Genomic DNA, 61,032 nt, shown 5'->3' on the forward strand with positions numbered 1-61,032 from the left:
TCTATAACAGAACGTCAAAAAAGATGCTCAACGGTATGCAGATAATTGTTACACCATGGGATTGGGTTCAGTTTGTAGAGACATGTAAAAGAAACAAGCCTTTTAGAGTTATTAACATTGAGTTAAATGATTTATAAACAATAAATTATTGCTCTTTGTATGCATCATCTTCAGCTCCTTTTGTGGCTCAAAAAAAGAATATTGATGGCACACCTTTTTCATTTCTTTTTTATTTATATCTTAAGATGGCGCTGGTTATCTAAGTTATAAGGCGAAGTTCTCCGATGAAGATTTCCAAAATGTGGACCTACGTAGAAAAACAAGGTCGCAAAATACTTTGTTTCCCATTGGCATTCCACATGTTCGAAACGTCCAATTAGCACGGCCAAATAAGAAAGATCTGCAAACTTCCTTTTCCATCCACGTTTCCACACCCGTTATGCAGGCGTATACTGTGGCGTAACAAACGTTAGGCGCTCTTCAAATTTGTGCCGAAAGTGTCCCAGGAGCAACTTCCCAAGACCTTGGTTGGCGTGCACTAGAGTGTGCGTGATCCCTTATTCTATATAATGTATTACTGTCAATTCTTGATGAGAAAAGACCCTCTCGCTCGCCGTAAAATGCCGCAAACTTTTTAAAAGCTGACAAATTTTTCCTCGTAGATACCAAGTCGCAATGGCCGACTGGTCCAACTGAGGGTCGAACTGACTTGAGAAGCTCTTCCCTTTCAACCCACATATGGGTACACTCCCAGAGGATGTGATCGGCATCCTGCAATTCGGCACATAAGCAAGTCGGAGATTCTATTAGGCCAAGCTGACAGAGCTTGGAGGGAAAACTACCGTGTCCGGTTAAGATCTGCAAACTATGAAACAATGGATATCTCGGGAATTTCAAAAATTTTATGATAGAATTCCACATAATTCCTCATCAGCTGATGTCCCGGAGAATGACCAGGAATAATTCTCATTGCGTTGATTTTTTTCTAGAGCAATAATAAATTTCAAATAATGTTGTACTTATGTAAATTAAAAAAAAATATATAATTCCTTTTCATATGTAGACTAACTGAAATATTTAGTGTATTTATAATAAAATAATTATTAATACTATGATGCATAGGAAATAAAAATAATTTATACCTATATGGACTTCTGTGTATTATCTATAGGTGAAGTATTGCTTAGTGGTACTTCGACATTATGTGTTAGAACACGGAAGTCCATTAATTTATTAATTCTAAATGATTTGGTCTTTCTATCCATAATATGGTCAAAAATAAATTTAATTATGAATGATACCGTTTATAGACCCTAGTTATTACAGTTATTAAAAAAGTTATAGAGTTTCAAACATTTAACCTACACAAAAATCATTATCCTGAACAAAACTCCATACATGACTTCCGTGGTTTACCCTTTAATGTATTGATAGTATATCTTAATTTAATAAAAAAAATGAATTTACTCATATAAACTATCAAACCCTAGTTCTATAGAAAAAAACTCAAAGTACCTTGTTCTAAAACAAGTGCGCTTGAAAATTTTACACAAATTATCATTTCATTGATTTTCGAAGTAAATGTGTTTATATTGTATTTATTTCAAATGAACTTAGCAATGGAAAATGTAATTTTACAGTTTAACAAATAATTAACTCAGACATTCCCGTTTATAATTGAATTTTCAAATTATTTGACCCAATGAAGAGATTTTTACATTGAATGGCATTATTAATTCAAAACCTTAAAATTTTGAGTTATTTCCCTATAGAACTAGGATATCGCTATGGTATGACAATTTATATGTGTAAAACCAGAGTAATAGTATTTTTTTTTAAATAAATAATTCATATTAAAATATTATATTTGCAAGAAAATTACCATTGCAGCAAGATTGTGTACATCCATTTAACAAATAATTGTCATGCCTGCAATATTCATACCCCCAATTAGATATGGCACTTGGTCCATCAGTCACCCAACTGTAATTAAACTCTTCAAATGGACATCCTAGAAAAAATGAAGATCAGGCATTAGAACTTATAAATTTAATTATAATGAAAAATGCAACTGTCCACTGGAAGAATCAATGAGATTGATACGATTAGTGTCTTTATTTTTCTCTCAACACTCTCATTATTGTAATGTCACCTTAGGTTACCCAGCCCATTAAACTGAAAATATTTCAGTAAATAATTATGCATTTCACCATCTTCATATTTGCGTTATTTCTGGAATCATTTAAAATGTTATTATTTTCAAAATCGATAGTATAAATGCACATTGCAAACAGAACGTCGCATTCCAAAAAGAATGAAAGAGATAAATCTAAAAGTAGAATACGCGACAGAGAGATATACTCGATTGTGAGAAAGAGATATGAAATAAATGGATGAGATCAATATAGTTTTATGACTTTTTGGCTGTAAGAATGTATAGAAATACTCGTATTATTATACTTAAGCTTAGTTGCGTTTTTAATCATTTTATAGATACAACAAATAAATAATGATAATAAAACCTTATTAGACATAATATTTATGTTGCTAAAATATGCACTTCACGCTTACTAACTGTATATTGTCAAGATCATAATATAAAGTCATATCATCGGAACAGACGAAATTTATTAGCATCGTAAAGGGAAGGTTTAGATCGTTTTCTATAAAATGATCTGGGGTAAATTATAGCAGATTACTAATGTCTTAGACATTGAGCTACTTGTGGAGGCTTCGTAGTCAAAAGAATATCTTTCCAGTTACGCATGTGGTCTTACTAATCCTTTTCTACATTGTGATTTGGAGCTATTTATAGTTTTTATTGAAAAAAATATGTGAGAAATATGCTATTTACAACGTTTTTATTAGGTCGTATTCTTGTTGTTTATCCAGTACAAATCTTGAAATCGATTTTTAACTAACTTCCCGACTAGCTAGATACTTGAAACTTTTAGAATATATCAGAACACGATGCCAATGCATTCTTTTAATACGTTAGCCATCTTTAAGTAGAATTGAATTAATTTTCAGTTAATTCTATTTTGTATGAAAAGTTATTTTGGAAGAAATCCGTAAAAAGTAAAACACTATTATTGATTGCTAGGGATCTGGGGTCCTAGCAACTAAATTAAATTATTAATATATACGTGCGTTACTATAGAAGTCAACATGAAATGTCAAAATGACATTTCAGTATTCTATATTTATTCGGTATTTCTATCAAGTACAAATTTTTTCGATCGTTTAAGCTAGTCAAGTCAAGTTTATATGATTCAACAGAAAATTTAAAAACGTTGTACTTATATAAAAAGTTCTTTTTATCTTGTAATTATTTATAAATATGTAATTATTTATAGTATTTATTTGAAGAGTTATATTATTTGAATACTAACAAAAGATTGGGGATCTTTTATTAGATATTAATCCGTATCTAATAGTATCGTATCTGCTAATGGTAATCAAACACCATCTAACTTAGTAATAAACTACTTTTTTTAAATGTCTAACGATATAAATATGTATCGTGTAATGGAGTGAGATTAGAGTTATACCAATGCTATTTTCAAAACTTTCTGTGACAAATCAATGGTGCTATTTTTTTCTAAATAGTCATGTCGTATGACTACATAAATCTAATATTATAATATCATGATTATATCCCGTTTACACGTGCATGGATTTACTGCTGACAGTATGTATCATCGTGGCCTTAACAATAAAATGCACGTGTAAACACGCATTATCTTGCAAGTTGCAAGATTGCGTGCATGTATCAAAATATTTCAGAAGCTTTTTTGAATTTTTACCCAATAATTGGTACTTGCATAGCGATGCGCATGCGCAGTAGAACGATAGTGGCAAAACAGCCGGAAGAAATACGAACTACACCGCACAGAATATTTTGACGATTATCTCCGAACTTGTCCAAACCTGTCCAGATCTGTCTAAAGCTGTCAAATACCACCACACTATGACAACATAGCGTCTTGCTTACGCTTGCAGTAAGAGATTGGCGAGAAAGTCAGCACTTTTACGTTTAAACAGTTATTATCAAAATTGTTGAAAATACACATTATTGATGCAAGTAAATACTTGCACGTGTACGGGCATTACTGCATTACTGTTTCAAGACAATACTATATTTCCTGTAATAAGAAAAGTTTCTTTACTTATGTATCGATACGTTTTTTTCCGATACGGTACCAGGGGTATCAATATTTTCAATTTAGTATTTATTTGAAGAGTTATATTATTATTTGAACAAAAGATTGGGGATCTTTTATTAGATATTAATCCGTATCTAATAGTATCGTATCTGCTAATGGTAATCAAACACCATCTAACTTAGTATGTATAGTTTGTTGTGAGTTTTGCTTACGTAAGTGGTATATTTTTTGTTACGATAAAATACCTTACAACGCTTCTAAATATTCGTCGAAACGTCGACCGCAAAGTAATTTTTCACCGACAGTACTATATTCTACAGGAAAGATGTCGAAAAGGTAGATAAAAGATAATATAGATAGATACAGTTATAATTAAACAATTGCCAACTGTCATATATACCTACTAGACTAAGGTTTTGTATGTATTATATTGTAATATGTTAGCCATAAGATTGATTTTTATTTAACCCTTTCAACTGCCAGCTAATTTTTACTAGGTAGGCACTTCTTGTAGGCCAGCTATTTTTGGAATAAAATAAATCCCTGAAAGAGTATGGAATAGAAATAGAATGATAAATATTTGTGAAAACTTGCCAAATAAACATGTTTCTCGAGTTTATCGTGACTATTTTCACACTAAATTATAAATCGTCTCTGTTCTGGCAGAACACACTAACTGTAGAATACTAGTTTTGAGTAATTTGACTTTGAAGTTGTTAAAATGTTTGAAATGGTCTATTATGTGAGTTTATTAAGTAACCGTAAAAAGGATGAATTTAAAATAAAGACTTTATTAATTAGAAGGTTTCCAGATGATAAAGTTTGAAATAAGGAACATTTTGGTATAACTAACTCAATATGTCATTTTTCCGAATTAGTATCTTCTGCCAGAACAGTGACGAAATATTGTTTAGAAAACATACACAAAAAGTTTATTCAGAAGTTATTACATTTACAAAAAGGCACAACAAACGTCGATGGTCTGACGCGATATACATGCTTTGACGAGTTAACTCGGCTCTGGCAGTAATCAGGATTATAATATAAATATTATTAATACTATTACTTTCGACCGAAGGTACTTGATGGAATTTGAATTTAAATTCTAATGGATTCAAGCTCAGTACTATTCCATTTAAGTCGTTTTTTGCGACCCGGGTTTCGCCTTTCGGCATCTTCAGGCGTCGTGTACACTCACCAAAGGCAAACACACACTGACAACGAACACCCTTAACTCTACCTTATATAGTAAAACAATACAATAAAGTAGGTAAAATCTCCATTACCTACCTATTTAGTCAGAAATTACAACAAAAAGTACAATAAACAAATTATAAATAGCTGAAGTGACACATATGTCTAAAATATTCATCAACTCCGAGATAATCACTGGATTCACACGGCGTTTGGTTAACATTTCATGAACAATATTTTTACATTTACCTACGGGTACATTAGTAAATATCTTATATATACTTATAATATATTATAATATATGATGTTTTACATATGAGACTATATTATGGTCAATTGTATTGACACACAATTTATATATGTTTGTATGAGATTATATATATTTGTATGAGAGTCTAGGGATGAGGATTTAGGTATGCATAATTGTATAATATATATATATTATATTAGGTGAGTTATATATTATATTATATTAAGCGAGTTTATATGTATAATCTTGTTTTTGTTAAAAAATAATGTTATAAAAATAAAAGTAGGTACCTTGTAAGTAGTATTATTATAGACATCTCATTAGTTGACTCGATTAATTATTTTTCTTAGAATTGACGATTTACACCTCTTGAGTGTAGTATTTTTTATTGTTATAAAGAATTTTGACCTCTTATTAGGTTTGACGATTTATTATAATAATATGCTGTCCAGTGTATTGTTATTAATAAGTTAGGGTTTTTACTAATTGGGTTTTTTACTGACACTTCAGCTATTCATAATTTGTTTATTGTACTTTTTGTTGTAATTTCTGACTAAATAGGTAGGTAATGGAGTTTTTACCTACTTTATTGTATTGTTTTACTATATAAGGTAGAGTTAAGGGTATTCGTTGTCAGTGTGTGTTTGCCTTTGGTGAGTGTACACGACGCCTGAAGATGCCGAAAGGCGAAACCCGGGTCGCAAAAAACGACTTAAATGGAATAGTACAGAGCTTGAATCCATTAGAATATAAATATTAGTTCACATAAAACTAGAGAGAATTGAACCGTACCGTTTACCGTAATATATTTTGTCAGTTCCAATAAACTCGTTGCCCAGGTTCATATTATACACCCAGAGGTATTAATCAACATATTTATTAAACGTCAATTTAAACGTATTTAAAAAAATATTAAAAAAGCGAAAAATAATAGGTATGTAAGGTAAACACATTGCACTATTTGACACCATCAGTCAAATATCAATAATATTATATTATATAAATAATTTATCCATGTGTTTTGTTCTGGGCGCTTTCGAAAATTGTATCTGTGCCGATTTTGTTCGGGCCTCTGCTTGGTACGACCAGTTAAAAACAACATAGAAAAAGTAAGTACTTTACCAGGACTTTCTGTAGATAATCCATTCTCGTCAAATACTGATGTGTCCATTGGCTTTTGACAAATGAATGGTGATTTGAAATCACATTTCACGTCGTTAAAAAGACCAGTGTAGCGGATAGAGATACAGTTTTCACGTCCGTTGGAATTATCGGGTTGTTCTTCATCAAATTTGTCATAAAAATACTGTATCGGAAGTCCTAAAGAGGAAGATAAATTTTCATCAAAGATTACAAAATAGGGTCGGCAATCTTCTGCCGCTTTGAATGTTATTAATAACACAAAAAAATTGAAGAACAAATTGAATAATATATTCATTTATTTCGCAGCCTTTAATAAATACTCACGTATAGTTTGAGGTCACTCTAAATGTTCTATTCAATCGTTCAAATGCAGTTTTGATTTCTGGACAATTTTGGAAAACATTCGTACATCCATAATCAAAATCATCACCCATGTTCATAATCAAAAATATATATTATATAAGAACAAAAATATAAATAATCAGCACATTATAAATATTTAGAAAGGTACTTATTAAATAAATCAAACTTTTATGTAAAAAATCATTTTCCAATATATATAATAATATAAGTATGCATCCACTTTTCAGAAATCATTTTCATGATTATTCTGTGAATGGCATCGAGGAAATTTTCATACTGAACGCCCGCGTGCATGCAAATACTAAACAATTTTGCAATTTTTTAAGATACTTTTCATTAATAATAAATTTGATCAGTTAAACCAAGTCTGTGTATATTATCATTAATAAATTTATGAATGGGATATTTTAAATTTATAGTCAATATTAAATTTCTTCTTTTTTGTCTTCTTTACATGATGTGACGTTGCAGACGTCACCAACGGCCTAATTAACATTTAACATTAGTGCGGAAGTTCTTCTTGCTAACAACATTCAAATGCTACAGTTGGCAGCTCCGGGAAGCGTTCGGGTTTCAATAGATGGTGGGGGGGGGGGATCGATTGGGATCAAGTTTGATATCCGCCCACATTCGTCCCTTTTTCATCTGAACCTCGGGACAACTGGACGCCGGCGCTCAGCCGATCACCGCGTGGGTTGTAAATATTGTGTTATTATTTAGTTTATTTTATTGTTTATTCTTGCCTCACTCACATGTGGATATAGCTTTAAGTTAGGGTTAATTGCTGAGGGGTTATTGTATAATTATTATAGATTGCTGACGGCATTGTTTCGTCATTTGATTAACGTAACTATTGCTTGATATGTTATAAAGTTATAATACAATTATTGTGTTTGTATGATTGTAAATCTCTTACGGTATTGTAATGCCATTTCATGTACGTAACTATTTTTTGATATAATATAATACAATTGTGATTGTAGAATTGTAAATCTCATACGGCGTTGTTATGCCATTTCATGAACGTAACTATTGATTGTTATATTATATTAAATGCAGTGAGGTTAAGACATCACGGTGTTTCATTTGATTTAATTGTTCCCTTTATTATGTTTTTTCACATTCTCATTCAGAAAAGAATCGTTGGCGCCCGTTCGGAAATTGGTTTATCACCTACTCGTAGTTAACCACTGCAACAGTATGACAAATATATCTGTCGGATACCAAATGGTTTCGACGGTCCTTTCCGTTATGGATTGGAATTCACCAGAGAGATAGTGCGACAACCCAATACCCTGAGCTAGCTGGTGCGTGTTATCCATGTAAGTTTGGATAACAGTGTTAAAGGTAAGGTGTACGATGAGATCTATTTAACAATGAAGCAGTGTTTCTTTTCTCTTTGCCAGTTATTACAATACCACCATGAATCATAGATTTTTAGCAGAACCAACATTATGTTAAGATATACTATAGTAGCACCCGATAACCTATGCCACGCGTGCCACTATGTGGCACGCGAAAGAATTTTTGGTGGCACGTCTCGAAAATGACGATTTATTAAAATTTTCGGTACTTTTCGGTAATTTAAAAGTTTTTTATATTTCCCAAATTTAAAAAAGTTTGTGGAAACTTTAATTGATGACTTTGTAACTGATATTTATTTATTTATTTAAGAAAACAAAACATTGTGGACATAAAAAATCTAAATTCAAGACGTACACAGCATGAGATTTACATTATAAGTCAAACATTACCCTCACAAGAGAGAAGAGAATATAGAAAAAGAAATATATATATAATAACAATAATAATAACAAAAAAAAATAATCAAAACATACTTAAGTACAATTTAATACAGAAAAATAAAATTTTTGAGAACGAAAAACATACAATTTTATACAGAAAAATACAGTTTCAAAAACAAAATGCAAAGTACATCATTGAAAATGTCTACGTCTTTAGGGAGCGCATTTACTAATCTTACACCCCTCGCTAATGGTGCCTGATAGGCTTGATACGAGGAAACGGTTCCAATCCAGAATAAATCAAGGCTGCGACCACGTCATGGAAATTCAAATTCATTAGGACACCAGGATTGGAAACCATCCCTCGCGAAAACAGGAAAAAGTGTTTCAACAGCAGAAGAGACCGACAAGATTCAAGAGAGTGAAAAGTAAGCCTGCCTTGTAGAAAGACAGTCGGAAAATAATCATCTGACGAATTATTGAAAGGAAAATAGTTAAATGTTTTAAAATAAAGACATCGAAGAAATTTCTTCTGAACGCGTTCTAAAATAAGCTTATAGGAAACCTCATAAGGACACCAGATAATCGACCCATATTCAAGAATACTACGCACTAATGAGACGTAGAGTGTACGTAATACATATTAGATTATATTATATCAACTTTGGAGAAGTATTTCATAAGCAGGTTTAAGGATTTACAAAAATACTCACCCATGTTTAAATATATTTTTCAGTCTGACATTAAAGACAGTTACAAAATTGATAAAGAATATTATTTAGAATTTTTGAACATTGTAGTATATTGATTAAGAGTTAATCGAATTTAACAATTCTGCAATTAAACTTCAAAACTGCCAGAAATGAAATTATGAAAAACGAAGACAATCATCTTGACATGATAACCAAAACATGGAATGAACTCCCAGATAGATTTCATTGTATAAAAAAAGTCGCATTCGCTCTTTTAAGTATTTTCGGTACAACATAAGTAGTGATGAAACATTCTCAATTATGAAATATATTATAAACGTATCGAAATCGTTTAACTGAAGAAAATTCGGAAATGTGCATAAAATTAAAAACTTCAAACTATGAAACCAATATTGAGGTCCAAAATTGAATCTCAAAAGAGTCACTATTGTTTAAATATTGTAATTTATATGATGTTATTTTTTTCTTACAATAGATTTACTAGTTTTATTTATGTGGCACGCCAATGCATTTGGGTTGCCGGCCGCTGGACTATAGAGTATAGTGCTGATGTAATGCTAACATGCGACATATAGTTAAGGCTATACTTCAGTTGAAGTATGGTCTAAAAAGATCGTGACTAGGCGATGCGCGGATTGTGCAAATGACGCGAGCCGAACGAAATTTAATTTGTCATAAAAATTTAACACGCGTCCATTTAATGTTGTTATTGTTATATTAGTATATTAGTAATAATAAAAGCCTCGCGAGGCAAATGCTTGGCCAGTCAGTACGTGACTCGTCCGAGGCAAACGCACACGCCGCATTGCTTGAGCGTTGCCGAAGCCGATCCAAACGTTATCGGTTTTGCCAATGCTCAAAGGAGTTGCGCGCGGCAGCCTCGCTTAACATTAGTTTTGTCGCCTTTTGTGCCTCTCGAAGCAAATGCTCGCTGCTTGCTCAGTCAGTACAAACCTACAAACTTATCTGGAGAATGAGGTGGAGTAGCCACTCTCAAAAACTACCCAATCACGACTCTGCTGGCAAAATCTGATAATCGGATGACGTTTTTCAATATGGCGTCCTATGGTAGTTTGTAGTTCCATTTTGGCCATTCTCCAGATAAGTTTGTAGGTCTATACGTGGCTTGGTGCAGCAAAAGAGCGAGAGTGTGTGTATACAAGACTGCTACACACTATACAGCCAGACTGACAGACAGATAAATCAATACACAATATACAATATTACGTCTAATTAAGTTGAGATTCATGACAATAAAATAATTCATACACTGATGATGACGTATTTATGATTGGTCTGTCATTGTTTTACATTTCCTTCTTTATAATTATAATTTATTCTCGGGTAATAATCTTGATTCGATATAAATTAGCATTTTATATTTTTTTTAGAATCCGCATACGGCTAAGAAATAGTTTTAAGTAAGTACAAAAAATAGCTCACCGCCCTCAGATATGTAGTCTCCTTCAATAAATAAATCATGAAATCCGATTAACGCTTGATATTCTTTGCTAGAACTTACAAGGATATTTTTTATTATTTCCATTTCTTTGTTATTCTTAGGCATCGCAAGTGTCGCATTGTGTTCATTTCGGCAAATTTGAAATGCATCAAGCCAACTTGTCAATTCGTTGTGAAATTTATACGACATTTGGACCTCTTCATAAGCTTCGTATCCTGTAAAATATTACCTTATTTTTAATATCATTTTCGATGCCAACGTTTATCATTACAGATCTATTATTTTGAAACTAGCTTGCAAAATACGGATCTGGCATATGGCGCTAAATTTAGCGTTTTTAACAGTACAAATTTTAAAGTTTTAAATTTCCCTCAAAAAGCTAGAATATTGCACCAGCTTTGCTTGAAAATCTACATAGGTGGGTACTGATTTTTGTACATAATATCTTACCAATTGACTCAATATAACGTACAATATTCAAGTGATTACCATATTTTATATCTGCACTAGTTTTAATTTTCTATAACTTTCTTGTTAGTCCCGATTTTTTTTTTATTTTCAGAAAATTTACCATTTTCTGCCATCTTGCTTATTTTCTAACCCTATCTGGCATAATTTTTATGAACGACATGATTTGAGTTACCTCGTGTCTACCCGTCATGTATATGCAGCTTCGATTTGTGTACGACCATCTTCCATGACGCGATAAACGTGTCAGAATGGAAAAAAAATTAGTGTCATACTCCTTAACCAGAAACAAAGCTTCATGAGACTGATCTAGCAACCATGCACCTTGATGCTTAAAGAAAGAATTTAGAAAAAAAGGAATCTTGACTTGCTCTGCCGTCATTAATTAATTATCTTTAGTGATATCACGTGTTCTTTGTACCCGTGTACTGAAACTCTGCTAAAACATAGGAGTCAGGAATTGAAAGTGATGGATCTAAGTAGGGATCGGAATTATTCCGTCCTTATGACGCAGCAATTTTTTCAAATGACTCAAAGTTGGCCTTGGTTGATAACAAGACGGCGTGGCCAATTGGATCCGTGTGTGGACGGACCCTGGCAAACATGCCCGGTCCGTCGGATCCCATGAGCAGGCATTCCCACAACATGATGACGATGAACGACGTGACATGACATGATACGACGATGAACGCAAATTGTCAACACCGTCTTAATGTTTTTTCTTCCCAAATTTCACTCATTCCATTAAATTTTAATAAGATGAGATAAGACAAATTTAATTATTGCTTTCATATTTTAGTTCTTACATATTTTCGATGTCCTACATATTTTAAATATTTTACAATTTAATATACAGCACAAAATATAAAATTGCTAATTATAAAATGCATAATTACACTATATTATTGACAGCGTGTGGTAAAATCAATGCCGCTCATATAATGTAAATTTTATTCGAGAGACAAAAACAGAACGGCTTAATTTAACATATTATTATTCCCAATGTTCAATATTACGTTATTCCAGAATTTATTGAATAAAGCTTATTAAATAAATATATTATCACCAATGTTTCCGTGCGCGTGTGCGCGCGCACACCTACCAAAATGTGTCCGCACACATGTTTTCATCCCCCGCACATTCCTCATACAAAAATATTGTAAAAGAAATTTTCTTTTGCCAGATTTTAGTAATAACTACATGTGCGTTCAGTGTAGGTAACAAAAAATTAAAATGAACCATACGATTGCTTGCACAGTTATGTATATAGTACAATAATTATATGTATTGATTATAGAAAACTTATCCCCTAAAAATGTCAAAAAGGTGTGGATTTCAAATGCGAACATTAAGAAGAAATCCTTCGATAAACTTAAATTGGAATGATTAATTGGATACATAATCATGTATCTAAATATACAGATTCCCGAAAGCTGGCGAAGTAAAAATTATGCGTTCGAATTTGTCGTATTGTATTTATTAATGCAGTCCTTAAAAAAGATTTTTTTGATGAATTACGGAAGTCTCGGTTACATACATTAATTGTTGATGAAAGTACGGATATATCTGTGCAAAAATGCTAATTTTGTACATTAATTACGAAATTAATAAATACATTAAACATATAAGTTTTAATTCAAAATTGTATGTATGTGCTTGTGGAGGGGGGCGGGGGGGTATAAATTTACCGCACCGGGTGACGTGTGACACCGCTCAGATGCGTTGTTGATCCGCACACATAATAGAAAAATTAGAGGGAACGTTGATTATAACGTTAAAGTAGAAAAAATATTTCAGTAGAATTTTTGTATCTAAAGTATCATATTGCTATCTTTGAAAGTCAATTTTATAAAATTTTTGAGTACCTACCTTTATTCATAACAAATTTTTAAGATTCCTAAAACAAATACGCTGAAAGTCCATTGACATCTAACGGCTTAAAAGTGATAATTTGCGTTTTTCTGAATTTGTTAGAAGTTTTATAAATGAAAATGCTTATTTATTAGTCATTGTTAAGTTAGGTAATGCATAATATTATTCCAAACACATAATTTGTAACTTTACTCACTTTACTGAATAAACTATATTATTAACGGTTGGTGTGGCAAAAAAAAAACAAAAACGTATTGTATTATTGATAGTTTTATCGGTTTAAAACTGCTTTTATTGTTTTAAAGAAGCCACTTAAAATTTTAAAACCTTTGTATATTACCTAGGCTTATGGTAATGGTTAGGTATTTATATAATACATTTTTTTTAGTGTTCAGATATTGCAAACATAAACCACTTATAACGATATTTTAATTATTGCAGCCAACATGATATTTATAAAGAGAAAATTAAAAAAGTACACCTGTCATAAATATACAAAAAAAATGTGACGAGCAGTTTTCACGCCACGCCATACCATACCTGTTTATACATGGAAAAGAATTACACCTGAAGTTCTCAGTATGAAAAGTTATTTTGTTTCCCAATATTGGGTTAATTAATTTTTTTTGGTGTATTTGTACCCTTTCAAACACTAAAATACTTCAGTTGGAATCAATTGTGTAGATTTACATTCACACATTTAACTTTGAAGTTTAGAATCCCACATGAAACTCAATATAGACCATTATTTTCATCCTCAACTGAAACACATATTTATATACTCGTACATACCAGAAGTAGTTTCGAGAATGGCCTAAATGCACGTATGTCTACAATATATGCAAGATGGAATCCATATTCTACTAGAATAAGTGTGTACATCTATAATACTTAAAAGAAACAATTAAAAACTTACCATTATCAGCAAAGACAATGAAGAGTAACAAATTAAATAAAAATAATTTAAAAAATAACTGATTGTACATATTATTGTTTTCTGCTATGTACTTGCAACAATGATTTTTTTATGATTATATCAAACAAACTATTTCTCTCGTCACTTCAACCGCCAGATTTAAATTAAAGACGTCGAAGCAATAGCACTGATTAATGTTATGATTGATTTTTTTATTGTCGTCATTGATAACACTCAAAATACATAAAAATAATATTGTTTGCTTTGAAACATTTTTTTAAGATATGACTTTTTATTATATTTTTAAATCAATTTAAAATCAATCAACGATGATCATGTTGTGGAAAAAAATCACTATTTATTATATGGGTATACAAAGATGATCAATAGACTGTCGTAAATCAATTATCAACATTATTGATAATAATAAAATTATTGACGTTTCAATATAAACTAGCTGAGCCAGCTGGCTCTCGCCAGTCTGTCTCGCTAGGTCTTGCAGACGGCTTGGCGGTGTTGGATTTTAATATAATTGTGAAGTATGCATAGAGTTTTCCCTTCGGAATTGATTTTCATTCACCTCAAGACAGTTTGACATTATTTTGCTGATTTTTCAGTTTCACGATTTTCAAGTCGTCACTGTCAATATAAATTTGGGGTCATATGCGTAGTCTATTCTGGAGTCTGGCCTTCACAATATCGTCCGACACCACCTCAGGCTAATAGGCCAAGTAGAACAGCTTGCAATCGCCGATTGCGACCACTGACATTTTAATAGAATAAAATATGTGTAGTTATATAAATGTTTCGTTAAAACACGTGCATTTAATAATGATAAATAATTATACATCTCATAAATTCAGCAATTCAAATGACAGAAAGAAATATAATCAAGCTAGGGAGGCCTTTATCCAGCAGTGGAATCTCTTAGGATAATAATATATAGGAGATTTTTTGGATTTTTTGATGTAGTTAAATATGTAGATAACTAATAAAATTAATTTATAGTAATATCAGTATAATAATAATATTATGGCACTAATATAAAGTAATACTGCAGAAATTCAAGTCGCATAATAGTTATATCAGGTATTTCAATAAGAACTGACTATTTATGACACTAATACATAAGAATTATGTACAGTATTCAACATTGTTCAAATAACCACCTCGGCTCCTTTGGCAGATGATCATTATTTTGTTAATGATTTCCATGGCTTTTGCGCATAAATCCGGCTTTATATCGCCGATGAAACGCCTATATAATTGTTGAAATCAGAGATCGTTTTGACTAACCAGCATAAACTTTAATTTTGAGAAAACTCCAAAGGAAAACATTCAACGGTGTTTGATAGTACCTACGCTCTCTGATGCCAGACAATGTCGGCAAAACGAAAATTAGCACGACCAGGACACATGGTATGCAATAACTCCATAATAATATATTATGTCACAATTAATGGTTGCTAGTGTCTCCTGCCCAAAAACAACACCGATCCGTAACTTCTTCATAATTTATGAGTTTCTCGAAAACCAATTGAGGATTTTCAAATCCTCAAGTTTGAAAGTTGCTTATTACCGAAATAGTTTTTTAGTGATGGCTTGATTGCATATAAAAATAGTACGTGATTTTTGCTGCATAATATTGTGATTGAACTATTATTTTGATAACAAAATATGATATCAATTATTACATGTTACTGTACTGTATAATTTTCGATAACTAATTTCTAAAGATTCTGGAGTATAAATTATGCATGTCAAATTTTAAATGACAAATCGACACTACTGCAAAATGTACCGTAAAACCCCCTAACTTCGCCCGGTTTTTTAACAGAAAGTCGTTTTGCCACCAAAATATCCACCAATATGAAGTCTTATAGATCTTATGTAATGCACAATGATAGTGTTTAATTTTATTTATATTGAAGTAATACCCTTTTCATACTAAATAATACAATAAATCACTATTTTTTATATAGACGAAGTTACGGTACGATTCCCCAACTTCGCCTAACGTGTTTTAGTAGGTACAATAAAAAAATATTGTCTATGGATACTCACGAAATCTATTAAAAAATAGCCTTAAGCAAATTCAGGTCTTATGCTAGAGACAATTTGACATATTTTAAAGAAATATCTACGTTGGCGAAGATAGGAATCACTTCAATGACTGTTTCATACAACCTACCAATTTACGCTAGGGCTGCCAAAACCCAAAGCATTATAGTATCATTTTTATGTGTTGATTTACATAGTAAATTTTTAATAAAGGAAATATGAGAAAAATTGTGAACTGGTGATTCAAAGTGATGAATAGTTTTTAGTCTAAAAACAATAAAAATAAAAAAAACACATTTATTTCAAGAAAATCGTTTTTTTGTGACAACCCTAAAGCCAGGGGAAGTGTAGGAACAAGTAGTTCAAAAAACATAGCCTGACATTGCATACTCAAATAATTGATGTTTTATTATAAATATCGGAAATCGCACGTTACATTTGGCAAGCAGACTATATCACTATATTATATTAAAAATATGAAGAACCTACCTCTACAAGATTCGTAGAAATCAGCAAAAGTTCAGAGGTATTCCGAAAAAATCTCTTCAAACCGGACTCGAAAAAACGGTACTAACACAAACACGGCGAAAATAATGGCGGTTTGAAAATTGTGTGGTGACAGGACGAATATTATCTTTAAAATCGCCTCAGTGACTTAAAGTGGTGCAATAGTAAAAACATGAGTTTTTAGTGTTTAATTGATTTAGGTGAAGTTAGGGACACTTGGCGAAGTTAGGGGGTTTTACGGTAGACAAATTTAAAACTATCAGCTCTTATTGTACAATATATATTTTAACTGTCAGCTTTGATTCACAAATTTAGCGAATCTAGTATATCTAGTAAGTGTCCCCTCAAAAAAGAGATGTGGTAGCTATCGGTACTCAATTTTGCATGCTTGAGTATTGTTGCATCGTCTTGCAGGTAAGTGTTTCTTCGGAGATACATTAAACAACAGCGGATTACGAATGCCGGCGCTCCATTGGCACGCAAGTCAGACGATTTACAGTCTTCGGACTTTTTTTTCGCGTGGAGCACCCCAGGTCTGCGGACTTTTTAATCCGCAGACCAGGCTCGTTGGATTTCAAACATGTTTGATATTTTACCTCCGAGTTGCCAGACTTCGTCCGTCGATCGCAATGCAAATTCGATTTGACATTAATACGCAATCATTCGGACCGCAAAAAAATCTGTAATTGTTTTAAACATTTTCATTGATTTATTTGTTAATTTACACATTATAAAATGAGAGATTTACCAATTATTTTTTTATTTGTATTTATGAAATTCATAAAAGAAAACGTAAATCTTGTGTTGTTTTCACTGCTATATTATTTTACGCAAGTCTACATATATAAATAACACAAAATTATAGGGTTATCAGAAGACATTACGATAATCGCAAGTTTTGACTTTTGACAGCTCGACTTTTTTATTCGTTCATTGATCAGTAGCAGGGCATAGACAAATCGGACGATTTATTGTCCTCGGACTTTTGGCTCGCCAATGGAGCGCTGGCAGAAGAGAACGACATATTTGTTTCAGAATACTTTAATACAGACTACAGCTTGATTATTTGCAACGATAATGTATTCAATTAAAAAGCGATATACCTACTAGTTGTCGAAAATCATGAGAAGACTCATCTTGCAGCTGCTTTTTCTTGTATATTTAATAGACAATATTGACTCTCAATATTGTCTATTAAAGTAGAGATGGCATTTAAATTAGGTATAGTGGTATATTTTGTTAGTAATGTATCCATACAATACCTTTCTCAGATATTAGAATCATGAAAGGATGATAAAAAATACTGTGTAATAAAATGGGGCGGCATTTTGTCTAGGAACGTCACTGCCCTTATCCACTACACCAGAATAAATAGCGTTAAGAGAAGTTTCATTATTATGTACTCGAATTCGAATTATAATGACATGGCTTGATTTAAAATGTCTTGATGGTGTTGTTATTATAAGCGACACAATTTTATTCACCTGTACATAGAAACGCCGATATTCGAAATTAAATAAATATTATAGCATATAAAAAGGGTATGTTGGTGTATCTCTCTCTTTTAAATCCTCAAAGGTAATATTATATAATAATATGTCAAAGAATAAGAACCGTGACATTCGTACGGAATCGGTACCGTAATAATATCAACGATTATTATTTACTTTCCGGCAATTTGTTTTACGTGCTATAAAAATTCCATTATCATATCTTGTAATAGAAACATGTACTTGGTAGTAATTGTCAAGATATATTTTGTACCACAAAACCAGAGTGTTTTAAGTCTGAATTTCTAAAAAAATAGTTTAGTACGTTTTTGTACCTACCTAATTATGATAATATCTGCAGACTCAATTCACACCTTGAGTCTATTCAAAATAGAAATCCGAAATTATTGAAACAATAAAAAAGTCATTATTACATTGACATTAATAGCAGGAACAATACTAATATGCTTATTTCCGAAACTGTTTAGATATTACCTAGTGTAGCTGATGGGTATTTAAAATATTAGAAAATATCTACCTAGGTACTTTACCTACTTTAAAAAAATTCAAACAGTATTTAAATTAATGGTGAATAAAAAAAACAGTATTAAATGCAATCATTTTTTTTATTTTTCAACATTTTTATTAGGTCGTATTTTTATTTGTCCGGTGGTTGTTTATCCGGTACAAATCTTGCAATCGATTCTTAACTAACTTCTCGACTAGCTAGACATTTGAAACTTTTATAATATATCATAACACGATGCCAATGCATTTATTAATACTTTTAGCCATCTTTAAGTAGAATTGAATTCATTTTCAGTTAATTCTGTTTTGTATGAAAAGCTATTTCGGAAGACATCCGTAATCCAATCCACTATTATTGGTTGCTGGGGTCTGGGGTCCTAGCAACTAAATTATTAATATATACGTGTGTTATTATGGAAATTAATATGAATGTCAAAATGACATTTCAGTATTATTTCTATTTATAAAGTACCATTTTTTTGATCGTTTAAGCTAGTCAAGTTTATATGATTCAACAGAAAATTTAAAAACGTTGTATATAAAAAGTTCTTCCTATTTTGTAATTATTTTGATTCATTTCATGTTAATTATCAGGCAAATTTAAACGTAAAAGAATATTTATTTTTAAGATTTTACATAGGTGAAGAATATTATGTTATAAAAATACAATACAAATGAAATATAGTTAACAATCGAAACACGTGAGCATCAACGCTATCGGCTATCAAGCAGGGTTATTAAAAAAATGCAACGTTTTATTTGAAAAAAAAAAAAACAATCTAATTCTAAAGAAGTACTTTCATTAAAATTTATATCTTGTTTTATTATAAGAAATTTCCAACCAGCGTTGCCAACCTAAGCCCTTGGTTAGCCTACAAGCGGCCAGGTCGAGCGGAGCCGAAAAATGTATGGGGACCACCCTGAAAGCGCGGAGAGTGAGCGGTAGACAGTCTGGCCGCTCGTCGAATTTGCAGCGTTTCCAGCGGCTTATAAGCGGTGTGTCAAACAAAATTGACTGTTCCCCTCGCCCTTCGTTTGCCCGACTTCCAAAAACGTCTGCAATCGGTAGCGTTGGGAAGCCGCTGCTATATTTAATTTGGATCACAAAACATTTTGTGTTTTACGCGCGTCTTAGTTTGCTATTCATTTTTATTTGAAGGAAAATACCTACTTAACCCATAGTATTATAAATTACACTAGCATGTACCTATACTTTAAGTTTTTTTTTTTAATATTTACAGGTATAAATAATCTAATCCATTTAAGTTTTGTACTATGTATTCCGTTTGAGTCGTTTTGTGCGACCCGGTTTTTGACTTACGGCATCTTCAGGTACTATGCACACTCACGAAAGGTAAATAAACATTATCAACAAATGCAGTTAATTATATCTTATATACTTAATAAAATTAATACAACAAAGTAGGTAAAAAGCTTATTACCTACCTATTGAGTCAAGATTACCTACATATTGCCTGAAGATGTTGAATGCAGAGATGCAGAATTCCTCCAACTCACATGTACTTGTACATACAAAAAATAAACCACTAATATTATGTGTCATCACTGTTATCTTCAATAATAATTGGATAGGGAAATAGATATATTGTTATTTTTATTAGGTACGTTGGTAGTATTCTTTATTGTGGGGGGACCTCAACATCAGTCAGTGAATCGGCCTTTCAAGTCTCTAAACCCGCCACTGATATAGGTAGACTGATGAAATTTATTTAAGTTAGTTTTAGATTTAAAATACACATTAACCTTGATTTCATTTATATTGAAATAATAATCGTAATATCGTTTTTTGAAATTCATATCTGGAAACTGACTAGTACAAAAAATCTATTTATGTTATGAAGACGATTTCAAAGCATGAAAAACATAAAGTTGTTTTTTGGAAGAAGGTTGGTTGGGGACCACATGTTCGGAGCACAAAAAGAAGACGAAACTTTAGTAAATTGGTACCAATAAGCTGCTGTTCTATAAGTTGTGTTCTATAAGATTTTCATCAATCATTACATCATCCAGGAGTTTTTGAGTTATGGCCACGGAGCACAGAATTCCCAATAAATATATTTTTTTATGTTTTTGAACTGTGATAAATATTTCTTACTTTAACACTATCAGGCTCAATCATCGTAGTGCAAGGAAAGCACAAGGTCGCGCCATTTCCCTCGCCCCATCGCCATCATCCCCGGTCCAACCGCTTTGTGTAGGTGTATTATTAATTGAATAAAACATATTTTATTGTATGTGGTGCATATTGTTTCCAATATGTATAATGAATTATTATTAAAAATACAAAGGAATGTTATAACAGTAGGTATGCACATATACTATGGTTTCATTCGTATAGTTATATCAAAAAATACGGAAGAACGAAGTGCAAAAAATACGCTCGATATTCAAATAATCTTCAAATACTAGGTAACTATGGAAGTACATAACTAGTTACGTATTTATGTTACACTTTTTCTTTCACAGTTCAAATCGTGAATGTTTGTTCTGTTCATTAAGATATCATACGTGAAAAACGAACTCCTTTCGAGATGACATAACATCCGAGAATGATTTGATAAAGACATACTATTTAATATTATTAACTGGGTAGGTACTGAAAATACGTAGTTCTAGTTTGAAGTCATTATGTATACTAACAGAAAACACGGCTGTCTCGACGTCACTTTTTCACATAGGTAGGTACATACATACATACATACATAATAGGAACGTCATCCAACATAAGAAAAAATATTATAACTAATGTTTGGTATCACAGACCACAACTTTCAACTTGCAAGTGTAGACAATAGTATTAATACTTTTTAATATTATAAAAATGCAATATATTCTTGAAAAACAACAAAATACAAAGTTATTGTGAGACATGTTTTAAAATATCGGACGAAATTGGTGGTAAATTAAAAATATATGTCGTTCGTTCGCATCTCTGAATAAATTTGACCTATTCTGAGCGAAATAGAACGAAAAATAAGTAACTGCTAATAACTTAAATGTTTATGATTGGATGCGAGCTGATAACAAGGTAAAACATTTAACAGAGCAAGGTTCCAATAAATTCGGCGAATGGCTGATAACCGTTCCTCGTAGGTAACCAAGTTTCTTTGCCAGCCGAACTATTTGGCGTATTTGGTCCGCGCACTATGTACGATATAAAAAATGTCTATAGGTATAGTAGGTACGTCCAAAATACTGTGATTTTGAATGGTCTCGGAAAAAGTTTATTTTTAAGTAAATACAAATACTTACCTACTATAATTAAGTTATTGAAGACATTATTATTATCATATTACCTCATCCAGTGTATTTTTTTAATTATGCGGAAGAAACAATGAAATATTATTATTTTTTTATATTGTTCGCGACAAAATTATTGTGTTACGGATAAAATAATAATAATACAGACTAATAATAATACGCGGCACGTCGATAAATTTCTTATTTTATTGCACGGCGCGTCATATTTCTTTTCAAAACCATATGTGGTCAGTTCTATGAAACCTTTTATTATTTTATTATATTATTTAATTCTGAATAAAATAATATTTAATTAACTTATACCAGATTTCATACAATATTATAATTCACGTTTCAAAAAATGCGCTTGTGCGTTACTAAACATTTCAAAATTTTCAATTCTTATTGTTTTTTTAGTAGTTCGGCATTTTTATGGTTTGGTTTGGTATGCTGAAAATTCACTGTTTTTGTGAAATACGGGATTTTTACATACACAATAAAAAAAATCCGGCTTCTGTGTGGGAAATTATATACTTTAACCTTATTTTGTATATCACTTTTGATCTAGTGACTGTCGGGCTATGTAAATTATTTATGTTTATTTACATCATATTTTTAATATTTAACTTTGCGTGTATAATAAAATGAACACTTTATAAAATTACACTTGTTTACGTAGGCGTGTGTAGTCGAGATCTTTCAATATGCCGACATGATCTCAATAATTCTTCTTCTTGATCGTGCACTCATGGCTGAGGATCGTGACCAAATTTGAATTTCGTCATCCTTTGAGCGACCAAGACTTTTCATCCTTCTCGATCTTCAGCTTCTCTCAGGGCAGAATGGATGGTGCAATAATTCTTACTTGATAACAAATTCACAAATATTAAAAACGTTGTGGAACCGCCATCAAGTGCCGAGTTATGCCAAGTCTCAAATCAAGATAAATAAAAAAAAACATTATATAAACAGTTTCAAAGTTGCATATCAATTCTTTGCAAACATTTGTATAAAAACAATAATTCATAGATAATATTTTAAACAAATGTGCACTTTTTTGTATTTCGCCACGAATAGAAAACGTATGCAAACCCACAAAGAAACATGCGAGCGTGGACGTGTCTATAGATGTTGTTTCACTAAAAGTAACGCCGTGTGGTCTCGACGAATGTTGTTTTGGTTAAATCTCATACATTTGTATGATACGGGCTGCCCAGACTACATTTAATTGATAAGAATGTGTGCAGGTGAATACGTGCGTAGACTTCCAAATGTTTGTAACGTGCATTTGTTAAGCGATATAAGTTTACAAACAAAGTGGGTATTCTACAAAAAGATCATACAATACCTTCTGGTTATAATCCAAATAAGTCTGTTCAGGTTCTCAATTTCATTAAATATATTAAATAAATATTTATATTGAAAAGGTGAAGTGCCACTGGCTCAAGCCGCTGGTAAAAGACGCTCCTACGTTGGACAGGCAAAACATTTGGAGCGGATAATTAGTCTAGACTTCAACGCGAGTCGCATGAGCGTCTGTACGCTAACCGCAGCCTTCGTTTATCTTGAGGCATTATCATTTCTTGATAGACGTCACATTTTCATAATAACAGCTTAAAATTTATCATACAAAAGTAAAAATAAAGTAAGTATCACATTTTTTTATTTATTAGCCATCAATATTCGGACCTATTGTATTTTGGATACTTACGCGCAATAAACCAATAAATATTATTCATTTAAAAATGAACAATACCTATACATTTAAAAAAAAAATATTATTTTAATTTTTTTTTTTGTTAACTAGCTTTCACACCTCATCTGCTATATTTTTGGAAATAACAGTTGGCATAACTGTCTATTATTCTCTAGTTTCACCACAAACGTTTACTTGTGAATTTTTTGGCGGGGTTGTAGTCATCATCAACCGATTCTGAATGCCTTGTTTTTACACGTTCTTGTCTTACTATCATTATTTTTAACAAAAATGATCTGCTCAAATCAAACTCAAGCTCAAGTAGGTAGGTGGATACTATTGTTTATTGTGTGTGTATATTCAAAATTTTAACAAAATTGCAGATTTCATTATAATCACCTTATATAGTATTATTATATGTGTCTTAATTTATCTGTAACACAATGAGAGAAAATATATATAAATGTATAAGAGATTGCACGATAAGGAAAAGATGTATTAAACGGATAAGGTCAAAGAAAAGATTCACGTCTAGTAGAGTTCTAAATTTCAAAAACAAAACGACACGAAAATGAATGAATCGTTTTTATAAACGGGTTCTGTAGATCTATTTTATACACAAGACGGCTATCGACGGTAGTTTATTATATTTATGTATTGAGACGGTTAATTGTTATAATAAGTTAACCGTCTGAACTGTCAAAAGTGATATTTTAACAGCCCTCTCTTGACTGTGTTAACTTTTAGAGTGAGACAGTTTTGACAGTTTAGATAACTAACTTATTGGAACAATTATAATACCACAATACATAAATGTGACAAACTACCGTCGATAGCCGTCGAAAGCCGTCTTTTGTATAAAATAGAACCCGTGAAAGAAAACAAATGGTAGGATACTCTCACAATAAATTAACAGATGCAGACCTATTTTGTCACCAGGTTAATTTTTCTAGTAATCTTATAATGACTTTTAATGGGAGGATAACTAAGTAATTCTTTCAACGATATTATAATATGTACATGCATTTGTTTAAGAGAACAAATTATTTTAGTAGTAGATAAAAGTAGATATTTTTTAATTTTTTAAATCGTCGTTTTTTTATTAAACGTCTCAACATCATCGGGGTCGCAGCAATCAACAACACATTCCGGCCTTATTTCCTTTTCGCAAATATACTCGGCAGGGGTTAAGCAGCTGATCCGCGTAAGATCTCCAGAGGGAGTCATCGCCCCACACCTACCCTTAACTAATTTATAATTATCCCAATATGTGTAGCCCGTATCATTTAAATAGCCACCTGTAAACGTTTTAAATTTATTAAATAGGTTATTTGAAGATACATACTTAAATGCAGATAAAAATATAATTATATAATCTAACTTATGTAAAGTAATAATATTGTATTCTATCATTTTTGTTAATAAATTAAATATGAAAAAGTACGGGTTAGAAAAGTGAGGCAGGTATATCAAGCAATTTATCAGAATTGACTACTTGCTAAAAAAATAACCTTCAAGATGCCAAGACTTCAGGGGTGCTCTGTAAACGTCAAAAATTTAATATTTGGGGTAATTATTATCTTTGCGGGCTTCGCCTAGATAATCTGTAGACCTTGTAGGGAGCATGTATGTTATTATGATACCTTGTCTTCTCTTATCTCAATTAACATTAATTAATGATCACATAAAATATATTAATACGATGAAACTATTTTGTTGTTAACGTAGTAGTATTAAAATTGAAAAATTTAGAAAACCAATAACCGGAAAATGGTTGTAAATATATATATAATATATAAATAAAATTCATATAAAATATTATAATTAAGTAATATATACCTTTTACAGTGTAAAACACATTATTAACATATAAGTCATGGAAACCAAGCAGCATGTTCTTGGTACCTTGGATACGCTCATTGATGTGGTTTGCAGGATTTCCAAGCATGTTTACTAATTTGGTTTTTTCTTCATCACTATTGATAATTGCTAAATACCCTCCTTCAGACTCGCATATTAAGCGAGCCTTAGCCCACGTAGTTCTAGTTGAATGAAATTTGTATATATGTTGTACATAGTCGGACTCATAAAGTGGACAACCTTAAAAATAATAAAAAAATATTTATTATTGTTATAATGCAGCTTATTTATTTAAATTTCAGTTTCAAGTCCTAAATTTAATTAGATATTATTTTATAGTATTGTTATTATAGTAATAACTAAGATTTCAATACGACTCGATTTCTTGTTTCAGAAATCTCGCAATTGGTAATACAAGAATACCACAAACAAATCTGCCGAAACCAGTCGATTTTAATTTATATTTTTAATCTGAATTTTGGCAGTGGGTAATTTTTGACTCTTTAACATTCATCGTCACTCTATTCTGTGTTTGTAATTGAAATTTTTAACGCGTATTACACGAAAATTCTGAGTCAATTTTCGTAATTTTTGACGGAAAAGGTCGACCATTTAACCTAACAATTAACTATCGCACACTCTGCCAATTACACTATACCATTAAAGCAGATACATATAGTATTAAAGCAGATATAATTTTGTATATTTTACAGATATAATAATATATGTTTTATTTATTATGATTTGGTTTAGGCTGGGCTTAATGAATTTAAAAAAACTAACCAACAACATGTGTAATATGACTAATATGTATTCTTAATGCAACGAAAACAGATAAGTATGAATGGCAAAGTGTGCACAATTTTGTCTGGTTTAGTTTAAGCAGGGTTTAATTGATTTTTAAAAACTAACCGAAACCACGTGTAAATTGTAGTCTTAGTTCAATAAAAACAAATACTTATGACTGTCAAAGTATAATGTGCACTATTTATGTCAGATCTTAACAGCCTAACTCCACCCTTCGCCACTGCCATATATATATAAATTGTAGACGAAACTCAATATTAACTGATGGTTCATGAGTTTGTGTCTTTTTATGTTATTATTTACACGTTATTACTTCGCTGTGATCGATCCTAAGAGGATCATATTATTATGTGCCTACACAGAGTGGAGGTTGTATTAAAAGATTTTGTTTTTAAGATAAATGGATGTTAGTCACTTGCTCAACTTATTGCATACACACTCTGACTCCAAACATAAATTGAAAAACAATATTTGTATTTTCCAGACCCAGGATTCGAACCTGGGATCTACGACATTACAAGCCGACGCTATCCTGGGCGTTACTGTTATACGATGGACATTATTTTGTATAATTCTTTTTAGACATAAATTATTATGTTTAATAACCGTTCCACTGTGGAGGGTCAAATAATTTAAGTGATATTTAAGTGACGATATTGAATATTTTCAAGATTTTTGTGCAAATATTACCATGACAGCAGGACTTTGGACATTGTTCTGCATGAAGACCTATAGATTTACAATCTTCATACTCCCAGTTAGCTATACCATCTGGCCCATCATTAACCCATCTGAAGTCAAACTCTCCGAAAGGACATCCTAAAAAGGAGACAATCCATTAATTGTAAGAGAGTATAGTTTATATTATAATCAATTCCAATTAAAGAAGTTTATTATCTATGTGTAATTTTACGTATTTCTAGGTAGTGATACTTTCCTTTAGTGTCAATAAATGCGCTTAAATAAGTTGTTAGTTCATTATACAATTTTAAATAAGTTAATACTTATGATTTTGTAACAGCACGCATAGTATTTAATTGTTTATTGATCAGTAGAATCCATATATTGTTTTAATTTATCAAATCAGAGTTTTTTGCAAATATGTATCATCCTTATATTTTTTTTAAATATTACAATATATCTTACTGTTATAAATCTGTATATTTCACATTTAGACGTTGCTTTAACAATAGGTATAAGTAGTCATGTTAAGCATTTTATGTAAGCAATACTTTAATATTAAGCGCATAGTAAAACTAAAAGCACTTACTCACACCAATAATTATTATAGTAAATGGTTCAATAATTGATTCATTAGTTCAATGAAATTTTAGGATTTTTAAAAAAAAACACGATATTTAGAAAAATATCACTGGAAATAATATTCATCGACAAAATAAACTATTTTTTAATAAGTTTGCAAGATTTGAGAATGTAACATTCTTTATTGAACATACATAGTTTACATAACAATATTATATTTAAAAAAAAACTTAAGCCAGCTTCGACTCAATGGTAAAGGATATTGGTGTCGTATATTTTCAAATTTTTTTTCTAATAAGTCCCTTTATCTTTGAAGTGTTTTCAAGCTATTAATTAGCTCGATTTTACATGTCGCTTTTTTATAATATTTTCATTAGGTAACAAAAATGTTATTTTGAAACATAGATTTTTATACCTGTTTTGAATGAGTTTAATTTTTTGAGAACCCAAACACTTCATTTGTAAACTACAATTTGAACGTTTATGTTTTTTTTCCAAAACATGCAAAAAATAACATTTTCAAATTTATACTTTACCATTAGAATTGCTTTGGGTAATATGTCATCTGTAACTGCCTCCGAGAAACCAAACAATCCAAAATATGTTCAACCATTTGGTCAGCGATGATACCGTGACAAAACAATAACTCAAATTGTTATAAAAAGTACATACATGACAATAATAATGGAAATAAGCATTATGCATACACCAAATGATGTCGTCATGCATACACTATGTTGCAATGGAATGAACATATAAAGTCTTATAAATTAAAAATATATAAGGCAATAGTGTCTAATTTTACAGTATATTACCAGGATAAATTGAAGAGAACCCATTCTCTTCAAATGGTGCTGAATCTAGCCTTCGTTCACAAATAAAAGACAGTTTAGGTGTGCACCACATGTCGTTAAGTTTCCCAGTATATCCCATCGAGCCACAGTATTGATTCCCTTCAGCGTCATTTGGTTGATGATATGGTACACTTTCGAATTCTTGGAAAACATATTGGAGAGGTAGTCCTGAAAAGAAAATGTTTAACATGTGACATATTATATTGTTTTAGTATTTATTTTACTAATTTCCATAATGCTATGACGTAGTGATCCTCCGAAATTAAGGGAACAAATGACGGGTTTACATTATAATACCAATTAGGACGCGGATAGTAAAGCTTTAAAAGATATCACCCATGGCCCCCACAAAGGGGGGCTGACAGAGCTCTAGCCTGGGGGGCCAGGTTTTGAGGGGCCCCGGTGTGGCGGGTCGACCAGTTATATGAAAACACACCATAATTTTTCTCTAATAGTTAAAAAATTTGCCTGCAGCGCTATTTTCCTGAATGATTATTAACATTTAAAAAATATGTAGTTTTGTGATGTAATTTGATGTGATGTAATGATTGATATAATTTAATGATAGTTCACGTGTTGTATTTCATTTTATAGTTAATTTAGGTGTGTTTCATGACTCTTACAAAATGGCTTATTATCCAATATGGCGAATGGTTTAATGTTACTTGGTTACCACAAAAGGAAGTCGCGATCAGGGCTTCATAACAACTCAATAAATCAACTGGATTTATTTAAAATTGCTAAAATACAAAGTATACACTTAACCTTGGGGTTTCCTGGAAACCACTACTGTAGAAAATCACACTGCCCTTATCAACCTTAGCTACGGGTAGGGTACTAGGTAGGGAGACCCGACATAGATCCTTTCCTGAGGGCCCGCTTCAGGATATGTGGGCCATGAAAGAACCACCATTAGGTTTACAATCCAGTGTGGTTCTTGGAATCTGCATGATGAATTTTCTTAGCATAAAGTTTTTATTTTACGAAAAGATGTTTTTACCCATTTTCTTAACCGAGTGGTATTCTAGCGATGCGCTGCAGGGCAGCACCCTGGGGCTTTGTATTTTTTTATAATTCTAGACAATCTTAATACAACACTCTGATACAAGGCGGCTCTCGTGGTGTAGTGGGTAAGGCGCTGGCTTTCCACCCGAGAGTTCTGGGTTCGATTCCCGGTCATGACAAAAACATTTATGTGTTTTTCTCAATGCCTGGGTATTTGTGATTGTTCAAAATTACTAACAACCACCTTGTACGAAAAAGTAAGGACATGGTTATTAATAATTCTAAAAAAAATAAAAACTCTGATACACGATTCAATTATAATAGATACCAGCGTTGCACCAGTTTGTGAAATCCAATGCTTTCTCTCGCGATATAAATTGGTTTTTTCTTGTTTTTGAAACATTAGCAATAATTTGTTTCACAAATATATTTTCGGGAAGATAATTTTGAGAAGTTTAGGTACAAGCATTCAAAGAGAGATAGACGTCCCATGTTGGTACAATGTCGTTCGTTGTTTGAGGGTTGTTAATTATGTAATAAATTCCGTTAAGCTGGTAATAATATCAAGAAAAAATAAGTACTTACACATCTCTTATTTTTAATGTTTAAATTAAAATATATTCTATATATTATATCTAGCTTATAACTTTGAGTTGATATACGTATGAAAGTAAATTGTTGTTTTAAAGTACCGGAACCTAACCTCGGAACTGAGATTGTAATGTAATATTTGATTGAACCAAGCCCATTTTAATATCCATAGGAACCAAACTCGGAATCGAACGTTTGATAAAATTGGGGTTTAGCTCTGGTTTTGATATCCATATATATATATTATATTAGGTGAGTTATATATAATATTATATTAAGCGAGTTTATATGTATAATTTTGTTTTTGTTAAAAAATAATGTTATAAAAGTAGGTACCTTGTAATAGTATTATTAAAGACTAATATCTCATTAGTTAACTCGATTAATTATTTTTCTTAGAATTGACGATTTACACCTCTTGAGTGTAGTATTTTTATTGTTATAAAGAATTTTGACCTATTATTAGGTTTGACGATTTATTATAATAATATGCTGTCCAGTGTATTGTTATTAATAAGATAGGGTTTTTACTAATTAGGTTTTTTACTGACACTTCAGCAATTCATAATTTGCTTATTGTATTTTTTGTTGTAACCTCTGACTAAATAGGTAGGTAATGGAGTTTTTACCTACTTTATTGTATTGATTTACTATATAAGGTAGAGTTAAGGGTGTTCGTTGTCAGTGTGTGTTTGCCTTTGGTGAGTGTACACGACGCCTGAAGATGCCGAAAGGCGAAACCCGGGTCGCAAAAAACGACTTAAATGGAATAGTACAGAGCTTGAATCCATTAGAATTTAAATTCAAATTCCATCAAGTACCTTCGGTCGAAAATATTAATATTATAATTATGTATTATTATACAGATATTGCAGATATAAATGGTAATTTATATGCCTTCAAAAATGTTATATTATCATTTTTTAGGTTAAATAGGCAAAAACTAATATTTTCTCTAATATTACAATCTATCCAATGTTCGTACTTAGATACTAGTCGGCCATATTGTTGAAAAAGATTTCAGCAATAAAACATTATACCTACGTTTAGGATCGCATTGTGTATTATTTCATTTATAATGTTTACTTATAAACAATATCAAAATATTCTTATTGTTATGATATATGTACAATTATTATTTCTAAAACTTGTCCACCGAAAAACAAATAAACCTATAAAAGGTTTTATTCGTGATCCAAAGTATCTCAAAATGACCTCATAAGAAAAAAAATTAAATAAATACCCTTAATACAGATTTTTGCTGCACTCACTCAAAAAGAGGACATGTCCGAAATAATCCTGGTAACCGTAAGTATTCAGAAGTAGTATGTATAGAAACTAGGCGTGTACACAAGGTGCGGGTAGTTTCTAGTCTGGACCCCCCAGATTATATTTTTTCTTCTTTTTCGGCAGGACCTTATACCTACATGAGGATCGTGACCCAGATGATTTGCCTATCAAATAGTCTTCTGAAAGGGTTGAACCCACTTGTCAAACTCACGGCCTGTGTCAATAGAACCGTGGTACTCATGAATTGGTACAATCATATGGGGCATCCAATGATGCCTTTAATATTATCACGTGGTATATCTAAAAAACATGACGTTGCGGACGATACAAATGGATATTAATGATCCTAATAATCATGATCAAGCCAAGTGCATTCAATAACCACTTATGGATATTGTGTCCGTAACAATTCGTAGGTGAGCACCTGTAGGTAGTTATATTTGTAGACAAGATACTCATCGCTAGACTTAAAGTGAAAAGTGTCTGGTATGATGTATGTACGTATGAATGTATGTATGTATGAATCCATGGGTAAATGCGGAAGTCAGTGGTATCTACCAGATTTTGTTAACCCCACTCTCTCCCGTCGCTTTAAAAATCAATAATATCTACATTATTATGAATATTTTGTCGAAATAGACTCCCCCTCCAACATTTATCTGTGTGCGCGCCAGATAAAAAGTAGTAAGTACTGTTACACCCCCGTATGGTCCCCATTTGGGGATGTCTCTGTGTATCTGGAGAGGCCCGAGTCGGTATCAAATCCAACAAATAGTAAAGCGCTGATTACGAAAATAAATAATAAATAATAGAGCCGGCAATGCCGTAGCTTATGACGGTTGAAAAATATTACAACGTTGCCGTTTTTCGACAACGCTTCTCGTTAAAAGCGAAACACAAGATGACGGGGAATATGCTGCAAACAGCCAAACAGTAAAAACACACATTTCGTCCTCCGTAAAACAAATTATTAAAAATGTAACTATTATATAATATTAACGTAAATATACCTTGCCGTTTCCAAAACAATTCCAGTGTGTTATTTGTTCACCTCCAAGTCCTAAAATCCAGACGAAAAACCAGACAACAAAATAATAATAAAGTGACAGCATGTTTTTCACTTTCGAAAATGGAGGGAAGTGACAGTACTTATAGATTTAAAAAATATAATATAATATGATAACTCACCATCTTCAGTGATAAATTCTCCGCGTATAAATGTATTTTGAAATCCCAGATAAACATAATGGTAATCCTTGGAGTACCTCGGATGACTATTAACTATGTGCTTTAATATATCCATTTCCTGTTGATTCTTGGGCATTGCTAGTTTTGCGTTGTATTCTTTTCGGCAAATTTGAATTGCATCATACCAGGATGCACCTTCCATATGCAGTTTGTAAGCCATTTGCACACTTTCATATGCCTCGTATGGCAACTCTGTAATAATATTACAACATAGTATTGCATTATCATTACAATACGCAACATTTTTAACTATTTAGAATTTCCTTGCGTCATAATATTTCTTGGTATACAGTAATCAATGGAAAACTAATAAATAACATAGATTAAGACATACTACTACCCATAGTATACTGTCCGGCTATATGAGGCTGTTTTATACGACTAATTAATAGTAACTAGTAATATTAACTCAATTTGGAAAGCGCTTCAGAGATTATTAAGAGCCATTAGTTCAAATTTGTCGCAATTAAGTATGACGCCTATAGCACAGTAGTATATGTGCATTGGCGCAAAATCCAAGAGATGCAGGTTCGATTCCTGCTGGATGTCTTACTGTTTTCAAAAAGATTTTTTTTATTAGTTATAATATATTTGCTCAGAAGTGTTTTCAAAATGATGTATGTTCAATAACAAAATAGTTAATAGTATAATCTGAATTATCGAACACTACACTACTATATTATATAACAGATAATTATCAATTAATACAGATTAAATCAAAATAATGTATTTAAATTTAAATATTTTTTTCAGAAATACCATCGAAATATACTGAGTTCATCTCAAATTATAATATATAATAAATAACTAATTATTTAAGTATTTCAGAGATATATCACGTTTAAAATCGACATTTCCTTACAGATTGTTCGGGTTTTACTATATTACTATTGACGTTACACAAAATGGTGTTTATGAAGACAATATAATCCTTTTATTGAGAGATATAACTAATTATTTGAATTCAAATACTTTTTCGGCTGATTCCAGCTTGTTCCGCTAGTAAAGCATAAATGAGTAGGTCAAAAACAAAAGGCATATTGAAATAATATACGTATAATAATAGTAATAGTACACAGTTTTGATGGTTTATACCTAGGTGCATTATAAATCTAATTATTTTATGTTAAAATAGTCTAATGAGTTATGTTGATCATTGTAAAAGAATAAAGTTATTTGGTCTAATTTGAATATTTCAAAGATTGACTGTTGTGCATTTCAAATCTGGAGAGAAGCCTTATTGCATACGTTCTCAAATACAGTATCCTATTTTTATACGGAAGCAATATATTTTGAGTTAATAAATCATTTAATACTTATCATTTATGCTGACTTATATTTCAGTATAAAAAACATGTAAGTACTTATCATAAAATCAAATAACTTTTTCTATACGGGAATGTCTGGGTTGATTCCTTATTGAACTGTAAAATTTCATTGAATATTATTAAATTCTATTAGATTATTTCAAGTTTTAGCTGGCTATAATACATACTAATTTAAAAAAACAATTGATTTTTCATTTATTATTTTTATACTCTTACCATTAAAAGCATTGGCGATAGAGATGACAACATAAAGCAATAGGGTGATGTGTGATAAAAAATGGTGATACATATTACTGTTTTATTTCTGATACCGACTTCAATAGTTCACCAATATATTCTGACCAACATCTTACGATTTGCACACCTTCGTCCGAAATATTAAAGTTGATAATTTAACCCTTAAAATGCTAAACAACGATATATTGTTGTTAATACAACCCGCGAGAAATGCTAAACATGATCGATGTTAATATCACAGTGCTTAGCCGGTAACTTATTTTAGAAAATTCGTACTCTGATGTTATCAAACCTGTTTTTACTAGGTTTGTACATGTAACCATGTTTGTGGGTTATATGATGTATTTATTGTAAATTAAAGTTTTTATAATAAACGTACTAACGTCATGTTAAAACTTCTAATTTACATTCAAATGATACAATTAATTAGGAGCACTTAATTTTACATTAGTGTTAATCAATTTTACAATTAGTATTATTATTGCGACGTGTTCTGTAAACTAAAATCAAAACACAAATAAATTAGGTAATTAGGTTATTGTCAATTATCTAATCAATATAACGGTCAATATTATACTCCTGGAAATTTATTTACAACTTTCTAACAAAACTATAGAATGACCTTCGAAGAAACTTTCAGAGTCGAGCAAAGAAAAAACGTATGTAGGTATTACAAATTATCAAAACAGTATTATGTGTGAACAGAAATATAGATTCAATTACAATCAATAAATTGGCAAGTTTTTTATGTAATTGGGCAATCCTCTATTGAAGCTTATCTCTGTTCAATTGAACCTACTGCGAGTTGTTGTTATTAGTCTCCCGCACAAACCGATATCACACAGTGGGTCACAACCTCATACCGGCGCTCCATTAGTGAGCCAAAATCTGAGGACAATAAATCGTCCAATTTGTCTATGCTCTGCTACTGATCAACGAACGAATAAAAAAGTCGAGCTGTCAAAAGTTGCGATTATCGTAATGTCTTCCGATAATCCTACAATTTTGTAATATTTATATGTAGACTTGCATAAAATAATATAGCAGTGAACACAACACACGTTTTACGTTTTCTTTTATGAATTTCATAAATACAAATAAAAATTTATTGATAAATCTCTCATTTCTAATATGTAAATTAACAAATTAATCAATAAAAATGTTTAAAACAATTACTTATAGATTTTTTTCGGTCCGAATGATTTCGTATTAATATTAATGTCAAATCGAATTTTTGTAGTGGTTGACGGACGAAGTCTGGCAACTCGGAGAGTAAAATATCAAACATGTTTGAAATCCAACGAGCCTGGTCTGCGGATTTAAAAGTCCGCAGATCTGGGGTGCTTCACGCGAAAAAAAAGTTCGAAGACTATAAATCGTCTGACTTGCGTGCCAATGGAGCACAGGCTTCGTGGTAGACCCTCCCTCACTCTCAATCTACGCGCTGCAGGCCCTTACGTGGTGAGAAGTCACTCTTTGCTTGTTCTATGCCGGGAGCGACAGGTTGAATTAAATACGTATGTAATTTTCTTAACTAGCTATCAGTGTTCACTAGTTAGTTGCAAATCAATCGTTTTTGATTTAATCCTTTAAGATATAGACATAATGAGCACACAATGTGTTAACAAATATTGTTTGTTTGATATCTACTTTTTTACTTATAGCATTTTTATCATCTTGCGAACAATAGCTTAGTAGGTACCTAATTGTTAATAAAACCCAGCCCATAATGATTTTGTGGCTGGAAGCATAAAATAATAATTACTACTTACATTTTACATAAAACATTCAAAATAATAATAATAATGCAATTTATGTTTCAAAAATTACATAAAATATACATGTAAACTGATTTTCTAATAGCTAAATAATTATAATATTATGTAAAATCTTTGTAGGTGCTCTCAGACAAAAAATATATAAGTAAACGACAGATGTTGGAGTAAGACCACACAACAGATAATAAATAGAATTCCGATAGGCTATATGAAGCGCCTAGTTTCAAAAGCCCCTAAAACGGTTTTCATAAAATTTTGAGTTAGATATATATTTAGAAATATGTGTTTGTCCTCGATATGTTGGACAAAGTTATAGTTTCAAAAAAGGCCTAAAACCATCAATATTTATTATCAAAAATTAGGCTTAATTTCAAAACCCCCTAAAACAGTTGGCGTATGAATTTCAAATCCCCCTAAAATGAATAAGCCAATCAGCGGCTGCTCTGATTGTCATGTGATGAACAAAATTATAATGACTTCGTGTTGATTGCTCTGTAGGTTAATAGTGTTTTTCAATATTTATAATGAATGTTGAACTGATAAATGTGCCGAAATATAAGCCAAATGAGTCAAGAAAGCGTTTACGAAGAAAAGAAACATGGAAAGTTAATATCGAACGCCAAAAACGGTAAGTGAATATTGACAATTTTTGCGTGTTATTTGTCCAATAATACAGTGGTGCCTCGTCATACTGTCCCTATTGTTGATTATATAATTACTTGATTTAAAATAATTACAGTTTACCATTAAAAACTTTAAATATCTATCGACTTAATACTTTTTTCACATATTTTATTAATAATCAGGACCGGTTTTACCAAATTATTATGTTCTATGCAAATATTTAAAAATGCATAATAACAAAATATAAACTAGAGACAGCCACTAACTAGAATATAAATAATTGTATGTTCACTATACCTATAACATTCATCCGATTACGATAAAACTTTGGTGAGTTATTGTGTGCACACCTGCCAAGGTTTCTGAATTAGATAAACCATCTTCTTCTTCTTCATTCTATGTTCTTTTATTCGTATGGTTTCTTTACCGTTCATCCGATTGCGATGAAACTTTCGTCAGTTGTTGCGTACACCCGCAAAGATTTTTGAATTAGTACAACCAGCTTCTTCTAATAATCCATCTTTTTCTATTCGTATGCGTTCCTACACCATTAGTCCGATTGCGATGAAACTTTGGTGAGTTGTTGTGCGCATGCCCGCTAAGGTTTCTGAATTAGTACAACCATCTTTTTCATCTTCTTCTTCTATTCTATCTTCTTCTATTCGTATGCATTCCTATACTATTCATCCGATTGCGATGAAACTTTCGTCAGTTGCTGTGCTCACACCCGCGAAAGTTTCTGAATTAGTACAAACATCTGCTTCTTCTTCTTCTATTCTATATTATTCTATTCGTATGCGTTCCTATACTATTCAATCGATTGCAATGAACTTTGGTGAGTTATGCTGCGCATCCCTGCGAAGGTTTCTGAATTAGTACAACCATCTTTTTCTTCTTCTTCTATTTTATATTATTCAATTCGTATGCGTTTCTATACTATTCAATCGATTGCAGTGAACTTTGGTGAGTTATGCTGCGCACCCCTGCGAAGGTTTCTGAATTAGTACAACCATCTTTTTCTTCGTGTTTAAATTTACCCCGTATCCTTCCTTCCTCGATATCGGTTGCCTGTTTCTCCTTATCCGTTAGATATGTCAGTTCCCATTATCTACTTACTTACATTATTATTCCAAATATATTGAATATTGATAAATATTTTTGCCATATACGAGTACATTACACTATAAGAGTGCATCCACTGGTAGCACACTCCATGCATAAGATACAGATCATAGATCATTTTTGAAGATAGGTGGGTAGTAATACCTTTCAGAACTCAAGTGTGTGTTGTAAAGTCCTTCATTCGGGTAGGTACTTCAATGTATTGGTGCGTGAGAGACATTGTAACGGACACAAAATTGATAACACAGATGTTTGTTTTATAATTCCGCGCAGAATTATGTTTTATTACACTAAAGCATGGAAAAGCATTGGTCTTATTACAATTACATTTAACGAGATCTTAGATTAGGCACTACACTGACGTTATGTTTTTGGGCTGATTTATTTAGGTACCTTGTGGTATTCACTTTGTATTATAGTATTTCACGGATCACTTGTTATTCATTTCGCTCTTACGTGGTAGAGTTTATACGATTATTTATTAACTTTCAAACACACAAGGGATATACTGATTTATAAAATCAAGACGGGTGGAGTTTACTCTTTTCTAGGCGGCCCCCCTCGCAAAGACAAAGGGGCGCGGGAGACGTATCTACTATCTTTGCGGGCGGATTCGTACTAAAGACTTATTTTCGTCTACCCCCTCGTTAGATGCGGAAGAGGGGCAGGAGGAGTAATTTCCTAAATTTCGAACAAATGTAAACTGTGATCGCCTCGATGACTTCAACGGTAAATTTTATGCTTTCTCCATCGGGGTTGGATGTATTTTTACCGAGAAGGGCGAACAAGTAGAGAAACCTCATGTTCGTTTGCAAAATATTTTCTTTATAATATTGCAGGGCATATAGTGAATTTACGGGACGGTAGACGTTATTTTATATAAGGTTTCTGATATGGGATTGGAGACGTCTCTTCGCGAGGGGTTGTATTTGGTATCAGTAGGTACTCTTCAGATGCCTAAAACCAGTTTGGTTCTGCGAACAATCTTGTCGTAGTTAGGACATACTACCATCAATTGAAATTTGTTGGGACGTAATTTTTTACCCACTTGATTTTGAGTGTCATTAATGAGCTGGATCACCTTTGGTTCAGTATATAAAGCAGTTTATCATTGTCTTTGAGATATTTATTTTTAAACCTAGATTTCGGTGTTCATTGACAAAGTACAATAATGTCATCTGGAAAACGTGGGCGACTGAGGTATTCGCTATTGATAGCGATTCAACTGTTCTTCCAATCAAGTCGCCTGGATAGATCTTATAGAGTAGCGTTTAATAATTTGCACCCTTCCTAATAGAAAATCTGAAAAAAGGCTTATAAAGTTTCACGCAAAATGTACATAATAATATACTCTTAGCTCCAAGATCAAGGGTACCCAACCTTTTTGGGAGCTACTTTTTATCTCAATTTTCATGGCGATCGACTTCTCATAAAAAAAATATAAGATGCTTTTTTTAGTTCTTCAAGGTTAAAAATATTTATTTTAAAAGGAAAATTATCGTTAAATATCTTCAAATTTTTTTTTGTATTTTTTATAGATATGGTGAAGCAAACAAGAATCAAATAATCTCTACGAAGTTTTTTGTTAATTCAAATAGATTTGATTAATATGTACCTATAATTAATGAGATATTTGACATTATGTATGATTGGCAATCTTCAAATAAGTCCGCTTATAATTACTTGCTTCAAAATGCAGATGGTAAAGGTGGTCTATCCGTCAAACGTGTTCAATATTTGGATTTAATATATTTCATATGCCATGATTCTCTTTTTGATTTCTTCTGTAATATCATTATGACGAGTTACAAGAGATCCAAGGTATATGAAACTGTCGACCGTATCAAACTTGTATGCACCAATATCTAACTTTGGTGCGACTTCTCGTGGTGTGACATAGACAGGCATGTATTAAGTTTTTGCCTCGTTTATTTGTAAACCCATTCTTTTGGCAGAGGCTTCTAGTGCTGTGAATGACTTTTTCAGTGCCAATTCTGATATGGCAATGATGTCGATATCATCGGCATACACCAGCAGCTGCACAGGCTTATTAAATTTCGTGCCGCTGCCACGGGCATCAATCTTTGAATCCCGTATCGCCTTTTCTAGCGCAATATTGAAAAGAAGGCATGCCAGAGCTTCACCTTGCCTGAAGCCATTCAGTGATATAAATAGCTCAGATATTTCCGCTTGAAGTTTCACCCAGGATTGTACTGGTGTCATTGTCATCTCTACAAGTTTAATTATTTTCGTCGGAATTTCAAATTCTCGGATTGCTTCGTATAACCGGTATCGATTAATGCTATCATAAGCTGCCTTAAAATCGATGAACAGGTGATACCTGTTAATATTGAATTCAGTGGTCTTTTCTAGAATCTGCCTTAGAGTAAATATTTGAGTAACACATGATCTCCCTCGTCGAAAGCCTCTTTGGTAGTGCCCGGGTATTTCTTCTACAATGGGTTCCAGCCGCTGGAATATCAGAATCGACAATAGTTTATATGCAGAGTTAAGGAGTGTCACCCCTTTGTAGTTACTACATTTTAGTTGGTCTCCTTTCTTGTGCAGGGGACAAATCAGCCCATCTTTCCACTCCTCTAGTATCTTTTCTGAAGTCCATACTTGGTGGATTAGGCTATGCAAATGTTTGAGCAGACTTTCTCCCCCACATTTCATTAATTCACTCTGTAGGTTATCTATTACAGGCGATTTGTTTATTTTTAACCTTGACATGGCACCTTTTACCTCATTTAATGTCGGTGGTTCTTCGTTATCATCCATGCCACTTTGTACTGATTCCTGGTCATGAGTATTAATGTTAGTGTTGCCGAAACCATTATGGGGGGTATTTCAATGTTGATCAAAGAAACCCACCCACCGGGCAAGAATACGGTGCTTTTCTGTGAGTATCATGCCATCGTCATCTTTGCACATTGTGATACGAGGCTTGAAACCCTTCCTAACATTATTTATCTTTCTATAGAACAGCCGACTTTCTTGGGCTTTATAGTGTTCTTGGAGTAGGATCATTTCCTTTTTTAAATAATCACCTTTATTTTTCTTGTGCAGTTTCTTATCGTCACGCTGGCACTTTTTATACTCATCGTCTGATGCCCGTGTTTTCTTCTTTGGCATCATTAAGTAAGCCTCATTCTTTCTCGTAGTGACTTCGCGGCAATCTTCGTCAAACCATTCTGATCGTTCACCTGTTTTTCGGCGTCCAGGTATCATAAGCTGAGGATACTATGGCAGTCTTGCACTCTTCCCAGTGTTGATTCACCTCTTCATGGTCTCCAACCTCAACATTGTCGCTCAGGTGAGTGTTCAAGCTCTCCTGGCTCGCCAGTTCCTGCGGAATCTTTATTATCTCTGTGTCAAAGGGTTTTTCTCTTGCTCCCATTTCCTTTTTGGTGTTTGAGATCTTTGCGCTAACTTTTCCATAGGTACTCTAGGAAATGGTCTGAGTCTACATTAGCCCTTCTATAAGTCTGGATGCTCATTAGATCCGATATGTGCCTGTTTTCTATCAAAATAAGGTCTATTTGGTTTATTGTGCACCCATCCGGGGATTTCCAAGTTCCCTTATATATATCCTTACATGGAAACATTGTGCTACCAATAACCATATTTAGTGACGCTGCACAGTTAATTAGTCGGGTACCATTGTCATTAATTTCATTGTGAAGACTATGTTTTCTGACAATGGCAGTGTAGATCTCCTCCCGTCCTATTTTGGCATTAAGATCACCGAGTATTATTTTCACATCGTGATTTGGGCAACTGTTGTACGTGCTTTCTAATGCATCGTAGAAGTCATCTTTTTCCCCATCCGACTTATCCTGTGTAGGGGCATGTACACTTATAAATGAGTAATTGAAGAAACTTCTTTTAATTTGCAGTCGCATGATCCTTGGGTTAACTGGTTCGAACCCAATAATTAAATGTTTCACTCGTTTGCTTACGATGAATCCAGTCCCAAAGTGATGTTCACTATCATGGCAGCTATAGAGTATAGTGCAGTCTCGTTTCTCCATCACTCCTTGACCTATCCATCGCATCTCCTGTAGGGCCGTAATATCACATTGGTATTTTATAAGTTGTTCTGTAAGGAGTTTAAGTGCACCTGGTCGATAGAGTGATAATATTGTATTCCATGTTCCAAATCGTATTTTCTTAAGGGCGGACATGCTCAGCGTGAGTCAAAATGGAGCTTTTTTTTCTATTTTCCAAGCATGATCCTGGACATACCTTAAACGTTGTAGATAATCTATTTATATCATTTGAAGCCTTATTATCCTTTATATTTATTTTAAATATTTAATGACTGCATAAAGTATTTTTATTACATAAAATATTATTCTTTGAAACCTCTCGCTCTAATGTTTTAGAATAAAGTCATATTTCAGTACATAAATGTGCAGTGGTGTTAAGATTTTTTACATTTATTAATTCTTAAACGCATTTATAAAACCATCAGTATAATTTATATTGACATTATTATAATGAAATATTTGCGATAAAAAATTATATTGATAATCTCTGTGATCCCAAATTTGACAAGAATTGGGCTTTTTATTATTCAAAAAATGGGCAAGATTAACACATTTGAAGATGATTCTAAAAATACTAATTATAAGCTATGTCTTTGACCATTCAAGTGTGATAAACATCCTATGAATAATGATAGCTTTATAATAATTATTGACCTAAGAATAAGGTAGTATTTTTTTTAAATACGCCATTCCTTTTGGCATTCCCCAGTGGTTAAGCTACAACATACGGCCGTAGCCATAAATTGACATTTAAAAATACTTTATGCAGTCATCAAATGTTTAAAATAAATGTAAAGGATAATAAGGCTTAAAAATTATACAAATAGATTATCTACAACGTTTAAGGTATGTCCAGGAACTTTCTTTGAAAATAGAGCAAAAGCTCGATTTTGACCTACGCTGAGCATATCCCCCCTTAAAGCGTTCGCCAGGTTGTCTGAGTTTAGTGTCCGGTTTCCGAGGCTGTTGTTGTGGTTTCGTAACAATGTGTTTTTTACGGGATGAGGTTGTTAGCCCCACGCCCAACTCGGAGGGCCATTTTTTCCTTCTCCGTTAGTCCTGAATATACCTTCCACCATAGTTGACTACCTGATTTTAGGTGTACTTGCTCAGGTTTCCAGGGTTCACCACATGGAGGTAGAGATAGAAATTGAGTAGGAGAGGCTATGTGACACTATCAGGATACAGTGTCGTGCGGTACGCATCGACTACTCCGTTAGACCCCCATTAATATCCATAATATAGGTACATATAGCATATTTTTACCATCATAATATCCATAATTATTAGAAGCAATCTAAATTCTAGCTAAACATGCATTTAGTCATGTTTATATTAAGTCATTGGACGCTAAAGACGCACCTAGCGCGTAACAATCAGGTGGTCGTTCGATATAATTAGCATGCTATTTAATTGTGGTAATTAAAAAGTAATTATCCAGTCAGCAGTTAATGTGCCATATCTGTGCAATTCCACGCCTCTCAAATATGTCTCTAACACGTGCTTGGTCTCCCGGTAAATAGATACCTCCCTTCACTCGGTCTTCTCTCCCCATCTTTAAAAAACGCTTGGGTATTGTTTTAAGAAAAAACGCTATCTCTTACCAAGATTTTCCACTGTAACAAAACTAAAACAACGATTCAACTAACTCTAAACTAATCATTAGGTATAATATGTACGTAGAGAGAGTATTATTGTATTATGCACCATCTTGAAACTTTACAGCTACGATTCACGAAAATGTGTACCTAAAAATATAATATTATTAGTTTAAAACACAAATACTATCGTACTGATTCCACTTTTATTAAAAATAACTGGACAGGTTTGCCTCTTTTTAAATTTGTTAAATATAAGTATCTGTTTGTTTTGTATTGTTTTAGTTGAAAATTTCCCTCTATGGCGGACGAAATCGGTCTAGTTATATTAATAAAAGTGTTATATTGTTCAGTTATATGATACAAATTGCGTTTTATTTAAACTAATAATAAAATGCATTTCCACCATTAATTGACAGCTAACACAATAAAATAAATTAGAAAATAATGTTATATTACATATTTATATTAAAAATAAAGTAAAGGAACTTGAAAAGAAACGTACCTATACTAAAGTATTTTATGAGATTGTTGATTCTGGCTCTCAGATCTAGAAAACATTTAACCCTTGAGTAGCGTTTTTCCGGCACGTATACGTCAATTTAGATTAATATTGCATAGGCTGCAACCTGTACTCAAATATATTTTTAATAAATCCCACTGCTTCTGTTTGCAAATATCCGCTATTGTCAATATGTCCCCGAAGGAATTCTTACCTGAAAGACGATGCCATCATAAGGCTGCGTCAAACTCCATACTATTACGTACAACTTACATGTAACCAATATACACGTATATACGACTACAAATCGCAGTCCTCAGTTCCCAATGAATACGACAAAATATTCATCAGAATCGCCAGAATCTAAGAATTTTCCAGGGTTTTTGCAAGGCGGTTTCATAGGCCCTGGCCGAATTCAAATTAGCAATACCCGATGCAGGTAGAAGAACAGCCGGCACAATTTTCATTTGACTAGCATCAAGTAGAGTAGTTTGCGTGCCAAAGTCCTTAAGAAACCTCGATAGTAAATGCGAGGTATCCATAAAGGCATCTAGGAAAAAAAAATATATACACGTATATAAGTCACATAAGTAAGTTACCTACTCACTATTATCTCCGAAAGGAGATGAGGGAGCTTCAGGTACTTTATCCTGCTTGCTTGCTTATGATGGCATCGTCTTTCAGGTAAGAATTCCTTCGGGGACATATTGACAATAACGGACAAAGAGAGATTACATGTAAGTTGTACGTATGCAGTTCACCGCAGGACACTTCGTCACACAAATGATGACTAATGTTCTTCGTTGAAAATGTTGTCTATTCAATTCAAAACTATCCTAAACGCCAATTTTCCGAAACACGTTTTTTTACATCAATCGATTCTCTATGTAATTTCTGTATAAACCTAAATGAATTTAAGAAATAATTATTTTCATGCCACTTCTTAGTATCCTAGTGACATTATTTGCCAATGTATTGAATTTCTCATAAATTTGAAATTGGAAAATATTTCCCAAAATTTATTGTAATTTGAAACACAAAAAATGATTTTTTAATATTTTGATATTACAGAACTAAATCGAATTAAGTATAGGTTTATAATTTCTAAATTTCGCTTTCCTGCACATTTTATGATTTCGCGTTTAGGATAGCTTAGAAAATTGAAAAGACGATTTCACGTTGAGTATATTTTGTACGTATGTTACAAAATGCGGCGCTCGTTTGCAAACAGTAATGTTCCAATTAGATTCAATACGAATTTTATGAAAAAATGTCTTTATTGGTTTCAAATAATTTAACGTTGAAACTACATAAATAATATATTATGTAAGTACCTATATGGAAACGTGACAACTCGACACAGGTACTTCTTTTACAAAAAGTCCAGAGATATAATATTATTATTTATTTACAATATTGAAGAAAATATTGCTAATTCGGTTAACCTATAATATTCATATATAAATAAAATACGTAATATAAAACCATCGGAATATAAGGGAAAGACAGAAGAAAATAGGTAAGTAACTACATAATAATTATAATATAATATGTAATTTATGTAGTTTAAGCATTAAAATTATTTTAAACCAACAAAGACATCTCATAAAATTCGTATTGAATCTAATTGGAACATTATTATTTACAAACTATCGCCGCATTTTGTAAGATACGAACAAATATTATTCCACGATGAAATGTTCAATAAAGATCTCGTCATTTGATTAAATTGTATACGAACACAATATGTTTCACGTACAACGGCACACGAAGAAGTATCCTGCGGTGAACTGTATACGTACAAATTTCCGGACACGATATATTATATGATATTATAATTGAAGCATACAATTAAATAATTGGTAATCAACGACTGATTTTTTTGCTATGATTTTTTTTATTTTCGACAAAAATATTACAAATTCGAACAATACCTATTAAATACATTTTTAATAATAACTTTATTTCAGCAAATTTTGTGCTTCCTGTTGTAGTTCAACATCAACGTGTACCTTCTGAAAATTTACTTAGTATTGTTGGCAGTAATCGAAATATGTATAATCTTCTACTTCTTTCTCACAGAAATATGCAGCAGGAAGGTTACAGTCGTGACGCACCAGACCCCCTGCTTCATCCATTGCACCGCAATTATCAGAATTATTCCTAGATATTGTCAGCGATCGCGATCGCGACCACACCACGTAGCCAGTTGATTGTAAAGACTCACCTATGAAAACACAATATTATCTATTCTAAAAAATGGTACATGACAGATTTTTGAACATCCAGACGACAAAGGCATAAAATATGAAACATCTGGAAAACTGAAACATTTGTTTGGCAATTTATCATGGTATTTGTATATTAAATTTGAAGTGTTTTATTATTTATTTATTATGAATCATGCCCTTTCTTTCTCATACTCTCTGGTTTAAAGATAATTACATAAGGTAATAATTAATATTTCCGTATGATAATAATTATTAACATAATATTACAATAATATTCATGTTTTATGAGTTGTAGAAAGTAGTTTTTTGTATTTATAACATTGGTACAAGGGATTGCAATACCGATATTTCAAAATCTGTATCCTAGTATTTTTCGATACCGAAATACCGGCTTTAAAAATCTGACAATACCGATATATTATTTGCAGTTGAAAATGGGTATAAAAAATGTATTAAATAATACTATAAAAGGTGTAACAGGACTGTATTTTTTGTCGGATTATGGGTGTCTCTTTCCACTGACCTTCGACTTTGGTGACTAGTAAGGACACATGCAGATTTACGAAATACATTTACATTATAGGTAGGAACCTACTTCCTTAATTTAAAATGTAGGTATCCAAATGTTTTCGCCAGTCGCCCACAAGTCTTATCAGGTATCTGAAATGCCAACTGTCTCTTTGTACAATCATTAGTAACCTCAGCCCTAGTGGCGAATATTAATTATATTATAATATAACAGAAATCGTAATAAAATTCTACTATAATGGACTTGCCTGTGCCTCATTGTTCGATGTTTATCTACTCATAAGTTATATTTTATAGAATAAAAGAGAACATTTGAATATTTATTTTTTTAACAAATAGTGAGCAATATTGTGTTTGGTTTTACTTCTTACGGGATAGGGCACGTCATAGACACTTCATAAAATAAATTTATTGAAAGACCATTCAAAGAAAAAAGTGCCAATAGCTCAACTACATACCAGTAGCGTGTACCAGTGGATTGGTTTTCGCAGGGTTAAATTGAATTTTAAAAACTAACCAATACCGTCTGTAAATTTTAGTGTTATTTGAATGAAAACAAATACGTATGAATGACAAAGTATAGTGTACACCATTTATGGCGGATCTTAGCCTAGCTTAACAACCTACCTCCACCCTTTGCCACTGATACATACTATACTATATAGGTATTTGTAAACTACAGCATCTCTATCGTAAAATCTTACCTTTGTCTATTTTAAAAGTTACATATAGGTATTGTCACCGGCTATATTGCGCAATATGCAATATCGCTAGCCAACTAACGTTGACTGTGAAGAAAGGTTGCCGGAGGTAGTTATGATTGACAGAATTATTTTTTTTTGGCGGCGAAACATTTCTTGTAATATTTGCGAGGTAGGTATCGTTGTACGCAGCGCTCGAAATGGAAATTTTTACGAACCGGAGCGCTTGATAATTTTACGAAAATATTAACACTGTTACTTATCTAATTATATACATATATGTATTTAAAAAAACGATTGTGTTAGATTTTTTTATAATATGACATATCTCGCTCAGACGGTAAAGTTAATATTTATACAAGACGAAGAGATAATTTAGGGGATTGTATGAACCGGAACGGCGCTCCGGTGCATTCCGGTCCATTTCGAGCCCTGGAGCCGAAGGTGATGGTTTGGCGTCTGTCCAGCCCATGGTCATACTTTAGTTGGTAACAGTATGTACTTATTTAGATATTTTTGCTATAAAATATTAAAATTTTAAAGAGATTTAAATATCAATATTTATCGGTTTCTGTTTTATTTATATTTTTTACGAATACCGGTATTAATTCGGGTATTTAATTGGAAATACCAAAATACCGATATTAATATTTTGATTCGGTATTGCAATCCCTAATTGGAACATACTATAATTTACCTTGTACCGTGATAAACTTTTCAGGTGCAAACGTATCATGGAATCCAAGAAGCGCAAACGGTTTTACACCCAGAATAGGTATACGGTTTTCAGGCATTGTAAACATTTTTACAAGTATGTCCCTCTCTTCTCTGCTGTTGATGATCGCCAAATACCCTCCTAGAGACTCGCACACAATACGAGCCTCGTACCATGGTTTTAAATCCATGCGTAACTGGTATATGTGTATTTTGTTAGCAGGATCGTGATGTGCCAGTTCTTAAAATAGTAAATATCAGGAACTTGTGAGTATTTTTATGAAATACAGTAGAACTTGGTTATTACGAGGAAGATGGGACCGACTGAATTTGATCGTTATAAGCGTTACTCGTTATATCAGAGAATAGGTATTTTTAAATGAGCGGTCACATAACACAAATAGTCGAAAATAAAAATCTGAAAACCATCGTAAAAATCCCCGAATCAATCATGGCATTAATAAACTACAAAAGAAGTTGTTTATTGTAATGAACGCTGGTAGGTACCTACGGACTTCACAAACCTTGGATTTTTCAACCATATGCGTGGATACTTTTTCTATATTCTCGGCGAAAATACCAATTAGGCTGGTACTTAGACACTTAACTAGTGTCATAAACGTAATACGACTCCGGCGGCATCCTGTCCGATCGGATTTTATTGCTTAGGGTCGAAATATTTTTAATACAATCACTGCTGACCTTTTACTTACCACATTTAAATAACATGTTAATTATATCTAATGGCCAACTACTCCAAACGCGCCAGTCGCGATGTTAGCACTAAATGAGTTTAACTATCGATACATTAACAGTATTTTAGCTCAGTATATCCGATACGCTGCTCGTTATAACAGTGAATAAATGTATAGAGAAAATCATAAACCAAAATGTCAACGAATGTTTCCTCATTACATCCGAGATCTCGCTATGTCCGAGATCGTAATAACCGAGTTCGACTGTAGTTTCAAATATATATTGAGACTTCTAGGCTTAGGGGTTAAATTTGAAAGGACGGCAGAGGAAAGTAAAGTTAATAGTTTCAATTTCCTTACACGATTAAGTGACAAGTTAATACACAGAATTGATTATATATAGGTACATACACGGTTTCGATCCCAGACATCGATTTTATTTATTCCGATACTTTAACCTCCCATAAGAATGAGATGAACCTCGAACTCACCAACAAACTGAACAGTGGAAATGCAATATTCTTCGTAATGAAGAGTCTTAGCTACTAATACAAAAAGACAAAATTCTGGGTATACAACCAGTCCATGTAACTAACCGCTCTGTATGGATGTGAAACCTGGAGCCCAACAGATAAACAGGAGAAGGATAGCGTAGTTTTCGAAAACAGAAGACTACTTGGACCGATTAACTTTCCCTTTACGATGCTAATAAATTCCGTCCGTTCCGGTGATGTCACATTAGGTTACCATACTAGATTGACAATATTACAATAGATAAAAGAGAAATTCTTATTTTAACTAATCATATTAATTATAAGTCTAATAAGATGTCATCATCAGTATTTACTATTTGTTTTACCTATAAAATGATCAAATGGGCATCAAAACTCAATAATTATAATCATACAAGTATTTATAATATACATTTGTATAGTCTACAAGTCAAAATAATACTATTTTAATTTACCTCTACTTTCATATTTTTTCTCACAGTTGAGTATGTCTCTTTTTGTAACATATATTATACTTTTAGATTTACCTCTTTTGTTCGTAATGGAATGAGTCGCTCTGTTTTCAATATTCATTGATAAATGACTGGTAAATGAAATCTGGTGGATATATAAATATCAATTATTTATGTATTTTACTAGAGAATGTCATTAATTTTGAAAATAATAACATTTTAATCAGATGTAATATTGATGATTCTAGGAATAGCTGAAATATGAAGAGATGAGAAAATGCATATAAACTGAAATATGTGTAGTTTAATTGAATGGGTAACCTAATGTAACATTACAATAACGATAGTGTTGAAAAAACCAAAAGTGGCGTATCCGTATGAATGCTGACCTTTACGAACAATAATTTAAGCCCGATATGTCTTAAGGGCGCAAAGACTCAGATACGACGGTCACGTTATTAGATGCAATGGATCTAAAACTCTCCATGAAGTTTATGAAGCAACCCCTGTGGCCCTTGGGCTGCCCAGGATGAGATGGGGGGATGACGTTAAGAGGGACGTAGAGAGGTTGAGTGTGACCGTTTTTTATTATTATTATTAATAACCATGTCCTTGATTTTTCGGCACACCATAAAAATATAGTAGTGCAAGATAATATTACACAATAGTCATTTAAATATGTAATATAAATCTTACAAAAACTTACCACTGCATCCTACAGTTTGCTCTATTTTACAATTCTCATTACAGAATTTTCCACAGTGAAAATCATCTTCAAAACCTTTTGTGTGGCAACTTTCATATCCCCAATCTGCTAGACCACTACACCAAGAAACCTCAATATTTCCAAAACGGCATCCTAAAAGATATAGAAATTTATTGAAAAACTATTTTTTGCTAGCACCGGCATTTAAAAATTTATTATTTGACAAGTATTTCGCTCACATGGTGAGCTTTATCACATATAAGTATCGAATCTTACATTTGAATGTTGTTAATACTGTATAGTGGGGGGGTAGAAAAGGACCTATGTAATGCGTAAAAAAGAACATTGGTAAAATTCCAAGTTATGTTTGAATAGAAGGGTAGAAATTTTTACCTGTAAATCCTGAGGAGTGGGGAGTTTCATGAATTGGATAAATTTTATTTTTAAACCTACTTTATTACTATGGTGAAGAAGTTATAAATACCTGTCTTTAACATAATCATTTTTCATTTTAGATCATTTTTATTATGTGATAAAAAATACAAGTAATAAACTCATTTTTGAAATTATTATGTAAATGTTGAATCTCTTGAAAAGATCAATTATTGTTCAAAATTAAATATGTACCAATCCACATAAAAGTGTTATATATTATGGAGTATTAATTGTGGATACCTTGACTTGAATGCTGCATTTTATTAGGTATTATATTAATATGAACCTAAAACTTAAGAATAATTGAAGGCATCAAGTTCAAACTGTCAAAAACTAAAAATAGTGGTTATTTAGTGGGGTCTCTTCTTCAAATTGATTGGAAATGCAAAATGGAAACTTTTTATCTATGCCAATGGAGAGGTAGCCAAATTACTTTTATTTCATCTCTTATTGATAAAGAATGCTTTAGCAGCTAGGAAACTCTGCTGTCACGGAGCTGTGGATTCAGCTGTGGACCAGTTAAGTCAAAGTAATACAGGGTGTTCGCCGGAAAGGTTTACTACTTTGTTTGGTCGCCATTTTGGTAAAAATGAATTTTGACAGTTCATATTTGGAAATTGTGGTAAATTCATTATGAAAAAATATTCAATAAACCAATTTGTTTTAATCGTAAAAACATTTTATCAAAATCAATCATCAATAATTATTGTGACGACTAGAAAATTATGTAAAATTGTGGGTAGAAATAATGTGCCATCAAAACCCACTATTTATCATTTAGTGAATGATTTTGAAGAAAGGGGCTATGTAGCAGATAATTACAGGCATGGGCTACAACCTACGAGAAGATCAGATGAAAACATCGCTGCTGTCCTAGAAAGTGTTCAAAACAATCCATCAACCTCAATTCGACACCGTGCTAAAGAAATTGGACTTAAGACAACAACTTTGTGGAAAATAATACATAAAGATTTACATTTGTATCCATTTAATATTCAGTGGACACAAGAGCTTCCTCCACAAGATCATTTGAGATGCAGTGCATCACATGCACACGATGGTACACATCTCGTGGAAAAAAATATGTTGACCGTCTGAGCTAGATAGGCCATAGAATAGAAAATCTGACACACTTATTTTTATAAAATACACATACGATTTGATGACTATGTAAATATCTTCAGAAAATTTATCGAGAGCTCCAGTTCGTAAATTTTTCCATTTCGAGCGCCGGTTTCCACAACAAATTATCTCAAGAATTGGTGATGTCGATTTGCCTACACGGTCGCCGGATTTAACAGCTCTGAACTTATTTTTGTGGGGATATCTAAAGAACAAGATTTATGCCAACAAATCAGAAACACTTCAGCAACTTGAACAAAACATTCGTGACTAGATTAATGAAATACCGGTTGAAATGTGTGAAAATCTGATGAAAATTGTTGTAAAAAGAGCTCGCATTTGTGAGATTAACAGATGCGGACATTTAGCTGACATTGTCTTCCATACGTATTTCCCAACATTTATCAGCAATAAACCATTTTGTTTTCATTTTCCACAAAGTCATACAAAATTAAATTAGGTAGTAAACCTTCCCGGCAAACAAACTGTATTATATTATAATCAACTCAAATAAACAGATTATCCAAAGTATTCACACGTATTTCACCGGGTCACCGACCCATATTCGTATGGCGATATTACATAATAATTATTACAAATCGAATTAATAGGCATTTCCATGTAGGTATCAAATTATAGCTAACTTTGTAGATCAATGACCGCGACAATAATCTTTGTATATCTGTTCTCACTTAGTTAGTTAATAGCCTAATTATTACATAATTATAAGTTGATAAAATAGTAATCAGTACGTCATGATTGATAAAAAGAAAATTATTCGATTGTAAGTTTTCGACCGAAGCACATCGCTCTGTGCTGTGAGTCGCATTATTGTAACAATTGTACAACTGTACTAACGCAATTTAAATAAACTCACACCCTTCATAATCACGACAACGACTTCTCATCTCTCCTCGTCACAACACCATTGGCCCTCACATCGACAACCCCTACATACGTTATATTATTCCTTATTTATATTCCGTTAAGTTGTAACTCTAAGCGATAGCGCTCATAGAACGCGTCGAGCGGGCGAAGTCGGCGAATGCAGTGCTTATTCATAACCATAATCACACGTCTCTTCCCGCGCATTACCCTTCACCTATGTAATAAGCGGCCCAAGCAGCACAAAACAATTATTTTTAAAGCGTCTCTCATAACAAAGCAATAAAAATATTATATTATTTCGGGGCTTGTAATAAATATTTACGACGACATTATTCAACCAGCGATAAACTTGACACGCAATAAAATTAAACAATGATTCTCTGTTATTAAATAATTGCTTTTCGCCCGTCGATCGACGAGGCCTCGAGCGGCGTAATTTTGGTAGCCGTGTTCAATGAATGGACTCCATTGTATTTTCTTTCATTCGTCACAAACATATCAAAATAAATTACCGGGATATTTTAATGAATACCCATTACTGTCAAATGCTGTGGGTAGCCTTTTTTGACAAAAAAATGTTCCATTTCTATGGCAGACTATATCGTTCATTAATCCGTCGTAATTCATAGAACCGCAGTGTTCAATACCCTTGTAATTGTTCGGCTCTCCTCTCATAAATTCTCCGTAAACGTACTGTAAAGGGAGTCCTGAAAAATAAAATATTGTCATAAAAAGTGTACTTTCATAAAATCTACAAACAAGTTTTACAACAATCATGATATACTTATTGATGGCGATATCGATTTATTGGTTCTTGTCGATTTAGGTCAGCGATACTACGATACGGCCCGAAACACATTTATTTTATTATCAGGAATTTCGTATATCTTGAGATTCGTTTCGACTTTGACGCACAGATAGTGACACCCGAAGAGGATTGTCATTATGGTCCACATCAGATCTGGTATAAGAGTGTTGCTATTGCACACGATTAATTAAAAAAAACACGCATAATTTTTAAAATCTCAAAAATGTTTTGTAAAAAAAGGGGGGGTTTCATGATTTTTTTCGTCACACCAGTAGTGATGCTTCTTCTTCTTTGGCTATATCCCCCTTAATTGGAGCATATGGACACCACGCGGCGCCTCCAAGAATCCCTGTCGCTCGCCAGTCTTCTTGCTTCGTTCCAAGCCAATCCAGCATCCCTCTGTATACACTCTGTAGATAATATTTAGTGGCCTTCCAAGACGCCGGAATCCGGTCGGCTTGAAGAACAGGCAATGCAGATTGAGGTTCTCTTCTGGCATCCGCAGCACGTGGCCGAGTCAGGTCCAACGTCGCCTCTTCAATTTCAGCGTGATGAGAGGCTGCTTGGTGCGTTCTCTTAGCTCCTCGTCTTTAGTGTTACCTATCGTTAATTTATTACTTAATATCATGATTTTTTTAAACAGAAGCACAGGGTTATATTCCAAGAATCTTATATTCTTCAACCGAGATGCGTAAAATATCTCACATCACTAAACACCATTTAACCGTTTAAAGGTTGATTACCGTTTGAGAAGAAATATTTTGTATACCTATATGCATCTGTTATATACAGATAACCTGAAAATATGACATAAACTATTACATTTTTATCAGAAATTGAATAAAAATATGTGTTAATATCGTTTACTTGTTTCCGACAAAAGAATATTTATAGTAGAATAGTAAAAAAAATGTTATAGGTACTACTCGCGACTAGAGATTCCAATCCCTAGTCACGAATCAATAAAAATGAGAAAGTTATTGGAAAAAAACAATGCTTCGCACTTTTAACAAAGTAATTCCACCATGATCTCATACGTTTTACGGAAGTTTCATATTTGGCTGACTAATTAGATTTATGAAGCGGAAAGGCCATAAGTAAGTATACCATGATTTGCTTTACTATTTTAAATCTCGATAACCTATTCATTAAGTATTTACTATCAGAAACACCTATCTCATATTAAATTCACATTATTATTTATATTAAAATATTATTTACTCCATTAAACTTATGTATTTGCAAGACTGAACGTATACAATATTAACAATAAATGTCTTAAATAATGTTATTTGTAAATATAATTTTTTTATATTAACAATGGAAAAAAATGCCAATCCCGGGACCAGTCCCGGGATCCCGGAATTGTCAAATTGTAATCCCGGGATCAGAATTTTGGCTCGAGATTGGATTCCCTACTCGTGACAATACGTATACATACTTTTTTTATTGTGCGTGGATTTACAATATTAAAACACTGTGAGTAACCATTAAATTATGTAAAGTTTTAATTAACAATCAATTGTGGATATTCAGTACTAAAATTATATTGTGCAGTGCCGGCGAATCGAAATGGTAGCAATTTTTCTAATTGCGAAATACAATTTTGCTTCACTTAGTTAGACCTTGTCCAGATGGCGCGATTTGACTCGCTCGTAAGTAAAAACTCGCGCGTATTCCAGGACCTCGATTTTTGAACGAAGTACTTTCGAAGTATGCAATGAGATTAGTTTAGCCATTGCCGACTCAAGTAGAAAGCCGATAAATTCACAACGACTGGTCTTACATTTTCCGCCCCTTCCGTTGTTGTATATGTATGAACTGCCATTGCCTGTCATTGTTCTATAGAGTGTCATACTGACCCATCTGTCATGTTCACACAGGGAATGGTTTGATTTGAATAGATTACATGATAAATAATACACTAGCATTAACACACCTTCTACAAATTTAATGCATAGATCAATGCTACATATTGTTTGGAAATCGATATTACCACCGGTTTGTGTAAAGTACTAGTCTAACTTTGACAGTGCTGATGAATAACGGGAATGTATATTATTTATTAATAACACTGATAGTTAATAATATTTGACTTAAGATTTTTTTATAATTCAATTTGAAACGAGAAAGGGTGAATCAATATTTCAAGCAATTTGGGATATGATTTTAATAGCTGAAAAGTGGACCACTCGTTGCTTGTGCACAAAGTTATGCTCAGGCTTTATTAATCTAAAGATGGCGGTCGGTGGTTTGGCATAAAAAGGTGAAAGAATGTGTGAGGATAGCTAGACTTTGACCACCGCGACTAAAACTGCCGTATGCATTAAACTTCACACCCTTCGACGGTAGAGGCGCTAGCTGCGGTCGAATTTTGACAGGTGTCAGATTGTAAACAGATTTAATCGTAAAGTCGAAAGGCTCTTTATTTATTATTTTTTGTCTTTTACATATTTCCGTTAAAAGTGTTATTTTGTGTTTAAATTCTCATTTAAGTATTTATTGTGATTTTGTAATGCAGAAACAGAGATGTTTTATTAATATTAGGTTTGTAAAAACATCGGAAGAACTGTGAAATTCTTGTACCTACCTAAGTATTGAATACCTACCTATTGTAATATTGGAGACGTAACTTGTTTCTTTGGATTATTTAGCTACGTACTTTAACAATGAATCGTTTAATAATGCAACGTTAACGGATAAGTACTGATTACCATTATTACCATATTTTAGGTTATTTTACGTCCCTAAAATAGAAGTGATTGACGCGACAATTTTGCTGCCAAGATTTGGTAACCGGACGGATGCTTTCGATGCGTTTATGAAACGATTCCTGTTATCGAAACCATTAGCAGATATGTTAATTTCTAGCTTGGAAGATTTAATGCCACCTCCAACTAGATTATCGGCATTAAGCGTCGAAACTAAGGTGAGTGAGTGGTGACAGAAGTATTTGTTCAAATATAGACCACTTTTCGCGCGGTAAATCCAGCTGTTATGTGAGCGTAGACAAACATATTATAATGCAAACTCTTACGCGATCATAAATGTACACCCGACAATTTCGTTGTATTATTGGACACCGTTCGTAGCGCAATACTTCATTTGAAGCTGGGTACTAGGTTTTCTACTCCGTGTGATACTGCTTCTGTGCTACTGTGTGGTAGGTATGTGACCTCATTGACATGTAATCGCCGCATGTCACTTCTCACGCGCGGTCTACGTGCAGGTGACGTCATTGAGCTGTCCACAAGCACTCGTGACGTATCGCGGCGAGACACGCGTCATCTGGACAAGCTCTTGCTCATTAAATTCGCAGCTGTGACTCTATTTCGATATATGCATCCATTTTATCAAGATGCAACATAGTCATACTCAAAAAAGGCTTAAATTCTTTTTAATATAGGTATTATTTTACTTTAAAACTAACAATTTCTACAAAGCCGACCATGGACATCAAAAGTTTTCATTAGCATGGAAACTCTTGAGTATAAAGATACAACCCAATCCAATATACTTAGTTCAATATTGTTGAAGTTTTCCTCTTTTTGAATCATTTTCGAAGTCCACGAGGATGTGAGTTCCCAAATATGTGGAAGACAAGATGAAATAATAATCCACGATGAAGAGTGGCTGTTCTTCTGTACATATCGACACCTCCTAGGTATAAGGCCAGAACTACAAAATGGTACTTTTCAGTAGTAGGTACGATTTTAATAAAAATTAATGACACCACAACGTCAATTTTGAATTCTGAAATCTTATTTTTTTAGTTGATTGATATAATATATTGATTTAATTGTTGTGATTTTAAGTGTATTATCTTTAAAATTATTTATTAAAATGCAATCAAGTCAAAATAGCCAAAAACGCAGTTACGGACTTTTACTTAGGAGGTGTCGATATTATATTCCATACAACAAAATCTTATTAATTGTGTCGATAATTAATAGTATTGATAATTTTTTCTAAAATCGGTTTTCTGCTCACTTAAGGATATTCTAGACGAGCACTTGTAACGCCACATAATACCGACTACTAACCGCGCCATCAAAAAGAACCATGGGTTTATAATAAATAACCCTATCTAGCTAACTGCTAAACTAACATTTTGACGTGAAGAGAGGGTTCGGCGATCAGAGCGTGTCTGGAGGCGTTGGCGAGCAGTTTCCGGCTATACCAGCTATTTCGTGCTATTGTCTCATGGATCAGTGACAGTGTTTGTGTTTTGCGCATACATTAATATATTATTTATTTTTGTGACTTCTTTTCCCATCGTATATTCTTCACGGATATGTACTAAAATTATGATAACTTATCAATATGGTTTACAATTTTTTACATTACCTATTAGTTATTTTATTTGGAATGGGTTACTTTATCTTTATTTTACCGGAGCAGCTTAACCTGCCAATGAGTAATGGTATGCGTTAACAGTCTACATTTCTTACCAAATAACAGGCATATAAAACAAAACCTGGTAACTGAGCAGGGTGCGGTAACAAAATGGAAATCCATCGTAAAATATTTCTCACCTTCTTCTGTTATATAATCTCCTTCATAAAATATATCGTGCCATCCCAATTGTACGTAGTGAGTGTCAATAAAACTAGGCAAAGATCTCACGGGGAAGCGTTTTAAAATGTTCACTAACACGGTCATTTCCGCTGCATCTGTGGGCATTGCCAATGTTCCACCTTCTTTTCTGCAAACTTCCGATGCTTCTCGCCAGGGCATTCCGATTCTATGGAATTTATAAGCCATCTGCACAGATCCGAAGGACTCATAGTATGTTTCTGTAATAAGTAAAAGTTAATTACTATTTTCTATCCTAATCGGGGAATAATAATAAATGGGGCTCTACAGAGTAGAATAATACATTTTTTTTTTAATATTCACCTAACCCAGGGGTCGGCAAATCGCGGCTCTTTGGGTATTGGCGTGCGGCTCTTTGCCAAATTCCCAATTCACAATTTTTATTTGTTGTCACTATCTGTACACTTATTATATTACATAATTACATTATCGCAAGCCTAATTTTTCCTCCGTGATCCAAAAAGGTATGATTTTTGTTGTTTTAAATCCGCCCATTGCAAAAGTTGACAAATTAAAATTGTCTCCATTTTATATTGACTCAAGCACTTTTAATTTTATTGGTGGATTTAACAACCAAAGAGCTATGGAGCTCCAAGTTTGTAGGTCTTGCCACCAAAATTGAGGATTTGGAGAGAGAAAAATGCAATTGAATTTCAGAACACAAGTGGAGCGCTCTAAAAATCTACATAAGGTAGATACTACAATTTTTAATACATAGAATATCTTTACGAACTCATATTGAATATGAGTTCTACATAATAATATTATGTATGTGAAGAATCATTTTCAAACACGAACAATATCAATTGCTTTTAGAGAAGCCAAATATAACCGATGAGAATTTGGAGTCGCGCCTGAAATTAAAAACTACAAGTTACATACCAAACATACTCCAAAGAAATGCAAGGAAGGTAATTGCTCAAATTAGTTTTAAGTAATGCGTGAAAATTGTATATAATTCATATTCTGTAAAAATTATATCTATAATTTCAACAATAAAAACATATATTTTCCTTAGTTTTATTCGGGAAATCTTCTTCACTTATAAATAAACAATAATAATAAAATTATAAAATGTAATTAATTCATTTAAATAAATCATACATATTTATAATAATATACCTACGTGTGGCTCTCGAATTTTTTTTAACCGTTGTGCCACTCATATTTGGCTCCTTTGGTCCAAGAGTTTGCCGACCTCTGACCTAATCAATTGATTCCTTGAGAGACATTCAAAATACTCCATCATGGAATTATAACAAATAAATACGATTAATGTGTCTGTATTATATTATATAAGTACCCAACATCCAATTAATTTTTAGTAAAATCTATCAATCAAAATTCAATAAACCAGACATATTATACGCCGCCATAAATACCATCGCCTTCTTTTCCGTGTACGCATGATAAAGTGGCGTTTTCGACTTAAATTAATATCTCTGATTGATTTTGCTCTACGATAAAAAATAACAGTCGAATTTTAATTTCCCAAACAAAGCCATGCTTTCGAAAATATTTATTATTTTTATTTTTACAAATTATGCAAACATGATTTTATTATTTTAATTAAAATTATTCGAGTAAATATACTCATTTTTTTACAAATAACAATACGTATACACATTCAGCAGTATGCATACTAATTTAATAAAAATATATAAAGAGCATTGTTCCATTTACGATATTGGAAATATGGCACCAGTTTTGTGTCAATAATGATCAGATTTAGAAGTTTGAAATTTTGTGTCAGCACAGAAAACATGCTTTCTAACAAAATACCATTAATATCTCATTGTTGGTCAAAATTGCAGTTTGCTGGTTTAACATATAGGACGCAAGTAAGTGAATTACAATAATCAAAATCTGTATACATACCTAATAATAATCATATAAACATCCTATAAACGTGGAAGGACGAGATGTTAGCGCCGCCGGCGAAAAAAAACACGTTTACGGTTCACGTTACTTTAAAAAACTAGGTATATTGTAATAATCAAAACTTCTGCCTTAAGGTGAAGTCTTCACTGAGCCTTTTTTAAAGAGGCACCTAGCGGAAAAATACGAATCTTGCAATTTGAGACATTTTTTTGATAATTTACAATTTAAACTGTATTAATGAATAAATATGTATCTGAAAACATTAAAAATAAAAATATTTTTTATTTTAAGTCAAAGACTAACTTACAATTGTAAAAAATGTAATAAAATGTGAATTTGTTCTATCGATCCGCATCCTATTATTACATATATTTTATGGTCATATTTATTATTAAAATTTAGTTTATTAAGTTTTCTAAGCATCACTTACGCGATTTTTGACAAATTCATAGTTTTAATATTTTTTATATCTATTTTAAAAAACATCGATTTTTATAAAAAATATAAATGTGTATAACTTGAAATCCTTTTTATTTATATCAAATCAATTATTTTTATAAATATAAATAAAATATTAAGCGTTTGTTCTGTGAAATCTAAATCGATTTAATTTTAAAAAAAAGCCATTGACGAGAAATACCTAACTTTTTTAAATGTTGTGAAAGGTATGAACTGTTTGGAAACCCACTTTTAAATTATCTGAGGAACCGGTCGCATCATTTGCATCAAAGAAAACTGCCGTTGCGTATGATAAAATAAACCTTTATTG

At 32.4% G+C, this 61,032-nt stretch overlaps 1 protein-coding gene across 1 annotated transcript; it reads right to left on the reverse strand.

Moving 5' to 3' along the window:
* Positions 1-24,894: 24,894 nt before the first annotated feature.
* LOC147064755 (uncharacterized) lies at positions 24,895-58,555 on the reverse strand. Its single transcript, XM_085958032.1, has 9 exons — positions 58,322-58,555; positions 53,491-53,685; positions 50,534-50,686; positions 48,152-48,409; positions 32,694-32,945; positions 28,581-28,787; positions 27,193-27,321; positions 25,675-25,935; positions 24,895-25,133 (listed from the first exon to the last, which is right to left on the reverse strand). The coding sequence occupies exons 1-9, from the start codon at positions 58,548-58,550 to the stop codon at positions 24,919-24,921; spliced, it is 1,899 nt and encodes a 632-aa protein (XP_085814158.1). The 5' UTR covers positions 58,551-58,555; the 3' UTR covers positions 24,895-24,918.
* Positions 58,556-61,032: the final 2,477 nt, after the last annotated feature.

The sequence above is a fragment of the Rhyacophila brunnea genome, unplaced genomic scaffold, assembly GCF_057557595.1.
Source record: "Rhyacophila brunnea isolate RB1 unplaced genomic scaffold, BYU_Rbru_1.0 scaffold_7, whole genome shotgun sequence".
In the NCBI taxonomy this organism is placed as follows: Eukaryota; Metazoa; Arthropoda; class Insecta; order Trichoptera; family Rhyacophilidae; genus Rhyacophila; species Rhyacophila brunnea.

What these genes read in the sequence shown, in the direction of transcription:
- LOC147064755 (XM_085958032.1), bottom strand. Translation starts at nt 58,550, where the DNA reads ATGGCTTATAAATTCCATAGAATCGGAATGCCCTGGCGAGAAGCATCG. An exon ending in AAAGTTTATCACGGTACAAG is followed by an intron (nt 32,946 to 48,151) that starts GTAAATTATAGT and finishes ATATTATTACAG; the next exon opens with AGTTGCCATACGAGGCATAT. An exon ending in GTTCTCTTCAATTTATCCTG is followed by an intron (nt 27,322 to 28,580) that starts GTAATATACTGT and finishes TCTCCTTTTTAG; the next exon opens with GATGTCCTTTCGGAGAGTTT.